The 64,900-nt window shown below is 39.5% G+C and overlaps 2 protein-coding genes, 1 long non-coding RNA gene and 8 other non-coding genes across 11 annotated transcripts in view; 2 read left to right on the forward strand and 9 right to left on the reverse strand.

Moving 5' to 3' along the window:
• The window catches only part of LOC137190771 (uncharacterized), a 14,064-nt gene extending 13,585 nt beyond the window's left edge, over nucleotides 1-479 (reverse strand). The window contains exon 1 of the long non-coding RNA XR_010930283.1: nucleotides 358-479. This is a non-coding gene — a long non-coding RNA (uncharacterized lncRNA). The remainder of the gene's footprint in view (nucleotides 1-357) is intronic.
• tmem116 (transmembrane protein 116) overlaps nucleotides 1-10,938 on the forward strand; it is a 17,522-nt gene extending 6,584 nt beyond the window's left edge. The window contains exons 5-11 of the mRNA XM_067600382.1: nucleotides 6,305-6,409; nucleotides 7,572-7,621; nucleotides 7,790-7,873; nucleotides 7,985-8,120; nucleotides 8,821-8,965; nucleotides 9,065-9,144; nucleotides 9,908-10,938. Of these exons, the coding sequence (XP_067456483.1) occupies nucleotides 6,305-6,409; nucleotides 7,572-7,621; nucleotides 7,790-7,873; nucleotides 7,985-8,120; nucleotides 8,821-8,965; nucleotides 9,065-9,144; nucleotides 9,908-10,078 (771 nt within the window). The 3' untranslated portion in view covers nucleotides 10,079-10,938. The remainder of the gene's footprint in view (nucleotides 1-6,304; nucleotides 6,410-7,571; nucleotides 7,622-7,789; nucleotides 7,874-7,984; nucleotides 8,121-8,820; nucleotides 8,966-9,064; nucleotides 9,145-9,907) is intronic.
• trnae-uuc (transfer RNA glutamic acid (anticodon UUC)) lies at nucleotides 1,191-1,262 on the reverse strand. Its single transcript has one exon. It is a non-coding gene; the product is annotated as a tRNA-Glu (tRNA).
• On the reverse strand, nucleotides 1,574-1,645 carry trnae-uuc (transfer RNA glutamic acid (anticodon UUC)). Its single transcript has one exon. It is a non-coding gene; the product is annotated as a tRNA-Glu (tRNA).
• trnae-uuc (transfer RNA glutamic acid (anticodon UUC)) lies at nucleotides 1,752-1,823 on the forward strand. The gene has a single exon. It is a non-coding gene; the product is annotated as a tRNA-Glu (tRNA).
• Nucleotides 2,160-2,231, reverse strand: trnae-uuc (transfer RNA glutamic acid (anticodon UUC)). Its single transcript has one exon. It is a non-coding gene; the product is annotated as a tRNA-Glu (tRNA).
• On the reverse strand, nucleotides 2,651-2,722 carry trnae-uuc (transfer RNA glutamic acid (anticodon UUC)). The gene has a single exon. It is a non-coding gene; the product is annotated as a tRNA-Glu (tRNA).
• Nucleotides 3,259-3,330, reverse strand: trnae-uuc (transfer RNA glutamic acid (anticodon UUC)). The gene has a single exon. It is a non-coding gene; the product is annotated as a tRNA-Glu (tRNA).
• On the reverse strand, nucleotides 3,505-3,576 carry trnae-uuc (transfer RNA glutamic acid (anticodon UUC)). The gene has a single exon. It is a non-coding gene; the product is annotated as a tRNA-Glu (tRNA).
• trnae-uuc (transfer RNA glutamic acid (anticodon UUC)) lies at nucleotides 4,441-4,512 on the reverse strand. Its single transcript has one exon. It is a non-coding gene; the product is annotated as a tRNA-Glu (tRNA).
• A 19,788-nt stretch (nucleotides 10,939-30,726) lies between the features above and the next one.
• Nucleotides 30,727-49,713, reverse strand: LOC137190769 (gamma-aminobutyric acid type B receptor subunit 2-like). The gene is made up of 19 exons (XM_067600389.1): nucleotides 49,171-49,713; nucleotides 48,580-48,717; nucleotides 47,720-47,890; nucleotides 47,417-47,518; nucleotides 47,121-47,186; nucleotides 46,512-46,700; nucleotides 42,900-43,142; nucleotides 42,461-42,521; nucleotides 42,197-42,277; nucleotides 41,953-42,103; nucleotides 41,704-41,836; nucleotides 40,596-40,694; nucleotides 39,823-39,948; nucleotides 39,426-39,536; nucleotides 38,390-38,617; nucleotides 38,145-38,255; nucleotides 35,133-35,223; nucleotides 34,739-34,838; nucleotides 30,727-31,164 (listed from the first exon to the last, which is right to left on the reverse strand). The coding sequence occupies exons 1-19, from the start codon at nucleotides 49,519-49,521 to the stop codon at nucleotides 30,984-30,986; spliced, it is 2,733 nt and encodes a 910-aa protein (XP_067456490.1). The 5' UTR covers nucleotides 49,522-49,713; the 3' UTR covers nucleotides 30,727-30,983.
• Between the last annotated feature and the right edge of the window lie 15,187 nt (nucleotides 49,714-64,900).

Here is a 64,900-nt window from a genome sequence, read left to right on the forward strand (position 1 = left end):
TTTGGATATATTGTTTTGGATATATTGTGGAATTTCCTGCTTCTCAAAACAAACCTTAAAATAGACATAATAAGGAACCTTGACATTAATCTCACCTTGACCGTGAGAGAGCGTCCATGGCTGGAAAATCTCAACTTCCTCCTTAAAAGATCAACTGAACTAGAAAACTTCAGTGGGTTTTTACTAGAAAACACATAACCTCCATTTCACATGTTTATCAGGGGAAACCTACTTCCACAAGACACATCACATGTCTGAAGAACCGTGTTGCTTCTGCACATTATCAAACATAAACTCAGTAAATTAATGCTCATTTCACTTAGTTTTGTACTCTGAAAAAACATTGGATTTACTTACATTTAAGCTTTTTAGAGGCTGGAAACGATCCAGAAGTAAATCTCAGGGGAGTGTTGGAGGCAGGTGCAGCTGATGATCATCAAAATTTAGATTTGCTCCCTCCTACCAGCTCAGGGATTGGAGGATGGACGTGTCAAACCTGTATCTCCTACAAACTGTTTGTAGTGATTTTCTTCCTGCTGGAAAACCAAAGAAACTGCAGCATTAAATCTTTTCTTACTTTTTGTACTTCACGATGAAGTCAGTTTGTTGTAGTCTTAAAACTTCTTAAACTTAAACAATCTGAGGACAACAAAGAGTAAATAAGGAAGTTGAGAGTGTTTTAGGTGGATTCCCATAGCAAGAGTTGAACCCAGGCCGCCTGTGTGAAAACTAGGAATCCTGACCACTAGACCATATGGGACCTAGTTTCACATCCTCAGAGCAGTTTTATTGGTTTATTAATAGTTATTTTACTATACCAAACTGTTGTGCCTCCAATTTCATTATTTTCTGGCAAATATGAACAATGTTCTGTTCAGTGTAAATGTCCCATGTGGTCTAGCAGTCAGGATTCCTTGTTTTCACCCAGGCAGTCTGGGTTCAACACCCTGTATGGGAATGTCAACGGTACATGCACACGTTTATTTTCTGTGAGTTAATTATGACTTGACTAAAGTATATGTTCAATGACTGAATACGTAAGAATCTTTATGTAATTTCATGCTGTGTCCCAATACTGTCTCATAAAGCCTGTGAACAACCTGCTACCTGTGCTAACTTCATTTTTACTGACTTTAACACAATTTACAACTGATATTCTGCTATAGCGTAAATATTTACAAGAGCAGCAGTTCCCATACCGGGAGTTGAACCCGGGCCGCCTGGGTGAAAACCAGGAATCCTTACCGCTAGACCATATGGGACACAAAATGTTCCGGCTTAATGTTAAAATATCTGTTGGTCATAACATTTCTTTAATTAATTTAAGCGTCACCATTCCCATAAAAACACACATTAGATAAGTGAAAATAGCTCTTGACAGTAGAATGTTGTGGAAATTCATGTACTGACTTTATACTTGTTGAGAGAATTTGGGGTTTTTCTGTTCACTTCAACAAAGACAGTTTTCTTATAGTAGCTTCTAGTGGACATGAGAGGAACTGCAATTTAACACAGCAGTGAGTTTGCAGCTTAATTACAAATAAACACTGACAGAGATGTAGGTGAACATATCTTCCCATACCGGGAGTTGAACCCGGGCCGCCTGGGTGAAAACCAGGAATCCTGACCGCTAGACCATATGGGACCTGGTTCCAGATTCTCAGAGGAGATTTGATGGGTTGCAAAGGACTCTGCTATTTTGGGATGATGACTTCATGATCTTCTGGCAGCCATATTGAACTGTCGTGGTGTCCCATATGGTCTAGCGGTCAGGATTCCTGGTTTTCACCCAGGCGGCCCGGGTTCAACTCCCGGTATGGGAACATCTACAAGCATGTATTTATTTCCTATGAATTCATTATGACCTAGAATCATTTAAGTAGCTCTTGAGTGTTTAAATACATAAGAACATGTAGTCTTGAGAACAGTGTATTCATGTAGTCTCATAAATCCTCTAAAGATCCTGCTACCTCAGCTTACTACGTTTTTACTGCTGAAGTCCTGCTCTACTGTAAGATATTACAGTAGACTGGTTGTTTCCAAACTTGGAGGTGAAGCATCTTGTCCCACTGTTTAACACACTTCAGTGCTAATTCAAGCTGTTAGCTTTTCTTGTGCTGAATTTTAGGGACACAGATAGAGGGTAAATATATGATTTGTTCCCATACCGGGAGTTGAACCCGGGCCGCCTGGGTGAAAACCAGGAATCCTGACCGCTAGACCATATGGGACCTGGTTTCACATGCTGAGAGCAGTATTTTTGTGTTCTAGTAACTTGTTAGGTCTGTTATCCCAGGATAAGCATTATCATGAGGTCACACCTACAGTGAGGACAGTGGACATGTCTGCGAGGAGATTATTAAATCACAGTCACAAGATAACAACATCATATCCTGAGATAACTGCCCTCACAAGTTATTAGCAACCCAAGTAAGCTGCTCTCAGCATCTGAAAACAGGTTCCATATGGTCTAGCAGTGAACTGAGGAGCCCTAACAGCAAATACCCTTCTACCCTGTTTCAAGCCTCGCTCTGGTAACTGAGAGCAACAGCTGGTCTGCAGAACTAAGAGAATGAACAGGGCTGTAAGGGATGAGAAGTTTAGTGCTTAATTTTAATTAAACACAGAAGAAGATGCAGGTGAATACATGTTCCCATACCAGGAGTTGAACCCGGGCCACCTGGGTGAAAACCAGGAATCCTGACCGCTAGACCATATGGGACCTGGCTTCAGGTTCTCAAAGCAACCTTGCTGGGTTGCAAAGGACTCTGCTATTTTGGGATGATGACTTCATAATCTTCTGGCAGCCATCTCAAACTGTTGTTGTGTCCCATATGGTCTAGGATTCTAGGTCAGGATTCCTCTTTTCACCCAGGTGGCCTGGGTTCAACTCCCGTTATGGGAACATCTACAAGCATGTATTTATTTCCTATGAATTCATTATGACCTAGAATCATTTAAGTTGGTATTGAGTGGTTAAATAAATAAGATCATGTTGTCTTGGGAAGAGTGTATTGATCTAGTCTCATGCTGAGTCCTAATACTCTCTCATAAATCCTCTAAAGTTCCTGCTGCCTCAGCTAACTTTGCTTTTACTACTGAAGTCCTGCTCTACTGTAAGTAATTACATTAGACTGGTTGTTTCCAAACTGGAAGCTGAAGCATCTAGTCCCACTGTTTAACACCCTTCAGCACTAAACTCAAGCTTTTCTTGTGCTGAATTTTATGTGTACAGATAGAGGGTACATACATGATCTGTTCCCATACCGGGAGTCGAACCCGGGCCACCTGGGTGAAAACCAGGTATCCTGACCACTAGACCATATGGGACCTGGTTTCAGACACTGAGAGCAGTTTTCTTGGTTTATTAATATTTATGATAATAATATCTTGGAGGTGAAGCATCTTGTTCCACTGTTTAACACACTTCAGTGCTAATTCAAGCTGTTAGCTTTTCTTGTGCTGAATTTTAGGGACACAGATAAAGGGTAAATATATGATTTGTTCCCATACCGGGAGTTGAACCCGGGCCGCCTGGGTGAAAACCAGGAATCCTGACCGCTAGACCATATGGGACCTGGTTTCACATGCTGAGAGCAGTATTCTTGTGTTCTAGTAACTTGTTAGGTCTGTTATCCCAGGATAAGCATTATCATGAGGTCACACCTACAGTGAGGACAGTGGACATGTCTGCGAGGAGATTATTAAATCACAGTCACAAGATAACAACATCATATCCTGAGATAACTGCCCTCACAAGTTATTAGCAACCCAAGAAAGCTGCTCTCAGCATCTGAAACCAGGTTCCATGTGGTCTAGCAGTCAGTATTCCTAGTTTTCACCCAGGTGGACCAGGTTCATCTCCTGGTATGGGAACATCAGCTGTACTTCTATGGTCTTTAACCTCAGATAAAGAACAGCTAACAGCTAAAACTTAGTGTGTTGAAGTGCAGTTTGACTAGATGCTTCAACACCCAGCATATGAACATGTAGTTTTGTAATTAATATATAATTTAGATGGAAATTTTTGTGTTGAAATGAAACAAGACACAAGCGAACAAACATTCCCATACCAAGAGTTGAGCCCAGGCCACCTGGGTGAAAACCAGGAATCCTGACTGCTAGACCATATGGGACACAATATGTTCAGGCTTTATGTTAAAATATCTATTGGTCATAACATCCCTTTAATTAATTTAAATGTCGACATTTCCATAAAAACACACGTTAGAAAACTGAAAATACCTCTTGACAGCTGAACGTTGCAGAAATCAATGTACTGACTTTATACTTGTAGAGATAATTTGGGGTTTTCCTGTTCACTAGACAATTTTCCCAGTGCAGCATATAGTGGACATGAGAGGAACTGCAATTTAACACAGCAGTGAGTTAGCAGATTAATTTCAAATAAACACTGAAGGAGATGCAGGTGAATACATGTTCCCATACCGGGAGTTGAACCCGGGCCGCCTGGGTGAAAACCAGGAATCCTGACCGCTAGACCATATGGGACCTAGTTTCAAGCCCTGAGAGCAGCTTTCTTGGGTTTCTACTCGCCCTTTGTGAGGTCAGTTATCTCAGGATATGATGTTTTTATCTTGTGACTGTGATTTAATGATCTTCTGGCAGCTATGACCACCATCCTTACTGTAGTTGTGATCATCATAATGGTTTATCAACAAACCTAACAAGTTACTACAACCTAGAATGCTGCTCTCAATGTCGGAAACCAAGTCCCATATGGTCTAGTGGTCAGGATACCTGGTTTTCACCCAGGTGGCCTGGGTTCAATCAGTTAAATGTGACATTATATCAGGCTCATTGGAAGTCTTGGTACAGAGTTGGATCACTCTTCATATCTGTCAACAGAGGATTGCCACAGATGGATGTGTGGACATTGACAGCCTGTTCTATGTCTCTGAAATCCTGCTTTAGTGTTAATAATTATACGTTTTGTTCCTTATGGTCCCATATCGGGATTTATACTGCATTCACATGCTCCTCCAATGGTCCCATTTCCCGAGTTGGGTCATTGTTCTTCTGACTTCATTGTGTTCATGAGCTTTTAAGTCTTGTTGCTGCACCAGTTCATTCCCTAAAACCACTAAAATATTGCTTTACCTGACTCGTTATCAGGGTTTATGCTAATAAATAACTTTTCTAACTAATCTAGGTTACTCTACATCAACAGCAACTAATGGTTACAACCTAATACCATCTTACAAATTGCATGCGAGCAAAACATTGATATGCAGTACGTGAATTAGTAAAAATGCCATCAACCAAACATTTACTTTCGTCCACCATATTTTTGCATTTATGACGACCACTTTCGGTCGTGCATCAAAATTTTCACCAACTTTCCAAGTTGTTGTTCCAACATGAGGGGGTTTTCAAGAGAATTTTCCCAGTTGGGAACTCCTTTTTCTGATTGTTCCAACACCACATGAATGCCATACGTTTTTAAGATTACATTTTTACTTTTTGAAATAAAACATGAGTTGTCCTCTTTGTAGATCATACTCAGAACCTCAGTGGATGTGTTCTTTATTGCTCAAGAAGTCAAGTTTAACTTTAGGTAGAAAACAAGTGTAATAACTTGCAAAGAAGTGCTTTGGAGCTCTGAAGAAGACATACTGCCACCAAAATGTCAGATCATTAAATAGTCTACAGTAAGGCAGGAAAGTTTGAGTGTTGTGTTGTCTTGGTACACCGGAGTTTGTTCTTATCCTGAACTTGTAGGTTTTTTCCAGTTTTTAAGTATTAAAGCAATTTCAGCTTCATTATCCTTCTAAAATATGACATGGTTGGCTACAGCATGAAGTGTTTCACAAAATAGTACAGAAGATTTGTTTGTTTATTTTTGCCCACGATAATCTCAAGTGTTGAAGTCATTATACTTATTTTTGCCCAAAATATGAGCTGTATTTAATCAATTAAACACTCAAAAACACCAGAATGGTCCTTTAAAAGTCATCAGAAGATGATTCTACAGTAAACAGATCCACTAATTAAAGTGACCCCGACTGTCTGGTGTCCAGAACCAATCTGAACTGGGTCAGTCCAGGATGAAATAGAGCAGCAGAACCAGGACAAACTTCAGACTGGATGTTAAGAGGGACAGAAAAACAATCCTGACCTACATTTATTGTTCAGAAGCACCGACCTCCGGGTCAGCTGATGGTTCTCTCCTTTTGTTTCTTCTCATAAAGTGCAAACGTGACACGAGAGTTCCCATTTAGGAAATAAGTGCAGTGAAAGTGATCGATGTTCACAAACCTGCTGTCTGATTTTGTTGTTTCAGGTTCTGTACATGACCTCCTTCTTCTACACACTCAACTACGTGTGGAACCTCTACACAGGAATCAGGGAGAAGTTCTACAGCTGCATGGATGGATATCCTGTACAGGTACAAACTAACATGCATCCATTCTTAGTTTACTTTAAATACTTTAAATACAACCACACACATACAAAGAACAAACCACACAAAATCAGACATAAAACCCACACATTTACAGTGGTGGAAAGTAGCTAAATACATTTACTCATGTAATGTATTTAAGTACAGTTTTAGGTACTTGTACTTTACTTGAGTATTTCCATGTGATGCTACTTTACACTTACACTCCACCACATTTCAGAGGGAAATATTGCACTTTCTACTCCACTACATTTATTTGACAGCTTTAGTTACTTTTCAGATGAAGTTTTGACACAATGGATAATATAACAAGCTTTTAAAATACAACACATTGTTAAAGATGAAACCAGTGGTTTCTAACCTTTTTGGCTTTTGACATCTTACAAAAAGCAGTGTGTAGTCGGGGTCACATTTCACATGTCTATGAGTTGTTAACAGCTCCACCAAATAGTGATTTTTCCCTCTAAACTTCTCATATGCTTTCATTTCAATAAATGTTCAAATGATCCAATATTTCAGCAAAAATTTAAAGATTAGAGAAAAAGTCCAAAAACTGAAAACAGATTTGTGTATCAGAACTTTGTTTTTCTTACTTGTAATGGAGTATTTTTACATTGCTGTATTGGTACTTTTACTGCAGTAAAAGATCTGAGTATTTCTTTTACTGCAGCACATTTAAGCCAAAAAGGAAATTTTATTTCCTCATTGTCATATACAAAATTATAACATTATGTGGAATATAAAGACTATTTACTTTTAACAAAAACACATTTCTTACCAGTTCTTAGCTACAGTGAACTTTCCCAAAGCTTAAGATAATTTCAAGCATCGTTATTTGTATTTGTTATATACACTGTCAAAGAAAAGTAGTGTTTTAGAGACACTCTAAATGTATTAATATTTATAATAAGATTAATATAAAAACATCACTCAGTACAACCAAGAAAATGTTTTTCTGGAAGCTCAGGTTGATTTTGAACACATTATTTGAAGGAGGTTTATGTTTGCAAATATACAAAGAAAGAATTGAATTGAATTTAGAGTCTGTGTCCATCCACCAGTTACCAAACTGATTCCTTAGAAAACTTTATTGATTGGTTCCTTTTGTTCATGTCTGAATATTTTTCCTGTCTGTTTTCCTCCCCAGTTTTCCAACAGAGTGAGCACCGCCGGCAAAATCACTGCGCTGCTTTCAGGGTGCGTATCAACGTGTTTAGTAACTCTGAAGGAAGCAGTGTGAATTTTATTTTCCTGTTTAAAAATAGAAAAACAAATTTAATCCTCTTCTGTACCAGAGTTCAGTCTGAAAAACATTTAAACATTTTGAGGAGGAATAGTGATTAAATGTCCTCTGTGTGTTTGCAGTGTGTTTCCTGTCCTGCTGATGACACCAGTGTTTATACAAGGAAACATCAGCCAATGCCAAACCAACTTCAGTCAGCCCTACAGGTGAGTCTCTGCAGGCTCCAACAGCAAAATGAAGGCAAAAATGTTTAAAAATGACTTTAAACAATACTTGATCATTTTTGTTTTGTCCCTCATCGTGCACCGTACCATCAGGTGTCTGCTGATGCACACCGGAGCGCTGTACCTGACCTCAGAGCACCAGCAGCCAATCAGAGCCTGCAGCCTGCTGCACACCTACTGCATCTCCATCTTCCTCACCACCTTCTCCCTCACACTCATCGGCATCATGGTGAGTTTATAAAAGTTTTACACATTAGTGTCAAATTCTTTTTGCTGTTTGTGTTTGTTCTGTCTTATTAGCTTGTCAGTTATCTGTAAAGACGTTGAAGTGTGGAATGAAAGGTGCTTTACAGATTAATTTGAGCATGACACAAGTATCACAAGCAAAAATGTGCAGTTTCCTGTGAGTTATCACACTAGACCACGTCTTTACATGCCGAGTCAGTCTGAGTTTACATGTTCATCGGAGATCAAACATGTCTCCTGTGATTTATGAGGAGAGCAGTGTGACAAGACTTCCTGTAACGCTTCTTCAAATAATAATATAATAATTATTAGATCAATCAGATTTTGATTAGAGTGTTCTATGACCTTTATTTATTTTTATTTAATCAGTTATTCTATTGTATTGCTGTTTTAAAATGTTTTACTCCTTATCTCCTTTATTTCTTATTGTTTGAGTTTTTCAGTCTTTGTATCAGATTTTAACTTCCTTCCTCTCCTGACCGAACATTTACATAATTAAGTTTTGTTATAAAAAATATTTTTTTGACTGTCCAAACAAAAAAAAACAGTTTGGCGTGTAAAAACGACAACTCTCTTATTTTTGCTTTTTTATTTATGGAGTTTGGTGCTACAAACCAAACAGTGATCAGTGACTTCACTCGCAGCTTAATTTCTAAATAAATAAATCTCCTCTCCTGCACCAGGTGCTCATGGGAAAAGCCCGTCGTATCTACCGGCGTGTTGTGACATCAAATGGTTACCTAGGCAACCAGCAGCGGGCCTCTTTCCGTGTGTTTGACCGGCGGATGCTCCTGTACCCGATGATTTTCGTCCTCTGCTGGGGTCCAGGTTTGTCCTCTTGTTTACAGATCACTATGGTTACTGGACAGCAGAGACAGGAGTTATGTCAGTTTCTTAAATGTGAATCTGTGTCTGTTGTCTCCTCAGCGGTTGGTCTGGCGTTCATGCGGTTGGTGAAGCCCTCCGCAGCTCAGGGCGAGGCCGGGGTCGTCCTCTACATATCACAGGTCAGCGTGCGGCAGGACTGAGGAAGTGTCTGAATTTCAAAGCCTTTCGTTGTTTATCACAGTCAGTAAAACTGTGATAACTCGTCCTGTGGTCTGAACAAATCTATAAAATTTCAGTTTTGTGCCATTAACTAAACTTGGCACCAAAGCTGCACACAGTGAATAAACACAAACAAGTTACAAGTATGAATTTTGGTCCCTAAAAGCATCACACTGAAGTTTCACATATATGCAGCTTTTAGAGGCCAAATATCCTACTTTGAGTGCTGAGTTCTTCTGAGTGAATCTGATGGGTCACAAGATGATTATCAAGTTTAAAAAGAAGAAAGGAAGAAAAAGTACTTCAGCTACACAAACTGCTATTATTTTTCAGATATTTTTTTTTACCCCTATTATCTATTAAAATGATCAAACTGAGAAGCAGCAGCACTCTTTGATTGAACTGCTCACATCTCAGAGACATATTTGACTTATGATGAGAGGTCACAAGGTCACAAGACAAAAAAGTTTGGTAACAACATGCAGAACCAGTGGTGGAAAGTAATATAAAATTCATACAAGTGCTGTACTTAAGTTTTACTTGTAATGGAGTATTTTTGTATTGCTGTATTGGTACTTTTACTTACTAAAGAAAACAAATAAAGGATGTGAATACTTCTTCCACCACCGTGCTGCACAGCTGAAACAATCCTTTAAAATGTGCTGAAATGTGTTGCTGCTTTATTATTTCCTGTCTCAGCTGTGACGTGTTTTCTGCCCTCAGGCTTTCACCTCGGCCTCTCAGGGTTTCCTCAACTGTCTGGTTTACGGATGGACGTGTGGACTTCTCCGCAGAGCCGGCAGGACGGTTTTATCTCGAGACGTGGACACTCAGACACCTCTGCTGCGATCACAGAAGAAGAGAAGCTACCAGACTCTGTGCACCACCAGCTGAAGGAGAGAAGACAAACTGAAAGGGAGCAGGTGTTTTCTCTTATCTGAAGCAAAGACACAAAAACACTGAGAGGGAAAACACCGCGGCTGTTTCACTCTAGAGGACGAAGACTTCCACCCCTGATCCTGAACCACTGAGGCGAGAAAAAGGGAAGAAGAAGAAGGAGGGGGAGTTTACGCCAAGAGGAAGAGCGATAAAGAAAACAGGATTTGAAAGAGACGTGGCTTCAGTCACTCTGAACTGACGAACTTCACAGGTGGTTCTGTTTCTGGTAAGAGGTTGCCAGTGACTCAGCAGCCACACATTTCTCCGTTTTCTATTTCTCTGTTGACGTGACTTTTCTTGGTCTTGACAAGCTGCAACATTTATTGACTGACTCACTGTATTCTATACTGTACATTTACTGCCAGACTGACAACTTACTGTTAACCTTTTCCTCTGCTGCGCTTGCATTCACCGTCACTTTTCTGCCACTCGCCACGTTTTACGCACTGCCATATTCCTTAAAAGGAGCTACGCTACCAAGAGTTTCATAGGCAACAACACGGAGGTTGACTCACAATTTGGAACAGCACTGCTCAGAGGCTCTGAGATGCTATTGATTTCTGAATGAATGGATATTTGGCATTATTTTTGGCATTAAAAAATATTTTTTTAGCCTGGCAGGAGTTGTTGTTGGCCTGGCCTGTACTATTCTTGGGGAACCATTGGACTGAGTCTCAGCATGATGGACGATGACCTTTTACAGTGTGTGTGTGTATATAGGGATGTGCACAGAGCCCAATATTTGTATTTGTATTTGTTTTTTTATTTGTATTTGTTGAGGCAGAGAAATTATTTGTATTTGTATACAAATAAACGTGGAAATAGGATTAAAAATCTTGTTTTTGTTTTCATTACACCTTTACATTTAGGATATTAAAGTGTTGGTGCTAAAGTGCTTCTTGGTAAGAAATGTGTTTTTGTTCTAAATACATCTGTCTTTATAGTCCACATAATGTTATTATTTTATATATGATAATAAGGATGTAGAATTTCCTTTTTTTGTTTTCTGGTTTTGGTTTAAATGTGCAGTGATGAAAGAAGTATTCAGATCTTTTACTTAAGTAAAAGTACTAATACAACAATGTAAAAATACTCCATTACAAGTAAAAGTCCTGCCATGAAAAATCCTACTACAGTAAAAGTACATAAGTATTATGAGCTTGATGTAGTTAAAGCACTGCAGTAAAAGTAGTGCTTTGATCCCTCTGACTGATATATTATTAGGGACCGAGCCCAAAAGACAGAGGACGACTGTAAAACAGTGTGTTTGTTTGTTTGTTTGTTTGTTTCTTTCTTTCTTTCTTTCTTTCTTTCTTTCTTTTGTTATTAGGGCCTGAGCACTGATTGGAAGGAACCAATCAATAAATCCACCTGTATTTCGTGTGTTTATTTCTTTAATATTGTGGGACATCAGACCTAAATTTGACCTGATAAACATGCTCAAAAACACACCGACTTTGGCACGCACATCAGGTCTGGTGAAAAATTTGATAAAATGTAAAAATTAACCCCCAGTGCTAAAATGTGCTCTCTAGCGCCACCTATTTAACTAAAATGGCCGCCACGGCCCGTAGGAATGTCGTAGAGAGAAAAACTCAATTATTTGTCTCATCAAAACCTACAAATCATACGCTGACACCCCTGACCTAAATCCAAAAAGAAGTCCGCAATTAGCCTTTCAAAATAAGACTTTGCCTCAATTTTGGCCTCCAAACAAACGCTATCTCCTTCGAGGGTGTTAATGGCATCGACTTCAAACTTTGATACATGACTTATGACACTGTGCTGAAAAAAAGTTGTTAAAAACTTTGTAATAACTTGAACGGTTTGGATTTTATGAGCCCCGAAATTTGCAGTGCTACAGTACCCTTACAATGTAAAGCTATGGGGAGCTATGACCTTTGTGTCAAACAGAGGTTTCTGATGTCTAAACTATAAGTCTGACCACTTTCAAAACTGTATCAATTGATTTGCAACAAAATTTCCTACAAAAAATATTATTTTTAATGTAAGATTTGGCCAAAGTCATGGGATTTATGAGGAGATTTCAGACAAAGAGTACTTTAACATTCTCCTCTCCAACTGACAGGAGAATGTGGAGGCTGGTCCAAAGAGGCAGAGGAGGTTGATCCTCTATTTTTTGGGAGGCAAGAGGGAGATCAAAATATAAAAAAGAATATTTGGTTGAAATTAACCAAATCTCAGTATTATTTACAACATATTTTTTCTCTCTTCTTTGGAAGAGACACGTAAAATGATGCTCCAAGGGAGGATGGCCTCCCTAACCAATCAACAACCAGAATGCAATATTGACATCGTGTTGGTCCAATGATAGTTTCCAGAATTCATCTTCAATTCTCTCCACTGTAAGGCAGAGTAGCAGCAGTAGATAGCTCCCTCCGTTAGCCAACGCAGCTGGCTGTTGTAGAATTTATCTCCTTAACAAGACTGCAGCAGATATATATATATATACATCTAAGCCTCATTTCTGCACCAACAGAGAACGATCAGAAACTTGCATCAGGTGTTTACATGTCCAACACATAACCAAGATACTTTATAGAAGCTGATCTTTAAAAAAGAAATTATAAAATGTAACCATTCCTACAACAGAACAAGGCATTGTAAGTTTGAGGTGGAGCACAAATGATAATACATCACAGGAGAGGCTCCAGATTCCCATTAAATGTGAGGCAACAGGTAATTGTGTCATTACTCTCATCACATCTTGACTGCTGTTCCATAGTTTGGTCGAATGCATCCAACACTCAGATTAAAGTCTCTCTCCACTTGGATGTTGTGCAGAGTTTGTTTTCACATTTTCTCTGTGCTCACCTTAAATTTCAGTTTAACACCTGGATGTACCTGCAGGATCTATGACATCACAACTAGTTTGGAGCCAATCGTGGTTCAGTATGCAACTTAAACAAGTGTGATGTGGAAACTTGAAGCCTCCAGTGCACAAACACTGAGGAGACATCTGGTCTCCAGCAGGAAAACTTTAGAAATCAACAATATTTACAGATTCAGAGATTCTAGAGTTTTCAACAAGGATTTTAAGGATTTTAATGAGATAATTGGACTTTTTTGTGGAAAAAACTAATTAGACACAAATTATTATTCCAAGCAGAGTATTTTTTTCACAAATCTTACAAAATGTCTGGAGACAGTTGGTGCTGTTCTTATAGAACATGTTATAAATTACAAATAGACTTCATCACATTAAGCTTGTGCACTATTTCAGTATGTCTGGGCAGGACATGTTTTGCACATTTGCTGTGGTATATGTGCAATTTTGCTAATAAAGAAATAAGATTAATGACATTCAACATTTTCTTGATAGACATTTCAAAAACAAAGCAAAGCACCAAATAAAATAGATTCAATTTTAAATTTGAATTTTGTGTCTAATATTCTCTATAAAAAATTATTACCGTCACACCAAAAAGTTTGACTAAAGGTTCAGTCCAAAAAAAGAGGAGTTATTGTATCATCTGTGTGGTGACAGGAGGAACAAAGAGGGTCAATATTTAACTTATATTTTACAATCGCTGATATAACATGATGACATCTGTCGCACCTTATTTGAAACAAAAACAAATCTTTTTCCAGCCTCTACCTAATATACAAATTATTCCAAACAACACAGAAGCAGGTTTACTCTGAATTATTTCTAGTATACATTTATATTAGTTTTAAACTCAAAAGAAGATGTGAATTCCATCAGTATAACTCTGGTGGAGTAGCTAGATGGTGGCACATGTAAACTGTGTTTTACAATCCTCGTCCGCTCTGACCCCACAGTTTCTGCGTTGCTGCTGACCGACCGTGCAGAAACTCAGTGAGGCGTCACAGTGTTTCATTCACAAAGACCTGACGCAGGAGCCTGACCTCACTCATTATGGGATGTGGTCTTCAGAGGGCGGACACCACCACCACCACCTCCCCACCACATCCTCCTCCTCATCACGTCTCTGCTGTGGGCGTTTCGCCAGAATCAGAACAATGAATTTCCTCTTCAATCAGACCTCAACTGCTCTGTAAAACTGACGTTCATAATGTTGCTGCAGGAAGTGTCACTGGAAATAAATGTGTAATGACATGCCCACTTTTGTATATATTGTGTTTGCAGAATACAGGAAACCTTAATGAAAAAGTATACTAATTATCTGTACTTACATTTTTGAAATGAAAAAAATCCAAAAAGCAAGTACAAGAGATTAGTATCAGATATAAATATACCGAGGAAGGTAAAAAAAAAAATGCAGTGACATTAACAGAACGGTAGCAGGTGTATTGAAAATATTGATGAATGACATATGTAATGTTTGACTTTCTTATTGTATTTTCATGGTACATTTACTTATCTTTTTGCCTCCTCTGGTTGAATGTGAGGCTGTTTTATTGTTTTATTTATTGCTGTGAAATATTAATTTATTATTTAATTTTATTTTCATCTGTCGTGTATTTTTCAGAGATGGTAGATATTATTCAGCAGAATATATTTCACATCATAAGGATGTGAGCCTGTATTTGAGCTACATGCTAACATGCTCACAATGATAATGTTAGCATGTTGATGTTTAGCAGGAATAATGTTTAACATGTAGTGTTTGAGGAAAAGTTAGGAGATCAAAGTTACTGTAATTCATCCTCTGAATTGAATTTCACAGCCATCCATCCAATAATTGTTGAGATATTTAAATAAAGAAGAAAAAAAATTAACCTCATGGTGGCGCTACAGGAAAAGTCAGAGTATCACCAGAATCAGCAGGATTCATCCTCTGAGGAACATGAATGTTTGTACAAAATTTCACATCAACCCATCAAGCAGATGTTGAGATATTTCAGTCAAAGTGGTGAAGCGACCGACTGACCAACATCACCATACATAGAGCCGTGCTACTAGCATGACTAAAGATGAATATCCAGCATTAATATACTGCAGCAACTTCCAGAACATTAAACAGATTGAAATGTGACAGATAAAGTACCTCATATAATTCAGATTAAAAAAACAACTGTTGCAGGTTGTACTAAGGTAGAAGTAGGAAAAGTAAATCATAAAAGTGTAATTACAGTTTGTGTCTGTGGTTCTGACTTCAGGATTCAGTTACAGCAGCTGTTCATAAGTCCAAACTTCACCTGGTTATAAAGTCAGTGTTACTAAGGAACGAAAAGATTAGTTTTTACTAAATATTTACAGCTACTAACTGCAGGTGGAACTGTTGCTAAGCTGTAAACGGCATGAATACCAAATCTAAAACACATCTCCAGGTCTGCAGATAGAAAGTGTTCACTAGATTTCTTAAGTTTTAATGGTGCAACCTAATTTTGTAAATCACCATTAATATATATAATACATAATTTAAGAAAGATTTTACACACAAACTGAATGACAGTCCTGCTGGGTTTAAAGGTTTAGTTTAAAATGATGCACAAGACATCCACAATCTTTATGTACAAGTGTATCCTTTAGTTTGAATATTTACTCTGTAAACTTCAAGGAGAAGCTGGAATAACATGATACAGATGTTATACAGGCCTCTAATACACGAGAGAAGGAAGAGTGAAAAAGGTTTAACACTCATTATTAAATATATTTGATCCTTTGTGGATATGTACGAAGAAAACTCTGAATTCCTGTAATTAAATTAACAACAGTTTAATTGACTTTTCGCAGCCTCTGACAGCTAAACCAGTCAGTAAAGATCAGGATTCACATCACGTGGAGAAACACTGAGTTCTGCTCACATACAGTGAACTCGTGTGAATTGCGTAATCTTTGCATTGAAACATGGCAGCGCGGTGACATAATCTCTGGCAGCGTGTCATCACAACTGATTACACACCTTCAACTGGCCGTCTGTTCTTGTGCACAAACATTCCTGATGGGAGGTGAATGCAGATTAACGCCACAACAGAAAAAAGGGTGAAAAGCCGACAAGAACGAACAGAAGAAATGAGAGCAAAGAAGGAGAAAGTGGAGTTAATGATCTCTGGCAGGTTACTGGGCGAACATCCTGCAAATACTGTCAGTTAGAAACACAGATGAGACAGAAAATATGTTAATAATGGTCATAAATGATCAGATGTAGATCATGAGGAGAGGTTTGTCTGATGCTTAATATTAGAAAAGGATCAATTTTAAAAAGCTCCCCTCAAGACGTGTTTAAAGACACAGAAATAATTTGCCAATACAAATAATAGTTTGTGCCCAACATGTTTTTTTCCAACAAAAACTGATTACCTGGAACAACACAGTTCCAGGTTTTGATTGTGTTTTGGGACTGAACCTTTAGTCAAACTTTTTGGTGCTTTAAATAGAAAATGAGACACTCAACTTGAATTTAACATTGAATTTTCCGTCAAGAAAATGTATGTCATTAATCTTATTTCATTAATAACATAATTGCACCTACATTCCAACAAATTTGCAAAACATGTCCTACATAAAAACCTACCTGGACACACTAAGATACTGTGCACAAATCCTTATTTAATGAGTTATATTTGTAATTTGTAATATGTGTCCTATAAGAACAACAAACTACATAATACGCAACAGACATGTTGTAAAATATGTGAAAAAAATACTCTGCTTGGAATAATAATTAGTGTCTGATATGGTTTTTCCACAAGTAAGTCAAATTATCTCATTAAAATCCTTAAAATTATTGTCTCCTATAAATTACATTAATATACTATTAAAATGCAACAGTAAATATGACTTGAAGTTGAATATGAATGTTGCCTGAATCACATTTTCTCTCAACATAATGAAAAAATGTTAATTAATATATCTGGTGAGTCAGAAAAATGTTGATAGTGAAGGTCTGTGTTAGAGTTAATATTTCTGTTGATGTATGTTGAAGGTAGCAGCAGCCGCTGGTGGTCTTACAAGTAGCTACCTCACCTGAAGGGCCTTAAAGAAACTCTCTAACTGAGGGAACAAACAAGAAGAAACACACCTTTTTAAGAAGTGGAGTACTTTAAATGTTTACACAACTTTACATTGAGACAGCTGATGCCTTTTGTGCGTTTGATTTGATTGTAAGACTTCCTGAAAGACTTGAAATCTTCCTCCTGTTTAAACACCAAGAATCAGTAAAATAATTGCACAATTGTAAATGTATACAGTAAATAATCCTCCTCATGTGTTTCTTTGACTCTAGAGTCCTCTGGTGGAATAAAACCAACATGACGCTCTGTGAGGTTTCAGCTTTTATTCAGCAGAGAGGAAACCAGCTGTAACTTCAGGAAACAGCGTTGATGTTTATTGAAGCAACATGAAGCCTGAAACTATGTGACAGTTGAACAGAAGATTGTAGGTTTCTCCTCCAGTCTTCACAAAGTCAGAAACCTTCTTTCACCCATTAAAATCTCTGGCTATAATCTTCTGCAGAGAGGAAACACAAAGAGAGGAGGATTAAAAACACATCAAGTCTGTGCTTTAGTCTATACAGGTGACTGTATATAGAACTTTGTGTGGTCAAACATTTTGTTTTTAATCCACCGTCTCTACCTGTGTATCCCATCCACAGACAAACAAATATAAGTGTTTCCTGCTAAGGGCAAGAATACAGTGAGGAGAGGAGATGGCACGTAGAGGAGAAAATGTAAGTTTGAAGATGCACCATTATCTTTTAAGTCAACTGTTAAGGAACATTTGGATTGAGCGTTGACTTAATAGCGAAGGAACAAAGGTCCTCAATAAAAAAGAGACCATCTGTAAGCATTGCTTGACATGTCTTTATGTTTAACATTTGTTAATTTCATATACACAATAAATGGTAATGTTTTTCTTCCAAACAAAAACAAAAACCAAAACCATGACCCAAAAACCACAATACAAACCGAACTGTGGGCTTGTTGAACTGTTGCGCCGCAAATTACCAACAAACAGCAGCAGAGCTGAAGATGACAGTGAGGAAGAACATGATCTGCGTGATCTTGACGCAGAGAGTTTAGACTCTCACTGAACTTTACAACTAAACACCTGTAACTTAGCAGCACTTCAGTGGGTTTACAACTGATGCTAATATAGAAAGTCATGTCCAGAGTAGTAGGACCCTGCTTCTTTGGTTCTCTGGTTCTCTGGTTCTTCTGTGTCTGTGTGACCAGTAGAAGCGTTTTCCTTGTGGCAAAATAAAATCACAGTGTTCACTGAAAACAACAATAATCACAGTAATGATGGGGATGAAAAAAGGTTGGAATGTTTTATTGTGGTAAAAAAGGTATACCTCCACATCTTTATGCAGTAATAGAGATTATCAAACAAAAAGAATAAATCTGCACAGATTTGATTATCAATCACTTTCTGATCATCTTCATTGATCTGCACGTGTCAGTGTGGAACAAACTTTTCGTGATTATCTGATTTCTCTTGATGTGCCTCATCTACCAACAGCAGAATGGCAATTTAGTTTCTATTTCACACAATTTCCTGTTATTTCATCCACACTGATATATTTATACATAATCAATATATTAAATTTCACATGTTCATTTAAGAATATACAGTATGGCAAATGAGAGGTCAATCCTTATCTGCGATTGGCTGTACCTTTACACTTGGCTGTAAGTAGGAGAAAGTCACTTGTTAAATGTGTCTTTTTGATCACACTCAGTTGGTCCTTAGAGTTTGAGAAATTCGATAAATATCAGGAGGATTTTCCCTTTAAATACAGTAATTTGTTTTCTTCATGTCTGTATCGGAGTCCGGAGCCCTCCAGTGGAATGAAAAGTACGACACCATGTGAGGTTTCACCTTTATTGTCCAGTTCATTGGAGAAGAAACTAACTGTAACTTCAACCTTTCAGAAAACAAAAAGTTTATGTTTACTGATCAATCATTTGACAACATCCCAGTTATCCCAGAAGATGTCGTAGCCAGAGTCGCCGGCGCTCACAAAGTCTGCAACAGTCTTTGTACCCTCAAATTCTCTGGTACTGATGGACTGCAGAGAGAAAACACAAAGAGTGGCGGAAGATTAAAACAAACACCTCCAGTCTAAATCCAAAATTAATGATTTTTTATCCTGCAAAATAAGCATTGGGGTACTTTACTTGAGTATTTCCATTGTATGTTAGTTAATACTTCCTCTCTGTTACATTTCAGAGGGAAATATTGTACTTTCTTGTGGTTTTACAGGGATTTTACGAGTTTACCTGCCAGGCTGAACTCATGTGTCGAGCATCAGTCACAACTGTCCGAGAGTCTTTCCCAACTCTACCTCCTTTATGGATGAGCCACAGAGAACCATCTTCCAGTGTCACTCTGGGAAACAAAAAACAGTTTGAAGATGTTTAAAGGTGTTTTGTTTTAATTACACATTAGTCCAATTAGGATTAATAATGGTATAATTGCTATAAATGTTTGGTGGGCTGCCAAAATGTTCCAGGTGAAACTTGCAGACTAGAATTAATATTATTATTTCGAAAGTAATTGTTTGGGTCACAGAGCATATTCTTCACGCATATTTTGCATGCACCAAACTGTGATGTCTGTACCGTGAAGGACAAATACACGCACTGTTACACCACCAGTTTATTACTGGAGAAATGAATTTGACTGAGTGCATTACAAGGAAGGTGTAATGTTCTGTGGCGTCTGCTGGGAGCAACCCCGTGACAAGTGACGTTAGCTAGTTAGCATTAACAGCTGTGTAATTCACAGGGACTGTCCACTGATCCGACGGCCCATTATTCCAAAACCTCAATAGTTTGAAAAATGTCCCACTGGACCAAAAGCCCATAATCCATAGTCCGAATATACACGCTGGAGTTGGAGTTCAGTGACTACTGTCCTTACTGCTTTCCAGGCTCTATTAACATATAGTGTATGACTTTGTATGACCCCTAAAGAAAAATGTTTCATTTCAACTGATATTTAACTTTAACAGCTCTTCTGCTCTACAGCAATATGTGTAATGCTACTGTTTGACATTCATCGTCAGAATATCCACGCAATTTTTATAACGTGATTTTATTAAATCAGAGTTCTGCTTTGTCAAACATGACACTGAATTTATCAGAAGAACTGAAAGAATTGTGAAAAGTCTGTTTGATAAATTCATTTACAATTTAGATGACTGGCGATGAGGCAGGAACACAAACATGCCAGTTTTTACTCTGTAGTTTGGCCTACAGTCACATGCTTACTAACAACTGATTGAAAAAATATTTTGATTATTTTTGTGGTTTTAAAATGTTTTGTTAAATAACTTAAAGTAAACATCCTGCATTGAATCGATGTGTAACAGTAAACATTTTTATTGGTTAAATGTAGTAATATATCATCAGATAAAGTCTTCAGCTGTTTCCTGCTGTCGGAGGAAAACCGCCATTAACATATTTTTCAATTTAACAGAGCCGAGATTACTGGTAAACATCTGCTCCTTCTAAAAGATCATTTGACAAACATTTAACATAATTCAGTATTAACTTAAGCTCCATGTAAAGTGAATAAATGTGATGATGATTGCTTGTCTGCCTTAACAAGACAGTTTACACATTTTAATAACTGCTGATTTATTAGCAACATTTTATTAGTTTGCACATTGATGTAGGCTTATCTGAACATTCACTGGTATCGCTCTGCACAGCCTCTATTGTTATATACAATCTGAATGAATATGAAAATGATTCTTGAGGTGAAAGTTAAATATATCCACTTTGTTATTTTTACCTGGACAAGTGACTTTTGTGCCTGGACATGTTAAAGGTAAATTTGCTCATCCAAAGGCCAAGTGCCTCAAAAAGTTAAGTAGACTGACCGGACTCCAGAGTAGCTGATTGGTCCCGAACTTCCCTTCGCCGGCCTCTCCATCTTCTCAGCATGGTACACTGGAGAGTTATAGAGTCTCGTCAGGTCTGACCCAGACAGGTCATAGTTGTAGGTGCGGCGGCCTCCTCCTGCCAAAGGAGCAGCTCAGTCAGATTCACTTAAACTGTGTTTTTCTACAAACAGAAACATCACAGAGAGGATCCAACAGCAACACAATAGTTTACAGCCCCCCTTTCCAGAATGACTCACCACCAGATGAAGACTCTGCAGTAACAGTCAGCAGAGTCACAGCCAGCATGTAGAGGAACATATGGAAGGAAAACATGATGGATTATAATCTGGTTTGGTTCAAAATAAGCCTTCAGTCACAGCTCAGCGAGACATTTAGGTGATATTTTATAGAGTCCTGACACTCCTCCCTGTTTGGAGGGTTATCATTTGTCTGTCCTATTTAATGTGTGTTTGTCACCTGGCAGGCTGCATCTGTTATTTACACACCACTGACTGTAAACACACCAGATTTCTTCACGTCAGCGCTGATAACGGGACATTTTGGGGAGAATCAATTCCACAAAGTTTAAAAAAAAAAAAAGTATCAGAGCAGGTAGGAAAAACATGCAGATCTAAAATTTCTACACAAAAGTTGGGTTTAAAGGACTTCTTTACGTTCTTGTGGTGTTTTCCTACATTTCCCAGAATGCATTTTCACAACTCTTTCAGAAGGGTTATTAAGTTGTTCTGTCGGCCAATCAGAGTTGTGTTGAGCTGCAGTTCCTCACATGTCCACTAGATGCTGCTGTAGTAAAACAGATTATTGAAGTGAATAGGAAAACCCCCAATTTCTCCCCACAAAGTCAAGTTTTTATACATGTCCCAACTTTTGAAATAAGTGCTTTTCTGTTTTGTTTTACTGAATTATAGTCTGACTTGGCCAGGTAAAACCGTTTTTAGTTACTTGTGCTATTGTTATGCTACATTTAGTATGTCTCAGATGAACATTTCAGTGATTTTAACACAATAGTAAACACACTTCACAAGAAGACGCATTTGTTGTCTCCAAAATTAATTCACTTCAGTGGAATGGCAGCGATCAGTGGATTTACTCCTGGGGGCAAAGTGAATCCATGCAAATTGTTTATGTAGTGCCGAGCCCCGAAAGTCCTGAAAGTTTTTTTTTTTAATCTTGTGTGCACAAGATAATTTCTGCGAACAAGATGGATCTGATATCTTGTGCAAAATTAAAAAAAAAAAACATTATCTTTATCCTCCTTTATCCTCTGTGGTGTCAAGTTCAATTCTGGTGAACTTGTGAATTTGTGCCGTTGGCCAAACAGTGCTAACCCTTGAATGAATGGAGAACCAGAGTTTTCTTTTACTTAAAGCAGCTATTATCAATATTTTCATCACTCCACAGTCCGATCTGTCAGTGTGTAATATGTTGGTCGTGGCTCATAGTGATGAACCTACAGAGAATTATCAGAGACTCTGCAGCTCCTCTCGGCTTTATGGAGCTTTATAGTGAGTTTCAGCTCATTGTTTATCTGTCCGGCTGCAACTTTACTGTTTTGGTTCACTCTCAGCGCTCTCATAGCGTTGTTTTCAGAGAAAAAGCTGTAAAAAGCCACTGTACACTACCTGCTCAGCTCCAAATGGCAAACAGACACAGTTAGCTGTAGACTAGCTGGTGAACATAGTGGAGCATTTAGCGGCTAAAGAGCCAGATATTTCCCTCAGGAGTTGGTAGAGAGCAAAAACAGAGCCAAAAGAGAGTAAATATTGGACTTACATTCACCAGGTGTACAGAAACACGACTCCAAATGAATGATAATGTTGCTCTGTAACTGCTGGATGTGGAAATAAGCAACTGTTTGCTAACAAGTTCAACATGTCAACTTAAAAGCTGATGATATGTTGTTTACTACATGTTTCTGATGAAAACTATTGAACAAAACATCAGTTATTGAAGGTTTAAATGAGCCCTCTGTTAATTTTTGCATCCAGCGTTTCTCACCTAAACTCATTGTGTCAATCCTTGAGGTCTTAACAAACACATTTTATGCATTTCCTTAAAAAATGAAATATTTTTAAAGCAGATTTTTTAATATTTCAAATTCTGCATTGTTTACATCCATGTTTACTAGCTTGCATTCTGCTTCTTCCTTGCTTTTGCTGATATTGCTGCATGTCTTTTTGCATTACATTGCATTGCATTGCAGTAGATCAGTGGAATAACGTGAAATGCTCAGCAAGTGTGTTCAATGTCACCTGCTGTGTACATGTGGATTCTTGTGCAGGTAAGAGATATAAACAAAACGAGGACCAACTCAAACATTGCTCCATAACTAACAGATAACTAGTTGGCAAACTAGTTGCTTTGAGAGTATTGTGACTGACTAGCATTAGCATGTTCAGTTCTACAGTACATCATAAAACGAAAATGTAAATCTTGTGTTTTCTTCATTTGCACAACATGGCAGCAACTGAAGAGCTTTATTCTATGTTAACCTCTGTTTGACCAGTTTACAGTTTAAACTGCAGCCTGAAGCAGGCAAATTTGATCTGGTCAAAGCTCATGTTTGGCTGGATTAGGTAATTCCTGAAATTCCCCACGTTGCCACAATTTGGATATTAGAGGGGGGACACCGCCACCACTGCCTCCCCCCTGATCCTCCTCCTCATCATGTCTCTGCTGTGGGCGTTTCGCCAGAATCTGCAAACAATGAATTTCCTCTTCAATCAGACCTGAAGTTCATCATGTTGCTGCAGGAAGTGTCACTGGAGATGAATCCGAATGAAATATCGGTTAAATGAAATGCCAAATTTGTTATATATTGTGTCTGCAGAATACAGAAAACCTTAATAAAAAAATATACTAATTATCTGTACTTACATTTTTGAAATGAAAAAAATTCAAAAAGCAAGTACAAGAGATTAGTATCAGATATAAATATACTGTGGCATTAACAGAATGGTAGCAGGTGTATTAAAAATATTGATGAACGACATATGTAATGTTTGACTTTCTTATTGTATTTTCATGGTACATTTATTTATCTTTTTGCCTCCTCTGGTTGAATGTGAGGCTGTTTTATTGTCTTTATTTATTGCTGTGAAATATTAATCTAACATTAGTATGAAAAATAAAAGAATGAAAGTATTATGGACATTAATTTTATTTGCATTTAAATTTGTTAAAAATTCTTTCAAGAAAATGTTTGGCATTAATCTTATTTGATTAATAGCATAATTGGACCCACGCTCCAGCAAATTTGCAAAACATGTCCTATTTAAAAACCTACCTGGACACACTAAGATAGTGTGAACAAATCCTTATTCAATAAATGACATTTGTAATTTGTAATATGTGTCCTATAAGAACAACAAACAGCATAATGAGCAGCTTTGTTCTGAACTATCACCTGACATATTGTAAGATATGTGAAAAAAATACTCTGCTTGGAATAATAATTTGTGTCTAATGATTTTTCCTCAAAAAAGTCAAATTATCTCATTAAAGTCCTTAAAATTATTGTCTCCTATAAATTACATTAACAATTTATTAAACTGCAACAGTAAATATGACTTGAAGGAAACTTAATGTTGCCGTAATCACATTTTCTCAACATAATGAGAAAATATTAATTAACATATCTGGCAAGACAGAAAAATGTTGATGTATGTCGAAGGTAGCAACAGTCCCCGGTGGCCTTACAGGTAGCTACCTCACCTGAAGGGTCTTAAAGAAACTCTCCAACTGAAGGGACAAGAGGAAGTAGCGGAGGACTTTAAAATGTTTACACTACTTTCGATTTAGATAGTCGATGTCACTGGGTGAGTTTGATTTTATTGTAAGACTTCCTGAAAGACTTGAAGCCTTCCTCCTGTCCAAACACAAAGAATCAGTAAAATAATTGCACAATTGTAAATAAATACAGTAAATAATCCTCCTCATGTGTGTTTCTTTGACTCTGAAGCCCTCTGGTGGAATAAAGCCCACACAACAGTCTGTAAGGTTTCAGCTTTTATTCAGCAGAGAGGAAACCAGCTGTAACTTCAGGAAACAGAGGCGTTTATGTCTACTGAAGCATCATGTAGGCTGAAGCTACATGACAGTTGAACAGAAGATTGTAGGTTTCTCCTCCAGTCCTCACAAAGTCAGAAACCGTCTTGCTCCCGTAAAAATTTTTGCCTACGTACTTCTGCAGAGAGGAAACAAAGAGAGGGGCATTAAAAACACAGTCTGTGACTGTATAGGGAATTTTGTTTTCAATCCATTTTCTCTACATGTGTATCCCATCCAAGGACAAACACATATAAACTGCTTCCTACTGGATTTTTCACAACTGACAAAATATTTTTTCTTTGTTGAAAATACATTATCTTGGGCTATGGGAAATCAACGGACAGTTAACGGACAATCTGAAACATTTCTGTAACACTTTGAAATCAACACAAGTCTGAACTGAATGCTGTCAGATAAACATATAGACCACAACATGTTTCATTATGACTGTTACTTTAAAAATGACTAAAATTATCATTTGTTCATCAAAATAGTTGCTGGTTAATTTTCTGTTGATTGACTAATTGTTGTAGCCAATTGTTGAGTAATTGAATTCCAAGCCTTTTTGTAAATTTATTGCCAAAAGTTTTAAAATATATGTCGCAGAATTACTGATTTGATTCTGTTCTACAAGAGAAACATGATAAACCTTTTGGCATTTTTGGCTCCACCTACACAATATTTCCTGATTGTGTTTCCTGATTGGATGTTTTAGCCTGCTATAATTTTTTTATATTTTATCTTCTATTTTGATATCATGCAAATAAATAAAACAAATAAACAAACACACTTTCTTATGACCATTTGTTAGAAGTGTTTGACTTGAAAACACTTAAAGGAGGGTTCAGTGTGTATTAAAAAATCCCCTTCAAAGGTGCTTTCAACGTAAGTGATGGAGGCCAAAATCCACAGTGTGTCCACACAGGCTTCAGCAGTCTGAGTTAGTCATATCAAGTGGATATCTGACACATTTACAGTCTTTTTAGCATCAAATTCCCTCTTTGTGTTTCCTCGGACAGTGTTTCCCTGTTGAGCTGCAGGTGGAAGTATAGTAACAAAAAGAGGGACTTTGGCACTAAAAAGACTGTAACGTTGAAAGATATCTACTTGAATTGATTCATTTGGAAGCTGAAGCTTCATATAAGCTTCAGATAAACTTTTAAATACATTTTTGCACAGAGGGAGGACTGTGGATTTTGTCCCCCATCACTTACATTGTAAGGTCATTATGAAGGGATCTTCTAATGGTCAGTATGAACAGGAGGAATGATTAAAGAAAGAAAAACATGTTTCACTGTTCATTTGGGCTCCTGACTGTTGTTTTAAGACAGAAAATGTGAACATGTCCTTCAAACTGTCTGATTTCTGGCTCTTACCCTCCACTTTGAGCTCATGTGTCGAGTGTCGGTCACCACTGTCTGAGAGGTGACGCCGAAATCTCTTCCTTTGTGGATGAGCCACTGACTTCCGTCAGCCAGCGTCACTCTGGGAAAAAACAGCAAGTGTTTTATTCTAATTTCTATATCAGTTGGTTGTCAGACTCATAATGTTCATGACACATTAGTTAAGTGTGTTTGCGTGGACTGACCGGACTCCAGAGTGGCCTAGTGCTCTCAAAAATGGGTTTTCGGATTGCAGTGGACGTATCATCAACTCAGCCTCAAAAACTGGAGAGCTCAAGAGTCTCCTCAGCTCCGACCCTGAGAGTGGGATGCCTGTCAGAGGAGCAGATCAGTCACATGACTCTAAACTGTCCCTTTTACAAATGAGAGTGTAGCAGCACTGTAGCCATTATAAACCATACTTTTCAAAAATAAAACTATCTAAAAAGAGCCTAAATGTTTTACCCCTGCTGAAGGACTGCAGCAGCAGAGTCAAACCAGTGCAGGCTGCGTTTGTTATTTCCGCTGACTGTAAACACACTAGATTTCATCACATCGGCGGTGGTGATAGTGGGACATTTGGGGGAGAAATCAAAGAACAAAATGTGTCCCAATAAGGTGGATTTTAAATATGTGTATCAGAGCAGGCAGCAAAAACTCTTTATTTCTAGAGAAAAGTTCAACTTCCCACCATTGCCAGATGTACAATAATTATCATATTTATATGATAAATTTTGCCCTCTGTACAATGTACAATCAATAATGTCAAATTATCATACATTATGGTCCCATAATATATAATTTGATAATTTTGTGACACTTTGTATTAGTAGTTGCAATCAATCCATGCTATTACATTTTAATTCATTTCCCAACATGATCATATAACGATCATATAATACATATGCTAATCACTAATGCTAATCACTAGCACAAAATGCTAATGCTTCCAGCACATACACATATCCCGCCCCACATGTACATTCAAATTCATGGTTTACTAGTGCAGTGCCCCTTCAAAATGTGCCTGTGTGGAACAGTCCGACTGTTGGGCCTCGGGTAGCGCTGCTTGCAGCTTTCTTGAGTACTGCTCATCCAACAACTTCACACTCGACGCTGCGCTTCCTTTGGTCCTCAGCAATACACCCGCCAAGAGTGAAGTCAATTGGATGAACGGTTGTTAAGAAAATTGAAGGACAGACATACATACAGACAGACAAAATAGATAGAGGCTCCTTCCATTTTAGTTATATTAGATTAAATGTGACCCCAAACCAAAGCCCACTTCCCTGACGTGCCATATGGTTTGTTACACAGAACCATCTGAGAAGTCGTCCTCAGAAATTGTTTGGAAAGGGTAGGCACTTTAAAAAAATACTTGGCAGGTGATAGGATGAACCATCTGTCTATCATCGTCTATCACTTCTCGCTGTTGTCACACCTAAACCATGCTCGTAGCTGCCAGTAGTTCCAGGACACCAGTACTCCAAACCACTGGTGGTTAAAACAGGTGACATACTGGAGTAATCCTAACCCGAAGAAGCTGGTTGTTTAACAATGAAGACAACAACTCCCATGATCACTTGCTACTTCGCACCATCATCACACTCTTTTGTCTTTTGTTATTGTTTTGATTGAGCGACACGTTGCGGCCGAAATTACATATTGTGCGTTTAAACTGTGTTTTCTACAAACAGAAACATCACAGAAAGGAGCAGCACAGTAGTTTACAGCCCCCCTTTCCAGAATGACTCACCATCAGATGAAGACTCTGCAGTTACAGTCAGCAGAGTCACAGCCAGCATGGAGAGGAACATATGGAAGGAAAACATGATGGATTATAATCTGGTTTGGTTCAGAAGAAGCCTTCAGTCACAGCTCAGTGAGACATTTAAGTGACATTTTATAGAGTCCTGACACTCCTCCAGTTTGGACGGTTATCATTTGTCTGTCCTAGTTAATGTATAAACACAGCCAGCATGGAGAGGAACATATGGAAGGAAAACATGATGAAAACATGACGTGTAAACACGTTAACTGGGTCAGTTTACACACCACTGACTGTAAACACACCAGATTTCTTCAAGTCAGCGCTGATAACAGGACATTTTGGGGAGAATCAATTCAATGAAGAAAACTTTCTTCAATTAAGTTTAATGTTTAAACAAAAGTATCAGAGCAGGTAAGAAAAACATGCAGATCTAAAATTTATACCTACAAGGTGGGTTTCTTCTTTTTCTAGACACACTCAGTGACGGAGTTCTGTTCTGAGTAGGTTAGAAGTTTTATAGTGTGGCTTTATGGTTTCTTTCAGATGAAGATAGTTGTAGCTCTTGTTTAAAAAGCTCTCTTTTGGTTATATTTGGTTATTGATTTGAACAGACTCACGGGCTCTTTTCCTTTGTGATTTCCTTGTGAATAAATAACTTTACCAACTAAATCTGGTTTTATGTTGCTTCATTAACGAGCTGGGTCGTAACACTTACTTTCACACTTGGCTGTAAGAGTAAATCACTTGATAAACATTCTTATAACTTTGATGAATTCCTGAAATTCTGAATTCCTGTAACTCAGTGTTTCTCCACGTGATGTGAATCCTGATCTGTACTGACTGGTTTAACTGTCAGAGGCTGTGAAAAGTCAATTAAACTGTTTTTATTTAATTACAGGAATTCATTTCCCAACATGATCATATAACGATCATATAATACATATGCTAATCACTAATGCTAATCACTAGCACAAAATGCTAATGCTTCCAGCACATACACATATTCCGGCCCCACATGTAAAGGACTTCTTTGACTTTATGTGATGTTTTCCTACATTTCCCAGAATGCATATTCACATTTTTTTCAGAAGGGTAATGAAGTTGTTCTATAGGCCAATCAGAAGTGTGTTGAGCTGCAGCTCCTCTAATGTCCACTAGATGCTGCTGTAATAAAACTCTGACTGTGTTGAAGTGAATAGGAAAACCCCAATTTCTCCCCACAAAGTCTCAACTTTTGACACAAGTTTTTTTTGTTTGTTCTGTTTTGTTTTACTGAATAACAGTAAAACCATTTTAGTTACTTGTGCTGTTGTTATGCTACATTTAGTATGTCTCAATATTTTAGTGGTTTTAATGCAACAGTAAACACACTTCACAAGAAGACGCATTTGTTTTCTCCAGCAAATTAATTCATTTCAGTGGAATCAGTGGATTTACTCCTGGGGGCAAAGCAAAAATCCACGCAAATTGTTTGTGTAGTACAGAGCCTCAAAAGTCCAGAAAGATTTTTTTCCTTTTAAAAAAAATCTTGTGCACACAAGATAACTTCCGTGAACAAGATGGATCTGATATCTTGTGCAAGATAAAAAAATATACACTATTTTTTGTGGCTCCGTGTTATCAAGTTCAACTTTGGTGAACATGTGAATTTGTGCTGTTGGCCAAACAGTGCTGACCTTTGAGCAAATGGAGAACCAGAATTTTCTTTTACTTAAAGCAGCTATCATCAATATTTTTGTAACTCCACAGTCTGATCTATCAGTGTGTAATATGTTGTTTGTGGCTTGTAGTGATGAACCTACAGAGAATTATCAGCGACTCTGCAGCTCTTCTCAACTTCACAGAGCTTTATATTGTGTTGCAGCTCATTGTTTATCTGTCCGGCTGCAACTTTACTGTTTTAGCTCACTCTCAGTGCTCTTACAGTGTCATTTTGGGCTGCAGCAGGCAGCTGTTTTCAGAGAAAAAGCTGTAAAAAGACACTGTACACAATCTGCTCAGCACCAAACAGCAAACAGACACAGTTAGCGGTAGACTAGCTGGTGAACATAGTGGAGCATTTAGCAGCTAAAGAGCCAGATATTTCCCTCAGGAGTTGGTAGAGATCAAAAACAGAGCCAAAAGAGAGTGAATATTAGACTTACATTCACCAGGTGGACACAAACATGACTCTTGAGTGTCTTCAGAGCTAGATAATTAGTGAGCAAACTAGTTGCTTTGAGAGCATTGTGAGTGACTAGCATTAGCCTGTTCAGTTCTACAGTAAAATATTAAAACAAAAATGTAAATCCTGTGTTTTCTTCATTTGCACAATATGGCAGCAACTGAGGAGCTTTATTCTATGCTAACCTCTAACTTGGAAAAGGTGAAACTTGTTGCAGTCAGTGTCTTTCTCTGTTTGACCCCCTTACAGTTTAAACTGCAGCCTGAAGCAGGTGTATTTGATCTGGTCAAAGGTCATGTTTGGCTGGATTAGGTAATTCCTGGAATTCCCCACATTGCAAAATTTGGATATTCCATTCAGGGGTTTACCCTAGTTCATCTTCTGGGGATTTTCTGTTCAAAGGATTAAACAGAAATCATTTTGAGGATATTCAGTTGATTTAAAAACATTTTAATAGCAAAAAAGTCTTCTTCCATATTTTCAATTCTTATTTTTCACATGAATCAAGTTAACAATTGGTAACAGACAGTGTTAGATTAAAATCACAAAGAGTCAACATCTTAATGGCAGTTTGGTGGGAAAGTTTACTACTGTATATGGTCCAACATTTATTTCCATATTTAATAATATATATTAAAATACATTCAAGGCCAACATCCTCTGTTTCAGAACAGGTGATCTCAGATGAAGGTCAAAGCTGTGGCTCCAGGTGTGTGTTGTCAGGTTTACAGGAAGTTGTCATCAGTGCGTCGTGGTGAACGAAGGCCTCTCTACTGCTGAACAGACTGGAGCTGCTGGCGCTGATGCCGCCGATGGCAGGCAGGTAGGAGTGATGGAGGATCGGCAGCTGTACGGACAGACGGCGTCGCACACTGAGAGAGATCACAGGAAAGAAATGTGACCCAAAAAATAACAATTCATTCATTTAGTCAACCTTTATTTTTACAGGATGGTCCAATGAGAGCAGAATCGCTCTCTTAGGATAGGTAATACAATGCTGACGTGCCAATATGTAGCTGAAGCGGGTTTTGGTCGCTGTCACTGACCCTGAAGATGGCTTCAGCAATCAGACATAACTCCATATTGTCGGTATCTTCAAAGTTACAGTCTGTTAAATATAAAATCCCCTCTTTTTGTTTTCCTCGTTTAGAGAAGTCTGTTTTTTCTAATCCTCTGTCCAGATTTTAAACTACTTGTAAAATTTTGACTTATTGTAAGTGAAAGATAAAAGTAAAAATCCTTTCCATTTCAGAGATTTAAAGATTTCACATGTATAAAATGAGCTTCTAAAAAAATTATAATCATTTATGTTTCTTGCAGATGTGATTGGCTGTTCCTTCATGTGATCAAACATGTGATCACCTGTCTCGTGTATGTGTGTAGCCTTTTATTTAGTGTTTTTGTGCCTGTCAGGCAGCTTGTATGGTCCCAAAGTTCGGCTGCTTCTCCCACTTCCTGGTTTCTTCGGCGATCCTGATTGGTGCAGCACTCAGTCCAGCACTCTAATCCTGACAGTTCAACTGGGGAATTGAACCTACCTATAAATATTTGGCCAGTTTGTCAGTCGAGACAGCTATGATGTGATGTGAGCAACTCGCCGCTGTGTCTCTCGAACTGCTTTTACTCAAAAGTGTTGACTCTGTTTAGGCTTGATTTCAATGTTAATTGAGGCGCTAGTTAATTATGTGGGGACCTTGACAGGACCTTGACAGGTAAAGGTTTATCTTATTACTGATAACTCACACTTAGCTTCTTCTTTGTCTAGACACACTCGGTGCAGGAGTTCTGTTCTGTGGAGGCTAGAAGTTTGATAGTGAGGCTTTATATTTGTTTTGTTTTCTTTTAGATGAAGATAGTTGTAGCTTTTGTTTAAAAAGCTCTCTTTTTGTTATATTTGTTTATTGATTTGAACAGAACTCACAGGCCCTTTTCCTTTGTAATTTCCTTGTTAAGAAATAACTTTACTAACTAAATCTGGTTTTATGTTGCTTCATTAACGAGCTGGGTCGTAACACTTACTTTCACACTTGGCTGTAAGAGTAAATCACTTGATAAACATTCTTATAACTTTGATGAATTCCTGAAATTCTGAATTCCTGTAACTCAGTGTTTCTCCACGTGATGTGAATCCTGATCTGTACTGACTGGTTTAACTGTCAGAGGCTGTGAAAAGTCAATTAAACTGTTTTTATTTAATTACAGGAATTCATTTCCCAACATGATCATATAACGATCATATAATACATATGCTAATCACTAATGCTAATCACTAGCACAAAATGCTAATGCTTCCAGCACATACACATATTCCGGCCCCACATGTAAAGGACTTCTTTGACTTTATGTGATGTTTTCCTACATTTCCCAGAATGCATATTCACATTTTTTTCAGAAGGGTAATGAAGTTGTTCTATAGGCCAATCAGAAGTGTGTTGAGCTGCAGCTCCTCTAATGTCCACTAGATGCTGCTGTAATAAAACTCTGACTGTGTTGAAGTGAATAGGAAAACCCCAATTTCTCCCCACAAAGTCTCAACTTTTGACACAAGTTTTTTTTGTTTGTTCTGTTTTGTTTTACTGAATAACAGTAAAACCATTTTAGTTACTTGTGCTGTTGTTATGCTACATTTAGTATGTCTCAATATTTTAGTGGTTTTAATGCAACAGTAAACACACTTCACAAGAAGACGCATTTGTTTTCTCCAGCAAATTAATTCATTTCAGTGGAATCAGTGGATTTACTCCTGGGGGCAAAGCAAAAATCCACGCAAATTGTTTGTGTAGTACAGAGCCTCAAAAGTCCAGAAAGATTTTTTTCCTTTTAAAAAAAATCTTGTGCACACAAGATAACTTCCGTGAACAAGATGGATCTGATATCTTGTGCAAGATAAAAAAATATACACTATTTTTTGTGGCTCCGTGTTATCAAGTTCAACTTTGGTGAACATGTGAATTTGTGCTGTTGGCCAAACAGTGCTGACCTTTGAGCAAATGGAGAACCAGAATTTTCTTTTACTTAAAGCAGCTATCATCAATATTTTTGTAACTCCACAGTCTGATCTATCAGTGTGTAATATGTTGTTTGTGGCTTGTAGTGATGAACCTACAGAGAATTATCAGCGACTCTGCAGCTCTTCTCAACTTCACAGAGCTTTATATTGTGTTGCAGCTCATTGTTTATCTGTCCGGCTGCAACTTTACTGTTTTAGCTCACTCTCAGTGCTCTTACAGTGTCATTTTGGGCTGCAGCAGGCAGCTGTTTTCAGAGAAAAAGCTGTAAAAAGACACTGTACACAATCTGCTCAGCACCAAACAGCAAACAGACACAGTTAGCGGTAGACTAGCTGGTGAACATAGTGGAGCATTTAGCAGCTAAAGAGCCAGATATTTCCCTTAGGAGTTGGTAGAGATCAAAAACAGAGCCAAAAGAGAGTGAATATTAGACTTACATTCACCAGGTGGACACAAACATGACTCCAAATCAATAATAATGTTGCTCCGTAACTGCTGGATGTGGAAATAAGCAACTGTTTGCTAACAAGTTCAACATATCAACTTAAAAGCTGATGATGTGTCAGTGTTGAGTTCACTACTGGTGAACAAAACATCAGTTGTTTACATCAAGCATTTCTTACCGAAACTCATTGTGCCCATCCTTGAGGTCTAACAAGCATTTAATGCATTTCCTTAAAAAATGAAAGATTTTTAAAACAGATTTTTTGAATATTTCAAATATTTCAAAATTGTTTATGTTTACTGGCTTGCATTCTGCTTCTTCCTTTCTTTTTTTGATGCATTGCTGCATGTCTTTTTGCATTACTGTCACCAGTAGATCAGTGGAATAATGTGAAATGCTCAACAAGTGTGTTCAGTGTTGCCTGCTTGTGTGTGCATGTAGATTCTTGTGCAGGTAAGAGATATAAACAAAACGGGGATTAACTCAAACATTGCTCCATAGTGCTATTAGTAGTCAAAATGCCACATGGTGCCTTTAACCTCTGTCCTTTAACCTCTTTAACCTCTGGGAATGGTTTATTAACAGTTATAAGACAGTAACTGATGGAACAAATGAGTGTCTTCAGAGCTAGATAATTAGTGAGCAAACTAGTTGCTTTGAGAGCATTGTGAGTGACTAGCATTAGCCTGTTCAGTTCTACAGTAAAATATTAAAACAAAAATGTAAATCCTGTGTTTTCTTCATTTGCACAATATGGCAGCAACTGAGGAGCTTTATTCTATGCTAACCTCTAACTTGGAAAAGGTGAAACTTGTTGCAGTCAGTGTCTTTCTCTGTTTGACCCCCTTACAGTTTAAACTGCAGCCTGAAGCAGGTGTATTTGATCTGGTCAAAGCTCATGTTTGGCTGGATTAGGTAATTAGCTGACAGTAACCCGGTTACTTAAGTGCTTGTGAATGTCCAGAATGTGTTTGTTTGTTTTGGACTCACTGTTCTGGAGAGTTGACATCGTCTGGACTTGAAGGTTTTCTCTCTGAGTTTTCATCCTCAGCAAACACCTGAGCTGCATGAGTCACAGATCTGACCTCACCTGCAGGGACAAAAATACAGATATAAAAGGGAAAGTTTGATTAATATGATATAGTTTCATGGCCCCATTGCAGAGGAACACTGAAGAACTGTCTGTGATGTAAGTAATAATGTGTAAGTCTAGTTAGCTTGATGTGCTGTAGATCCATTCAGTAACATTCTTGATAAAACTGCACAGACTGATGAAGTCGATTTGTTTACAGATCAAAGACAGTGACAGTAAATTTACTCTTCAACACTCTGAGCTTGATCAGTTTAAACCACAGTGTCGCTGTATGATTTCATGTTTTGTTACCGTTGTTTTTCTCTCTTGTTGTGTGATGAAGCATCTCAGACTCTGAAGTCTCAGAAAGTTGCATGGTGATGGTTTCTATTTCTACATCAAGCTGCAAAAAACACAATAAACATTATAGTATAGTACAATATTATTTCTGATTATTTAAAAAAAATGGTTATTATGTTCATTTGTACAGGCAATAAAACATATATGTTTCAGTTGCATAATCCATGTGAAGTGAATAAGTAAGAAGAACACGCATAAATATTTAAAGTGTAACGGGTATAGAATGGACCCAATTGCAGCACAAATGACACCAGTATATATTTTACAGTCTTTATTCCACACAATGTCAAGACAATAGTAGCACGGTCAGAGAAACACAGTTCTGATGAGTATGGCTCCACCGGGAATCGAACCCCGATCTTCCACTCCCAAGGGAGACAAACCACAGCACTGGCAACAGTCCAACAGTTCTAAGGCAGGCTAGATCGGTGACGAACAGGGAAAGACGCAACACTGCACAAGAACAGTCTCTAGTCCAGAGCTCCGGGGCAAGCAGCAGTGTGCGGGGGGGGGGGTTATCACTGCTGGAAGGCAGTAGGCAGGGTGTCGTGGACTGGGCTGCTACAGCAGCAGGTAAACAGGCAGCAGAGCAGATGTAACCAGAGAAGACGGCAGAGCAGGAATCAGAGCGTCTCTCAACCACAAGCAGACAAAGACCAGGGAACAGGCAGGCAGAACTGTTTGGCGGGCAGGAGCTGGGACCAGGCTGTCCCTAAGCCACTGCTCTCACCCTCTCCTCGATGTCCCAGGTCACCACAGCGACAAGACAGGACCCAGGGAGGATGGGTTCTGGCCTCTTTCCAGATTCCTCCGCTCTCTGGAATTGCCGGGACAGGGCGTCGGGCTTGGCATTACGAGACCAAGGGTGGTAGGAGAGGGTAAAGTTGAACTGGGCAAAGAACAGTCACCAACGGGCTTGGCGGGATTCAGTCTTTTAGCAGATCGGATGTACTCCAAGTTCTTGTGGTCAGTCCAGACAAGAAAAGGCTCTTTGGTACCCTCCAACCAATGACACCACTCTTCAAGAGCCATCTTCACCGCCAGCAGCTCCCTGTTGCCAATATCATAATTCCTCTTGGCAAGCGACAAACGCCAAGAGAAGAAGGCACATGGGTGGAGCTTCTGGTTAGTGGCAATGCAATGGGACAGGACAGCCCCTACCCACCTACCATAGTGCAACTATGTACCCCAGGAAGGACACTGAGGAGGCATGGAACTCACACTTCTCAGCTTTGACAAACAGGGAGTTCTCAAGGAGGCACTGGAGGACAGCTTGGACATGGTGAATGTGTTCCTCTCTGGACTGGGAGAAGATGAGAATGTCCTCCAGGTAGACAAAGATAAACTGGTTGAGCATGTCTCGAAGAACGTCGTTTACCAGGACCTGGAAGACGGCAGGGGCGTTGGTGAGGCCGAATGGCACTCGTAGTGCCCTGTTGGAGTGTTGAAGGCCGTCTTCCACTCGTCTCCCTCTCTGATGCGGACAACGTGGCGGTAGGCGTTGCGCAGGTTGAGCTTGGTGAAAATGGGGCCCCCTGGAGCAGCTCAAAGGCAGAGAAGATGAGTGGCAGCGAGAACCTGTTCTTGATAGTAATGTCATTTAGCCCTCCGTAGTCGATGCAGGGTCTCAGGGTCTTGTACTTCTTCTCCACAAAGAAAAAACCCGCCCCAGCAGGAGAGGAAGAAGGATGGATGAGACCCGCAGCCAGAGAGTCATTGATATAAGTCTCTTTGGCCTTTCTCTCAGGCTCAGACAGGGAGTACAGGCACCCCTTGGGGGGTGAAGTCCCAGGCAAGAAGTCAATAGCGCAGTCGTAGGGGCGGTGCAGAGGCAGAGATCTGGCTTTGGCTTTACTGAAGACCAGGCAGAAGTCATGGTACTCCAGCAGCACCTTGGAGAGATCAGGCGAGGAGCTGAGGCTGGCACCTAAGATGACAGGAGGGGCGCCACTCCCGAATGGCCCCTGTGACCCAGTCGATGTGAGGGTTGTGAAGACGGAGCCAAGGATACCCCAGGATGAGAGGCAGATGGAGTGAGCTCAGGATGTGAAACTGGATTGTTTTCGTGGTGGTTGCCAGAGAGCAGCAGATGGACAGGGGAGGTTTGGTGTGTGACGTTGCCCAAGATGTGTCCATCTAGGGCTCTAGCGGGAACTGGTTGTGGCAAGGGAACCCGCCCGAGCCCCCAGAGTCAATGAAGGTTGCCATGGTGTGGGGACCGTCCGGAAGGAGGAGCCGGGCCTGGAGCAGATATCTTTGGGGACGGGGAGATGCTAAGGAAGTTGGGCTCACCAGGATCTCCCCCATTACTGATGAGCCCTGGCTTTTGCTGGACATCTTGAGATGAAGTGTCCTGCTGCTCCATAGTAAAGGCAGAGGTTGGCCTTACGGCGATGCTCCTTCTCCTCTGGGGTGAGGGAGGTGCGTCCCAGCTGCATAGGCTCAGGATCCCCTGTCTGCAGAACTGAAGAGGAGGCACAGTTGGCTGCAACAGCACCCCCATGGGAGCGGGACGGCAGAAGGCGATGGGCTCCCCCATTACAGAAGAGTTCAAAGTACAAACCAACACACAGATTCACATTTTGCCAAATGGGATGAATGCGGAGAAAGTCAAATCCAGGCAACATGAGTGCAACACAGAAAACCGAAGAGAACAAAAGCACAAAGAGTCTAAAAACAACAGACAAAGTCCAGGCAGGATGTGACACACTGCTACATGTTAGCTGACTGTGTGGGGCAAAAAAAGTTTTGGAAATGCAGGGATGAGTGTTACATACAAATTCACAGTATTACAATACTGTAAATAAACAGTAATTTTACTGGTTTCCAGCAAGTTGCTTTATTTCTAAAAACTGAAAATTTCCAGATAAAAGCTCTCAGGTTTTTATGCCCCTTCATCCTTGGTTGTTGGGAAACAGGAAACCTGTCTTAATGAAATGAAACTTGTTATTTCTGTTTCCTCACCTGTGTAGTTCGACTCTTCAGCTGCTGGTTTAACCTCCTCAGCTGCTCTTCAGCTCCTTCCTCTGCAGCTTCACTCTGCAGCTCGCTGCTGTTCGACCACAAGTATAAAAACTACAAACAAATTAAAAACAGGTGATATGTCAGGAAGAATTCTCGATGATAACTGAGCAAGTAACTGAGTAAGAAGAATATTCAAACTAAACAAACAAAATTAAAACAAAGAAATCAGAGAGCGTCACACTGACCTTCGTTCCAAACAGCAGGCTCAGGATGAAGATGTTACAGCCGAGGATGAGTGCACTGCTCAGACAGAACTGAACAGGAGGATTGTGGGACGTCAGCAGTGATCCTGAGACTCCCAACACACTGAACACCGTCAGAGCAAACATACTCAGCGTCAAGTGTTTACTGTGAACTGCAGGATGATCAACCTGCACAGTCCTGATGCTCCAAGCCAGGAAACATCCGAGACCCTGAAGAACAAACAGCAACATTCAGTTGGTTGCAATCTGTTCCCTCACTGCCAGGTGCCACTAAATCTTACACACTGGTCCTTTAATTACATTTAAATTATTTGTTTTCATGATTGTGCCTCCCAGTTTTGCATTAATTCAATCTTGTTAGTTATATGTCTACTATATATAGCTGGAGTCCTTATTTCCATACAGCAGATCAAATCTCTGCATAAAGTGATAACATGTTGTTCTATCAAAGGTCACACTGAGCCTGATCGCATCCTGCTACACAACACACGAGGCACAGACTCTGAACAACAACCCATATTAGCTTCCTGCTAAAGTCTTCTTCTTATCTTACTTACAAACATGAACACACGTCTTGTCCTGCAGCTTGTTCAACGAGCCACCAACAAACATCCACCGGGGAAAAGTGTACTGCTAACACCAGTTAGCAGCTAGATTGCTAATGAGCTGTAAACATATATTGTATAAACAGGTATATATTACAACCTCTTGACTTTATACTAGATTGTATATTGTAAATAACTTCAGTACAAAGTCAAGAGTTTGTGCCATGTAGCTCAACAAATAAGTGAAGCTGTAAACACAACTTTCCGCACATGCTCAGTAGCGCCTGCATTACACAGAACTACTCTCCTGAAAACATGAGGCTGTAATTAGTCTTTGGAGCCGTTTCTAAACACACACAATGCTTGTTAGTAGATCAGTTCATTGTTGGTTTGGAAACAAACAGGAGATTTTTTGACAAGAAGAAAAATATAAAAAAATTGTCAGGCTTATGCTTTACTGTGTCAGTACTGACCAGCAGGGGTCCTTTGTATCCATAGACAGCAGTGAGCCACAGCTCCATGTTGATGCTGCTGCAGTGTTCAGAGTACGGCTGGATGATCACGTCTTGATCAGCAGGGTCACTCTGAAAAACACAACAAAGTGTTGGAGTGTATTCATAAAACAAGATCATGTAAAACAACAGCACCAAATAAAATAACTGCTCAAAAACAACAATAACACAGTTCAGTGTTTAATTACTGGAACCAAATGAACACCAGTCTCATGTTGATATTGTTATTGTTCCACATTTCCCATCAGCCCCATCAGTGATCCCTTTCTCTCCCTACAGAGGATGAACATGTTAGAGGTGATTTATGGGTGATTTATTTGATTTACGGATGACTTGAGATCATGCTGGTCATTGTTACCTCTAATCTGTGCTGCATCACCACCCGTCTGAGGGGATCCAGGATTTGCCAGGAGGTTAAAACAAACACATCCAGCAGGAACATCCACAGCAGCACACGGCCTGCTGGCTGCAGGCTGCTCTGCTGCTGGAAACACAGATATACACACAAACAACCTTTTACTTAACAGCACGAAATTCTCTTGGAAAACTGAAACAAACAGTTTTAAAACACCTGTGATCAGGCAGAAATCTCACCTCTGTGGCTTATTGTTCACACAAATGTTAACTTTGATAAAGTGCAGTTGCTTCCTCGAGCTTTCAAAGCAACTTGAGACTTTATTCTGGAAATATTCCAACTTTTAAAATTATGACTCTATTCTTAAAAATTATGACTTTTCTAGAAATATTACTGCTTTTTTCTAAAAAAAAATTACAACTTATTGTAGAAAAATCCCAATGTTTTTTCTCAAAAATGTTGACTTTATTCTCACATAAGTGCGGCAGTTTTTTCTGCAAATATTACAACTTTTTTTCTTGAAAAATTATGACTTTATTCTTGAATTATTAAATTTTTTCTGGTAAAATTACAACTTTTTTCTCAAATAATTACAAATAATTATGACTTTTTTTGCAATATTAAATATCATATATAAAGACAGGTGACAAATGAAAGGAAAGACCAACATAAAATGTGTTATATTTTATATTATATATTCAGTTTTTTTCTAACAATGGCCCTAATACGTCACCATAAAGTCTAAACCTAAATGTATCTTGGTAGTTGAGAGTCACCCTCTGGTTGATGCTGCAGAGTGAATAAACCCTCCATGTCTTGATGAACAGCACAGAGAAGCCCACAGTGTGTCCCACTGACAGAATCCACAGACGAACCTGCACGAGAACAAATCTGATATGACTAAATATGTCAGAAAGGGGATTTTACTCCAGAATGTAGACAATATAATTCTTCAGTGTGACCTCTCTACAATTATTTAAGAATAAAGGCCATGCATCAGGTGCTCTCCCCATTTACAAAACCATGTTGTTTTAGTCATTTCAGATGTCTAGATGGACATAATAGAGATATAAGTTACACAACAAAGCAAGAAATACTTTGCAGAGGATAAAAACAGGAGCCATGGCAGCTACATAGCAGTGACGCTTTAGTTATAGTATTGTAGAATTGGTCAAATATATGCCAAATGCAGACATAAGGTGGTCACAAGCTGCACACAACACATTTCTGCTTCCGTCATTGTTACTGTTATTTTTGTACACATGCCGCTCACATTTCAGTTAAACCTGTCAACCTGATCTATTTTGACTTTTCTCTCAAAAATTATGACATTATTCTTGAAATATTCTCACTTTTTTTCATGAAATTCTGACTTTATTTTAGGAAAAAGACTTTTTTCCCTCAAAATATGACAACTTCTTTTCTCAAAAAGTTACAACTTATTGTCGAAAAATCCCAATGTTTTTTCTCAAAAATGTCGACTTTATTCTAACATATGTGCAGCAGTTTAGGACTGTGTTCACACTGGAGCCGTATATGTGTCACTTACCAACATGACTGTGAACCATCAGCACAAAAACATCAGAACTGACTACAAATTGTAATTAAGCATTAAAGCCCGTAATATGAACGTAGTCTAAGGCTCACAGAGGGGCCTGACTGACAAGTCTTAACTCAGTCACAGTGGATCCTATTTGCTCATTGTTTCCAGCTTATATTTAAATATTCGGACCCAAACATCTGGTAAAACTGGAGCCAGACCATCTATATGGATGTTTTTGATATGAATACTGTGGATCAGACAGTCATTCTGCAGTGAAATGAAGTGTTGTCTTGTCATGATTTTTCTTCAACAACAAACCAAATGCAGCCGGTTGAACTCACAGAGCAGAGGAGCTCAAGCGTCCTGTCAGACAGCAAGGCTTCATCCAGACCGGAGATCAGGACGGAGGCAGACGAGAGCAGGACGCCCAGCAGCAGTAGCTCATCCTGGGATCCACCGCTCGCTCTCAGCAGCCTGGAGGAACCAGAGGACAGAAACAACAATACAGTGACTTTATAATACTTATACTTTATATATCTATGTGCTGTACATGCTGTTATTACTGAGGTTTAAGTTTATAGAGGTTGTACCAGTGTTTGCGGTTGATGATGATGAAGCACAGGATGGTCAGAGTGATGATGATGGTTACCGTGGCGACTGATGACACGATACTGTACAGAAGGAGGCTGACAAGACGCTGCTGCAGACGCACCTCAGTTTGGTCTTTAGCTGGTCCTGAACCTGCAGGATCAAACACTCATTAAAGCGATCAATACGACTGATCAGTGTTCAATGCTTTCAGTTCTGGTGTCAAGTGTGAGTTTAGTTTCTGACCTTTAAATTTCAGCAGGTGGTTCATGAGTCTGAGCTGCTGGGTGTTGGTACTGAACTCTCCCACCAACACACCACTGCTGCCTGAGGACACACACACACACACACACACACACAAACACACACACACACACACACACACACACACACACTTGTTGCTGGTGTAAAGTTTATGTTTGTATGTCATATAAAAAAGTGTGTGTGTGTGTGTGTGTGTGTGTGTGTGTGTGTGTGTGTGTGTGTCTTTGTGAAACAGGTGTAAAGCACCTTGAAACTGGATCAGCTCGATCAACGTCATTCTTTCTCCATTTCGAAAGAAAACTGGACCCTGAAAAAATACAAAACACTTTAGAAATTAATATAAACAACATGTACAGTATATTACATCTATAAATATATTTAAAAACCATATATAAACATCAATATACTGTGGGATCACATCTTACTCATTATTAAGCACCGAGTGAGTGTTTATGTGTAACTCTACTAACAATGCAGTATCTGTTTAAGTAACAGTTCTGCAGAGCCAGTATCAGTACCAGTAGAAGTACTGCTGTAATATGAATTTCCCCTCTGATCAGTTCTTAAAGTCTTGTATCATTTTGTGTGTATTCCAGGTGTGTGTGTTTCAGGTGTGTGTTTCAGGTGTGTGTGTTCCAGGTGTGTATGTTCAAGGTGTTTGTTTCAGGTGAGTGAATCTGCTCACCGTCACTCCTTCAAACTGCGTCTGCTTCACGACCTCCAGCAGCATCTTCTGAAATTCCTCCTCGCTCACGGTGACATTTCTCTTGATGCTGTACTTCTCTCGGTGTTTCACCGCCTCCATCACCTGGCTGAGAGCTTTGGCAGCAACCCAAACGGCATCGTAGGCAAAGGCGTGGAGGGGGCTGACCTTCGACCTCTCCTGGATCAGCTCTCTGAGGTACGCATCCTGGTAGTTTTGTGGAGTCTGCAGACACACAGCAGGACCAGAGTCAAGATCACACTACTTGTCTATATATAAAACAATAAAAATCTTAATAAAACTAGGCCTTTTCAGATGTGTGTCGGTGTTGTCCAGGCCAAAAACGTTCACTTGCATGGGACAAATAAGTTGTTAGTGGAATAGAATACCAGCCACCATCTTCTACCCCAGATTAAAGAGATTGTACATATATCATATGGTCCTGATGGCGGCACTAGAGGAACGGTAAAATAATCATTAAAATCTAAAGGGTTTTGGAGGTGATCAGGATCCTGCTCTTCAAATGTGTCTTAAACGATTTGTCTGGCAATTTTCTGTATTTTTCTTCTTGTCAACAAATCTCATGTTTGGATCCAAACCAACAATGAACTGATCTGCTAACAAGTATTGTGTGTGTATCAAAGCCTGATATATCTTATTCCTCCGCTGTTGTCCAGAACCTAGTAAAAACACATCAATGAGCCACACCGCTGCACTGGGTGACATGTTCCTTCATCATGAAGAGTTTGGTCACGTTAGTTTGTTTAGAAATGGCTCCAAAGAGTAAACATAGTAATAAGCCAATAACCTGCCAAACTCTTGATTTTGTACTACATTATAAATTTCTCCAAAGACTTAAGTACAAAGTGAAGAGGTTGTGATAACTGATAAAATATTCAATATTTTATTGCCATATCAACATGATTGATTGGAATTGTCTTAGTGAGAAGTATAAAACAGAGAGGTAATGTCCAACCCATAAAATAATCATAAAAGTATAAAACAAATGAGTGAAATAAAATCCACAAACATATAAGAACACTGTAGATAAAACACCTGTAGGGAAAATAGCAACAACATCAAAAGACTGACTAGATAAAGTGCTTCAAATGCATTAAAAACACTATTTAAACCTGCCGAGTGGCCTGCAGTGCTGTTTGGAGTGTTGAGCAGGCGGACAGCTTCAGGATGTTTGCTATTCTGGAACCTGGATGTTCTGGTCTGAATGCTTCTTAGTCTTTTGTGAGAAGGAAGGAAATTAAAAAGGTTGTTAGCTGAGTGAGAAGGGTTCTTTAGAACTTTAAGGCCCGTCTTTTGTAATCTAGCGTTACAGCTTTCCGCGAGGGGTGGGAGATCACATCCAGTAATTCATCCAGTACGCACCACAGTTATTATGTAGGTAAGGATGATCTCCACTGCCGCTCTATAAAACTGCACCATACTATCCCTGGATATACCACATTTGCTCAGTTGTCTTTGTTGGGACTACATGTGGACCACAGTTTACCACATGTTTCAAGACTCCAAGAAACCTGAGCCCTGGGGGTTCGCAACCAAAGTGTGAAGCTCCACCCATGGATCCAGGTTATCAAAACTAGAGATTACCCTTTTATCTTTTCTCCACGAGCTGCAGCAGGAGCAGCTTCTTGCTCTCTTTCTCCTTCAGCTGCAGGAGCAGCTGCTTGGTCTTTCGCACCTCCAGCAGCTGCTGGAGCAGCTCTCTGCTCTCTTGTGTGGCCTGCTCACAGCAGACACACACAGTCTTCTTTACGGCAGAAGACGCGAGAGCCTGCCTAAGACTCAGAAACTAAGTTTCCTTGTGCCAGCAGCTAACACACAAGTCTGCTGCACAGTTTAACAAGTACAGGAGCCACGAAATGGAGTTAGCTTGCCGCTAACTCTACACAAAGGAGTGACCTGGGCCCTCTGCACGACTGGAGTGCTGTCTCCCCAGCAACGCCTGCATCTTTCAGCTTCAGAGCCAAAGCCTTCTCAGCCTGACTCACCCACGGATTCACCGGCTACAAAGCAGAACACCACAAAGCATCTCTTCCTTCATGGACTGGTAACAACTGGGCATAGCCTAGCAACACAGTGAAGCATAGTACGGCTAAGCAAGAATGTTTAACTCAAACAATGTACTGTACGTATATTGATTTGGTTAAGGTTATACATTGAACTGTTGTTGAGATGTCCTTGTTGCTTATAGTCAGGTTACTGCATAGCCACACCGCTAGGTTAATATTAGCATGCTTAACACATGTTACATCCAGTAACTAGGCCTTGCATGCAACTAACCTCATTTTAACCTGGCACCTTTAGTATACACCAATTGGCCTTGAATAGAGAACCACACAGTTAAGAGGTTAAAACCTAGTTTGGCAAACTTTGGTTCAGGCAGCACATGTGGTTCAAGCCACCACATGGTCTGGCCTTTTATCCCTGTAGTTCCCTTTATCAGCCAAATTGTCTGCATGCCATGTGCTCAGTCACCAGGTGACTGCAGCCATCTTGCTATTGTCTTGCCTACACACACACACACACACACACACACACACACACACACACACACACACACAGACACACTCACACTTGTATATAGGTACACTTAGCTAGATTAGTATTGTGTGTTGCTTTTACCCTTTTGTTAAATAAATGCTTTTGGATATACCTGTTGTCTGTTTTAATGTTGCACAAGAATGAGTTTTGCCAACCCCTGCTCTGTAAAGAACAAATCCTTCAACCATAACTAATTACTGATATGGTGATTTTGTTTATAGTTGTTAAATTAATTATTAATCAAAGTCCCAAATTCATAGATTAGTACACTTTGAGACTGAATTGGCTATCTTTACCTGAGTCCAGGGTGGTGCCCTGTTATTATTAATTCTGATGAATAATTTTATTGATTTTAATAATTAACAATTATATTTGATAATCATTAATTATTGCTGATAGCCAAACTTGTAGCCATGGCCCAACATCTTAAACACACAAGTGCTTTCTTGAGAATAGTTCTAGTGTTGTCTCCCCATTTCAAGGTGGAGATCGTTACTCCACCAGGAATTTGTAGCTGTCCTCTTGTTGAATTTCATGGTTGTTAATGATCAAGAGCAGGTGGTCCCCACAGCCCCTGCCAAAGTCCACTATTAATTCATTGGTTTTCAAGTTGTTTGCATTACATCAGTCCACCAGGGATAAAACGTCACTCCGGTAAGCTGTTTCATTGTTGTTAGAGATCAAATCCACGGCTGTACTGTAAATGGATGCATGAAGAATCCGCACATGCTCAGTGGCAACTACTTTCTAAACAAGCCATCTTCATGATGAAGGAACACCGAGTGCAGCGGTGTGGCTCACTGATGTGTTTTTAATAGTTTACAGAAGTCTATGACACAGAGGAACAAGATATATCAGGCTTTGGATACTTGTTAGTAGTCATGGCTCTGTTGGTGTTTTAACAGTCAGAATCTTTTAGTTGAGTTGAGATCTTTAGTTTTGTGAATTGTAATATGTGTCCTTTGAACATGTTTTTGTGTTGATGAAACCTGGCTGATTTTGGTGAAAGTTTAAACTGCGACATGAGTTTCTGACCCGTCCGGAGACTCCCGCTGCGTTTGTGCTGCTGAGCTGTCGGATCTGCAGCCTGATGGATCCGTCTGCAGCCGTCAGGAGATTGTTGGCAGTGCAGCCAGAAAACTGCCAGCCCAACCTCCATCCAGCTGTTCCTCCTCCAGTGACGATCCACTGGTACCGAGCTCCAAACAGGTTCAGTCTGTAGGCCTGAACACCACACAGAGAAAACACATCAAGACTGCTGCACTGCTGATAATCATCATCTACTGCTTTACCACATAAAAAGTCAATGTTAAAAATGAAATATACTTAAAATGATTAATCAATTATCAAAATAATTGGTGATTAATTTAATAGTTGGCAACTAATCAAATCTAATCATATACTTTTTACATTTCAGTTTGTGTTCAGAATAAACAAACAAGATATCGCATGTTAATCATGAGCTTTAGAGGAGCTGGTAGGTGTATTTCCAGGCTAGCTGTTTCCACCTGCTTCCAGTCTAAGCTAACCACATCCTGACTCCTGCTCTATACATGTGTATTTCCCAAAATGTTGAGCTAACCTTAAATATTTTGCATTGCAACCATGTTTACTGCTGAAAATAACATCATGACGTTAACTTACACAGCAGAAAACCTCAGAAGCAGAATCATCCTCAAACTGTCCGATGATAATCCGAACGTCACGTTCCTGCAAAATAAAAAGCATCAGTGGAAATAATCTCATGCATGTTAAAGTTTAAAATATCAACTTTGACAACTCTGCACTCTTTGATGCAGTTTGATCAAAGTGGTCAAATGTATGTGGACACGTAGAGTTTACACTCAGTTATCTTTGTGTTGTAAGTTAAGTTTGTTTGCCACCACAGTGTTTATGTAGATCTACTGTTCTACTGTATTCTACTGCTGGTCCTTCAGTACCTTCAGCTTCTTCAGGCTGCTGCAGGCATCGTCATAGAAACTCACTGTGGAAACAACCTGAACGTCGGCCTTCAGCAGCTGTCTGATCAGATCCTTCTTCATCTGCAGAAACAAATATCATCACATGTGATTATGCCACACACAGAAAATAGCAACTGATTGCTTCAAGTCAGCAGTGGAAATAAATCAGTTGAAACAAACTCAGTGGAAACAAAAAATCAGTCAGTAGTGGGAATAAAACTGTAGAGGAAGGTAATTATATAGACCATCATCATTAATATCCATATAATGTGTCAGCGTTACCTCTGAGTGTCTGGGTCCTTCCTGTGTGACGATGCTGACTCTGGTCCACTTGTAGCGCTGCAGCAGCTTCACGGTGACCTGGTTCAGAGCTCGGTCTGACGGCACAGTGCTGAACAGGTTCCCATACCACTTCCTGTTGGACAGGCTGGGGGGCGTGGCTGCGAAGGATACCTGGAACATCAGAGAACATCAAGGGACATCAGCTAATAATACAAGAAGAGAGCAGTTACAGCTGACCTGAAAACTGCTTTGATTTACAGACTGTAATAGAAATGAATATTGAACATATACAGTATATATATCCTACATTTATGTACACTATAATCTATCTGCTTCCTCCTCCTCTGAACATTTTTTGGGTAAAAATGAAAATTTAATCTGTATCTTCAGATGGAAGCATAACAAAAATAAAGAGATTGATAGAAAATACTTTGAGCTCTGTGCTTTACTGTCTTATCTGTGATTGTTGTTCTATTCAAGAATCATTGAGGAGAACTATAAAAAATACAGATTAAATGTTTTTCTTTTTTATTATACGAAAAACATGTAGAGGAGATGGAAGTTTCTGTCCTGAATACTATCTGCAGGTATTCCTTAGCTACAACCTCCATCAACGAGATAGGGCAGCCTGAGTGTAACCTGAGAGGCTACATACAGGCCAAACCCAGGGCTAAAAAAGGTTCCGAAATCCTCCCTGCTGCTGCTCATTAGGTTTAATTGACTCAGATGAGCATATCAACATTTTATATTTATGAAAAACCTTACTACAAAATAAAACATGAGATGAAAGAAAGGCGAGAAAAACAATTTCTGAAGGATAATATGATGATGACATTATCTGAATAATAACAGATGCGTACCTGCACCAGGTTGAGAGCTGGCAGAGAGCGAGCGATGAGCATCGTCACAGAAGGACACACCCCTCCAAACACCAGCAGGTACTTTGGCCCCGCCCACATGGCGTCAAACAGAGCTTTGAGTCCCGAAGACGCTTCACACTGTGAATCATAGGAATAAAACATGAAATAAAATAAATGAAATACACTGTTTCACAGGTGTGGTGACAACAGGCCTGTATTTTTCCAATATCTTTTTTTACTTCTATTAATTCATGAGAAGAAGAAGAAGAAGAAGAAGAAGAAGAAGAAGAAGAAGAAGAAGAAGAAGAAGAAGATGAAAATAAGAAATTTTTTTTTTGATGAAACTGTTTCTTTTAGGACTGTATCGAACAGCAAATGTAATTTTTTCCATTAGTAAGTGAGGACCAATAGAATTAGAGCAACTTATATAAATGCAAATTTGGCACAAATGAAATTAAATAGATGAAAATGTTTCCTCTGTGTTGCCAGACTACAGATGTGCTGGTAGATTTGCTTTCTGCTGATAGATGACTGATAGACTGATAAAAATAACAAAAATTTTGATGTAAACTATAAAAATGAAAAGTTGACCTGTGAGTCGAGCAGCTGCAGCTGGATCTCATAGTTTCCCAGCGGCGGCGGTTGTTTCTTCAGGTCCTGCAGAGCCAGTCTGACAGCAGGGGCCACACCGGCGGTCAGGCCCCCCCCCCCTTCAGAGCTGACGGGCATCATCCACAGCACAGGCAGAGGGTGCCGGACCTGAGCCAGTACTGGCCCAACCAGCAGCCCCCAGACCAGCAGCAGCATGAACACGTCCATTCTCTGCCTCCACATTTTTCCTCTCTGCCTGCTGCTCTCTGACCCTCCTGCAGGGAAACTAATCCTCTTGTGCTGTAAGCAGCTGAGAGTCTGAGGAGGCCGGGCAGCTAAAAGGATCAACATCAACACAATATGTCACCAGGATCCTCAACACAGACTGTTCCTACACTCTGTAAACTCACATAGGAGCTGATTTCAACAGCATAATGACACCTTTCCTTCCTCAAGTTAACAGTGCACTGCTGTAGCTGAGACTGTGATCTGTGTTTGGCTGTCTGCAGCTCACTGAAGTGAACTCACAATAATTCAACAGTAAAACAAGAATAATGGAAATGTTTGAACTGAGAACAGGAGGTGAAGATGACAAACTGGCAAAAGATGAAAATGAGCAAGAATTCAACAATTAACCAGACATTTATTTTATTTTTTATTCCTTTTTTCTTCTTTCTATTATTAATTACATGTTACAAATATGCTATATTTTTGATGATTAGTTATCACTATTGCACATTAAACACTTGAAACATGATTAAATTGGGGCCATGAACCCAGTATGAACATTGTCAATAAACTCAAATAATGTCTTGATAAAGTATTTTTAAAAAGAATTGAACAGCAGCCTCATGAAGCTTTAATGTTGATGTTCATAATGTTAGTTTATGAACCTGGACAGTGTTTCCCTGTTTAGCTGTGGTGGAAGTATAGTAACAAAAAGAGGGACTTTGGCACTAAGAAGATATCTACTTGATATGATTCATTTGGACGCTGAAGCTTCATATTAGCTTCAGATAAACTTTTAAATACATTTTTGCACAGAAGGAGGACTGTGGATTTTGTCCCCCATCACTTCCATTGTAAGTGCATTATGAAGGGATCTTCTAATGGTCAGTATGAACAGGAGGAATGATTACAGCAAGAAAAACAGGTTCAATGTTCATCTGGGCTCCTGACTCTTGGTTTAAGACTGATTTGAGAACTGTGAACATGTCATTTAAGTTCATGCAACAGCTTATGTACAGTCACACGTGTTAAATGTCCAAAAACATGGTACTATGATGTGGAGAAATCTGCAGACATGTTCTGATCAAACCATTTTTTTACTGTGTATATCATGTTTAATGGGTTTAATGAGTTTAATGTGTACATGAGATAGCAGGTAGTAATGTGTTGTTACTCTATAATTGATCGGGCTTTATGTGACTTAAAATAAATTTTCATTCAGCGCCTCCTGTGGACTTGTGAGTATGTTGAGTTTTCACAAGAAAACTGGATTTAATTCAGTGGAGTCAAAACTAAGATACTTTGCAGACTTAAGTGGTCTGATGGAACTTGGAACATGGTAAACAGCCACTAATCCACACTGGTCTCTGGTATTATTTATTACATTTTGACCAGATGCTAGATAAAAAGTCAGAGATATGTTGAGATATTTCATTAAAGAACTAAAAAGTTGACCTCATGGTGGCGCTAGAGGAAAAGTCAGAGGATCAGGTCAGTAGGATTCATCCTCTGAGGAACATGAATGTCTGAAAATAAAATCTGTGACAATCCATGAAATAGTTGTTGAGATATTTTGAGATATTGACACACAGATCTGCAGCAGCACTACAGGACCAGCCAGACCTGACTGGACCAAACCATTACAGAAGTGCGGGGGCCAAAAAGTTTCTGTGTGCATGTGCGTGTGCGTGGGTGTTTTGTGGACACAGACGCACTCCACATGTGCGCACTAATGAACATGGTTGCAGCTTGATAACTTTCCAGAGTTGTGAATATTACCGCTGTGCAGTGTTTTTCTGATCAGCCTTTAAATGCAATAATCTGTGACGCCAGTGGTTTAAGATCATGTCACATCAAAGTTCCTTTTAGATCTAAAGATTATGAGTTCAGACCCTGCTTTGGGCAGAACTCAGTAGAGTTGAAGGTAGAAAAATGCAGATCTACACAGCTGTTGTCAATCTGCTGATTAAGACTGCAAAACAAAGTCCTTATGATAAAACCTCTCTCTTTCTCTGTTTTAAACTGTTAGTCACCTTGAACCTTCAGGTTTCATTTACAATTCAAAATTACCTTGATTTCAGAAACACACACACACAAAAAAAACAATACATACAAAAACATCAGATATTGGCGTGCACACATAACAGTCAAGAAAACTTTGTCTTAAAATTACAACCTATATATGTCATACAATTGAAAGTCTAAGGTAAAAAATCTGACCAAGCAAGCTATGTGATAGATTAGCTCAGTGCATAGCATGCCTGTCTTACAAACATGAGGATATAGGTTCAGTTCTACTCCTTGCTGATTTTAATCTTGGTAGATATTTCAGTAGTGTTCAGCTTCCAGTAATGCAATCAAAATCAGTTCTCAGCAATCACACGCAACTACAGAAATTGCATTTTCTAGTTATTTATTTATTATTTCGCCAGTTTTTGTAATTTAACTAGTCCTACACGATTTGTCGTATCAACTTCGTTTCAATGTCAAATTGTATATACCCATAAGGAGATGTGTTTTATAACTTTCTCATCTCTAACGTATTCCAATGATTTTATATAATTTTTTAAAGACTTAAAATGTATAATGGAAAGTCAATGGAAGCCATGTTTGAAAGCTCATATCTCAAAAACTAAAAGTGCTAAAGTGTTCTAACTTGATTGACAGGTGACCCATGTGGAACTGCTTCACATATTCTAAAATGCGACCTATAGCATCACAATGTGGTCATTTATTGAATGTTTTACATTTTGGCTTATAACACGTGAACCGTGAGGCCTATCCAAACAATTTTTGCACAGTGTATTCCTTGGATGGTACCAAGTAGACTGATATAAGTCACGCCCATTTGCACCTAGAAAATGTTTACGCCATTTTGAATTTTTTCATAAATGCATTTTTTGCTTCTTTTGACACATTTTTCATCCAATCTTCACCAAACTCAGTACATACCATATTTAGATGACCGTGAATACAGCTTATATGTTAATTTTTTGGTATCTCTTACCATTTGTCTGTAATTGGTTGCCAAACTTTTGAAAGAATGGTCAGATGCACTTAACGAGCCATAACTCTTCAATGCTAATTTGGATTGACACCAACTTTGGGAATCTTGTACATACCACGACAGTGCACTAGTGTGTGATATTTCTACAGTTCTGTTGTCTTTAATGAAATGGGACTTGGTACACAAGTTCTCCATGTCAATGTGCACCACAAATTGAAACATGGCACCAATAGTCCCACCTTGTGGCCACAATCAAAACACCACCATACTGCTTATTAAGTTCCATATCTCATAAATATTCCATGGTAACAAATTCAGCAAAACTGTACAGGTGGGGATGCTGAACAAGTCTGTTGTCTTTGATACAATTTCACTCGTAGGTGGTGCTACAAAATTTTAAATAATTGCTGTTGGAACAGAAATTTGCAGCGACAGTAGCAATAAAAGCAGTGGCTGCAGATGGCAGTAGCAGTGGCTGCATCTGGCGTCTGGTAACCAAATTCAGCACAGTTGTATAGATGGCAATGCTGAACAAATCGGTGGTATTTGATACAATTTCACATGGAAATGGCGCTAAAAATGTATTTTTCTGTTTTTTGACATCTATCTACTGACTTACTGTATGTCCTTCCCTTTAATGTAAAAACGTACATCTCCATAGAGTATTTTTATATTTTTAACATTTTTCCATGATTTATTATACTTTTTTAAAGTATTAAAAATTATAATGGAAAGTCTATGGGATGAATGTTTTGAAGTTGATATCTCAAACTATCAGTGTTAAAATATTCACCATTCATGGATAGGTGTCCCATGTGATAATGCTTAACATATTAAAACATGGTACCAGTAGCACCACCATATGGTCAGTTATTATGTGTTTTACATTTTGACTAATAATCAAGAACTGTGGGGCCTATTGAAGAGGAAATACAAATTTGGGTAGAGACTTGATAATCAAGTGACATCTGGGAACAACCCCTTGATCAACAAGATACCAACTGTGTGTCTTTCCTGCCTTTTGAGCCCTGCTGATTCAACCTTTTTGATCCTGTCTGAATGCAGTACCCACGTCCTGTTGCTGCCCTTGATTTCATCTGTCCCTTCCTTTCCCCCCACCTCCACCCCCTTACTAAGTTGACCCCTGATCTTGTCTGTGTCACACTGTAAAGTCTGAATCCAAATGCCCTCCCTTCCTACCTTTTGTTTACTATTTGTTGATCACTGCCTTGATCTTACTGTATAAAGTGTTTCCATTTCTTCTGCTCTGGGTCAGTCTACTGTCTCAGACCCGCTCTGTGTCAGTAAGCTCACCGTATTATGGAATGCTAATAAAATCACCACCACCACAGCACACTTTGAACAAGGACTTGAGTGATTTTCTTCAACACTATCAAAATAGTGTTTACACAGTGTGTTCCTTGTATGAAGTCGATTCTACTGATACAGGTCATACCCATTGGGAAAAATTCTCTGCAATTTTGGGTTTTTTAGTTAACACATTTTTTGCTGCTTTTGACACATACTTTGATCTTCACCAAAGTTGGTACATACCATATTTAGATGAACTCGAACAACACTTATGAGTTTGTTTTTGGGTGTCACTTACCATTTATTTGTAGTTGGTTACCAAATTTTTGAAGGTGTGGCCTGATGTATTTAATGGGCAATAACTCTTCAATGCTAATTTGGATTGCAACCAACTTTGGGAATTTTGTACTTAGTCACATTGCACAAGTGTGTAACATTTCATCCAATTCTACCCACAGTGGGTGATAAGTAACATCATCACATTATATTTCTGCAATTTTGTTGTCTTTAATAAAATGAAACTTCGTACACAAGTTCTCATTGCAATCATGGCACTAATAGCGTTATCTTGTTGTCATTGGCAAAACACCACCATACTACTTATTAACTGCCATATCTCTTGCAATATAATATATTGCATTATATAATAATGCAATATTCCATGGTAACCCAATTCAGCAAAGTTTTATAGATAGGTTGATTTCATTAGTGATATTTATTTGTAATAGGCTAATACCCCCATTAGATCATGGCTTTAAGTTACAGTACGCCAAAATAGAGCTAGTAAAGCCAAAGCTCAGGGTATTGTCTTCATTATTAACACATAACTAAAATGTTAGACTGCCTTCTATACCAGAGGGTTCAGATTACTTCAAGGCAAAGTAGAAAAATGTGAGAAAACATTCACATACCTATTGGCTGAAAGCATATTCTAATTATTATTTTAAAATGTGTTCTCTCCTCCAAGTTAATTAGTTCAGTTGCATTTGGCAAATTAAGTAACTGATCTCTCTTTAGAGCGGCAGTCATTTTGTGCATGAGTCAAATGTCTTCTGTAATGGTATTGTTTGTTGAATCTGTCCATTTAAAAAAAAAAAAAAAAAAACTGTCAATGGAGCAGAGTGTCAGCATGAAGATGTAAAGGGCTGCCACCATATAACCTTTCCAGTTGCTGTGGAACTGCAGCTTCCAATTATCTGGTCAGTGTTTGGTGTGAGGGCAGCGTCACAACAGTGACATTGAGGATGAGAGACCTTAAAAAGAGTAAAAAGAATAACAGAACTTTCTTTTCTGACATTCCAGTAGTTCTTCATGCAACGAACATGCACAAACAGTAATATCAACAGTGTTTTTCTTAATTGATTGGTAAAAGAGGGATATTTTCTACAAACATAACAAAATGTCACAAAGGTCATAAAAATGTTACCTGTAGGACTTCAGGGAGGAGCTTGTTGCAACACAGATGAGTCACTCTCTCTAAAAGTGATGGATGAATGTACAGATGTTAATGTGGAGGTAGGAGGACTTAGCCGGTCCTAACAAGAGAAAATAGGAGGTTGGTATGATAAACTGATAACTATGAAACAGAGCATGTCTAAAACTTACATAATACACAATAATCAAATACCTTGAACAGTGCTTCAGGGCAGAAAAACATTTTCTGTCTATCGCTATTTTGCATCAGTTTTTGGAAAGCTGCATGATGTTCAGCTTATTTTCAGTACAAACCTCAGGTTTTCCACTGTGAAGTGAAGGAATCACAAGGGAGGGTGGCCTGAAGGAAGAAGTTAATGTAAATGACAATGTTATAGTAATATCCCATGAAAGTCAGAAGCAACAATAGTGTCAACAAAACATTATAAATCTAATAATAATTTTTAAATCAAAAAACACTACCTTATGCTGTGTTGTGAAGCAACCTTGGCACTGGCAGAAGGAATACATGTGTACATGTAGTCCAGCAGTGATGGGTCTGCTGTTGAATGACAATTAATCATGGTGTTTTTGCAGCACTGGTCTATAGCAGCATGATGTTAGAGAGAAGGTGCAGAAAAGGTTGGTAGGTGTTATCTTATCCTCCACATTGAAGAGTGAGTGGGACTGGCAGGAAGTGTCTGCGTGGTCCAGCAGTGATGTGTCCACTTTATAGTTAAGATGGTGCAGCGTCTGACCAGTGGCAACATGATGATTGGTTCTTGAGCTGATCCTCACAGTGCAGGGGGAGGTGGCACATTACAACTGTCATATCAAGTTTTGAGGGGTTCCTCTGATCCACCCTCCCTCTCTCACAGCCTCAGAGACACTGAGGCAGCCTGTCAAGGTGCTGAACCAAGCTTCACATAGGATACCCCTGCTCTGCGATATACTCTTTTTGATTTCATCACTGCACATTTAAATAATTCTGTGTTTTAAATCAAACTGTTGTAGTAGTCCGTTATGAATGTGATGAAAGCAGGGATCAAAATTTCAGTGGCAGAGAAGGAGAGTGATGGGTGGAGACAGTTATGGTTTTTAGGTGGAAAAAGGCAATTTTGTTCATTTGTTTGACGCGGTGGTCAAAGGAGACATTGACTCCAAGGTTGCAGATGTGTGGGGAGGGAGACAGAGTGGAGTTATTGATGGTGAGGCAGAAGTTGTGAGTGGTTTTGGTGAGGGATTTGGGACAGATAATGATCATGTCTGATTTATCACAGTTTAGTTTGGCAGAGTTGGCTTGCATCCATGATTTAATTTCAGTGAGGCAGTTGATCAGATTGGAGTGAGTTGCAGTGGTGATGGATTTAGTGGAGATGTAGAGCTGGACATCATCAGCATAGCAGTGGAAGTGGAGACCATGAAATGTATGATGTTACCAAGTGGGAACAAGTAGAAGATGAAGAGGAGACCAAGAACCGATCTCTGGGGGACACCGTGGACAGAGCAAGAACCTAACTCTAGGGGACGCTTTGGGACAGAGCAAGAACCAAACTCTCGGGGAAGCTTTGGGACAGAGAAAGAACCGAACTCTGGGGGACACCTTGGGACAGAGCAAGAACCAAACTCTTGGTGACGCTTTGGAACAGATGAGCTGTGGAGAAGGGGCAGTTGTTGATGGTAATGAACTGTTGTCTGTCTGTGAGATATGACCTTAGCCAGGGCCTTAGAGCAGTATTGGTGATGTTGATCAAGGATCCAAGGTGGGAGAGAAGAATGTTGTGGTTGATGACGTCAAAAGTTGCAGTGACACTGAGGAGGATGAGATTGCTGAGGTGACCAGAGTCTGAGTCTACTGAAGAGGAGGTCATTGGTGACTTTGAGGGAGGCTGCTTCAGTGCTGTGCTGTTGAGATGAAACTGGATTGAAATGCTTTGAGCAGGTCACTGGAGATGAGATGGGCTTTATGAACTGTTGGAGGACATGACACAGTATACAGGACTGTGGTAACTGTAATAGGTTTTCATGACACCAGAATGGAGACAATGCTGTGGTTGAGAGATGAGGTCCAGCAGTGTGTTCTTCTCTGTGGTTTCAGCAGTGATGAGTTGAACATATCCCCTAGACTGAAACAGCTCAAGTATTGGCTTCCTTGCATTGGATAAGAGATTCTTGTTGAAATCGCCACAGACAATGATGGGGTGACAATCCATGATCTCCAATGACTCCAAAAGGCTGTCCACATTTGACAGGAATGATGTCAAGCTCTAGTCTGGAGGTCTGTACACAGCTGCAATCATTGCAGTTATTGGGGCTTCAACCTTTAAAGCCAAAAACTCAAGGTCAGTTACATTGTGTATGTACTGTTTTTCACACACTTGAAAGTGGTTTTTCACATAAACAGCAACTCCAACGCCACCGCTGTTGGCCATTTATGGAAAATTTGTGTAGGACAAGTGTCTGTTGCGTTTGAACATATTGTAGCCCTCTAAATGGAGACAGTCTGCAACAAAGGAGCCTTGTAGGCGAGTGTCTGTGAGACACAAGACATCTGCAAGACACAGCTCATGATGGCTTTTGATGTCATTCACATGAGATGGTAATCCTTCCATGTTATGGTGAACAATGATCAGAGTGTCATTTCTGCTCAATGTTTGTTTGATATGAAGAAGAGGCATGATGTTGTCCAAGTTGACTTCTCTCATGGTCTTTAAGGCTGCAGTGATTTCAGGGTTGGCATATATTTTACTCTCATCCATGTCCAGTAGGTGTAATCCACTGAGAGAGGTCACTCTACTTACAGCTACATAAGCCATACCAGTTTCAAAAATTTGCTTCAGTGACAACACAGCTGATGTTGTTGTCATACCTTAAACCTTATGAATTGTACATGCAAAGGCCAGCTTAATGGGGAACTGTCTGCATACCACTCCTTTCTGTTTCAGATTCTCCTCTGCTCTCTCTTTGTACACAAGATTGTCAGGTGGCCCTGGCACTCTGTTACTGCAATTCCCTCCAGCTGTTTCATCATCCATCTTGAGCCCAAGCATAGTGACATGTACAGATCCATGTTGTTCAGAGGTTATTAACCTAATTAGAATAGCAAACGAACCATTCACTAATCCTTGAGAAACATCTATGTTTCTGGTGAGCATAACACGAGCACCTTCAGCAACTTGTAGTGTATCCGGTAACTCATTTGTGCCTCCTTTAAATGGTTGTGCTTGTCGTGACATTTTGCCATTTCGTGGGTCCTTTCTGTAGTCATCAGCATCAATTTTAGTGATGTGAGAGTGAAGTTCAGTTAATGTTTCTGAGGCAGCTACTTGTTTATTGGTTGCAAAAATGTGCAGGATATCAGTTGGACAAAGTGCTGGTTCAGTGACAGCTTGTGACAGCAAAGCTCTGTCTGCTTCAGACAACTTATCTGATTTTTCTTTCATAGAGATCTGGTTCAACATCTCTGCAAGGGGAACATCATCCTTCTGACGCATAATCTCAGTCAGAGTGATCATCTGAAAGTGTTCCTGCCACAAGTCAATCTCTGATGGATAGTGCACACAGAGAGGTTTAGCCTGTCGCACTGGTGGCAACTGATAAAAGTCTCCAACAGCTATTACTGACATTCCTCCAAAGGGTCTCTGACTACCTTTGATATGTTTGAGTCTCACATCATTCTGATGGCATTATCATCTGTTGGTATGAATACGACACTATGTGAACATTTTTTCATGTTTATCCCACATGCACGAGTCACACATTCCTGAGCGCTGACCTCTCTCTTTTTTGAGTATGCCTGCATGATTTCCCTCATTTCATCACAGTCATTGACACTGTCCATGTTGGAGTTCTGAATGACTGTTTTGAGGTACTCAAAAAGGCCCGCCACCTTCTTTGTTATATAACTTGTGAGGTAAACGATTGCTCCGTATGCGTTCAGTATATAACTTACATCAAGATTACCATTCCAGGCTTTAAGCAGATGGGGATTATATCCACTTACCCAGCAGTCCTTTGGATCACGCTTCAGTATCACTGCATCGCATTTGTTCATCATGCTCAAGCATCACTCATACTCTTCAGATGTTAAATTACATCGAGTCAGGAGCTGCTGCAAACTTAGGAAGGCAGAAAAAGGTTCATTCAACAACTGGTTAAGCTGTCTGAGCTTTCGCTTTGCATCTTCCACTTGTATTTGATCATCATCCTCATTGGGTCTCGTTATCATTGTCTCACTGCAGGGTGGTTTGAGAAAGCCAAATCTGCAACCAGAGCCAGGACTTTTGAAACATGTCCTCCAATGATTTTTGCTGTGCATTTGCACCTCTGTGACTTTCTTGTACAGGTCAGGTTGTGTGTGTGGGTCAGTGATGTATTTGCGTAGTTGTATTGTTATGCTGGAAGTAGCCAGTCTGATGGATCGTGCACACAGAGAGGTTTAGCCTGTCGCACTGGTGGCAACTGATAAAAGTCTCCAACAGCTATTACTGACATTCCTCCAAAGGGTCTCTGACTGCCTTTGATATGTTTGAGTCTCACATCAACATAGGCAAAAAGGAGTTTTGACACCACGGACACTTCATCAATGATAATGACCTCAGTATTGACAAGATCACATCTGACTTCATCCAATTTGTTGCCAAGTCCTTGAAATGGGAGTATAAGGCTTCTCCGTAGCTTGAGGAGAGAGTGCAGTGTTGTGCCTGAGATGTTAAAGGCTGCAGTTCCAGTGAAAGCAGTCAACAGGACAGTGGGTTTTGAAATGTCAGCATCCTATGAATGTTTGGGCAGTTTGCACAGTATCTTAGATGCCTTTGAGTAGATGCATTTGATAAGATGTGACTTCCCTGTTCCAGCACCACCGTTAATGTAAAAGAAAAACTGATCTGGATTTAGGCCACAGACTCGCTTTATGCACCAGTCTCGAACTGCATAGAATACACAGGCTTGCTTCTGGTTCATATTTTGAAACATTTGCCGTAACAGTGCAGGATCTATTGCAGGGACCTCTCTGATGGCTCTGGACTATGTAACAGCATTAACCTGAGGGCTGTAGTCTGGCACATTTTTCTTGTTCATTTACACAGTCTGGTTGTCTTACCTCAAGTTCTTCAATACACTCCAATCTCACTAGTCCAGATTCAGATGCAAGGTTAGACCATTCATCAATCACGCCTCTGTTCTGTTCATATTCTTCGACAGCATCCTCAATCTCCTTGCTGTTTTTCTCATATTTCTCCCTGTTTTGTTTGACAATGTGTTGGACAGCCACAGGATGGTTAGAACCTGGTAGTTGAACTGAGCCAGCATTGTAGAGGGACTGGTGTGTGGGAAAAGACTGTCTTTTCAGTTCCTGCTCTGATCGGTAAGGGAGGTCAAGTTTCAGCAATGTGCCATAGTATTGCTCTGGATACGTTTACTCTGAGGGTCGGTGAAATCTGATTATGGCAGGCTTATCAGTGCTTCTCCTTTGAACAAATCTCATGTGATTTAACAGTGATAAAAACATTTTTGCCCTTTTTCTGTTTACCATAGACAACCCTGCAAGTAGCTGCAAAATCAGCCAGGCACATGTCCTCAAACTCTGGTGTTTCAAGCCTGGATTTGTATTTGTCAGTGTAAGATGTCATCCACACATTTTCACTCTCTGGTGCAGTGTTTTCCAGGTATGAAAGAGGACGACTCATTCTGATGGCATTATCATCTGTTGGTATGAATACGACACTATGTGAACATTTTTTCATGTTTATCCCACATGCACGAGTCACACATTCCTGAGCGCTGACCTCTCTCTTTTTTGAGTATGCCTGCATGATTTCCCTCATTTCATCACAGTCATTGACACTGTCCATGTTGGAGTTCTGAATGACTGTTTTGAGGTACTCAAAAAGGCCCGCCTCCTTCTTTGTTATATAACTTGTGAGGTAAACGATTGCTCCGTATGCGTTCAGTATATAACTTACATCGAGATTACCATTCCAGGCTTCAAGCAGATGGGGATTATATCCACTTACCCAGCAGTCCTTTGGATCACGCTTCAGTATCACTGCATCGCATTTGTTCATCATGCTCAAGCATCACTCATACTCTTCAGATGTTAAATTACATCGAGTCAGGAGCTGCTGCAAACTTAGGAAGGCAGAAAAAGGTTCATTCAACAACTGGTTAAGCTGTCTGAGCTTTCGCTTTGCATCTTCCACTTGTATTTGATCATCATCCTCATTGGGTCTCGTTATCATTGTCTCACTGCAGGGTGGTTTGGGAAAGCCAAATCTGCAACCAGAGCCAGGACTTTTGAAACATGTCCTCCAATGATTTTTGCTGTGCATTTGCACCTCTGTGACTTTCTTGTACAGGTCAGGTTGTGTGTGTGGGTCAGTGATGTATTTGCGTAGTTGTATTGTTATGCTGGAAGTAGCCAAGGGTATTTCAGTCACAAACTGCAAAGAACAAGTAATTTGTGTCTCTTGCAAAGTGATCATCAATACTGAAAAGCCTTGTTTTGAAATAACCACTGGGTGTTACTTTAATGCATTCCTTTTCATCCAGTGTGTTTTCACCCGTTGGGAACTGAACAGGGAAAGCAATGGCCTCCAGTTTAGGTGTTCTGAAAAAGCTAACTAGACTGTTTCTTTCAGCAAGTGCAACACAGTAGATTCATTCACCAAAAGACAATATTTCCTCTGCAACATCAGGTGGCTGAAGGCATGACTCCAGAGCAAAACCACCATTAGGCATGTCACCTTCCTCATCAGCATCGTTTCTCTGCTCTTGTGGTTGGTCATTATGAGGTAGCATGTCAGTGTTTTGTTGTTCATTTTCAGGATAATTTTCTGTCTCATGAAGTGCAATACTTTCACATTGACAAATCACATTTGTCAATTTCCATCAAATCATCTTCATCATAATCATCATCCCCCATTTTAACATCATCATCATTCTCATCATCCTCATCAGGAAGTGTTGGGTCACATAACTCAGCCTCAGGGTTGATAGTTATGTCCTCATACTGTGGGTGGATTTGTTTCAGTTTATGTAGCGCCTGCATAAGTTTGGATCAGGTTACAGTCTGACACAGCTGATGTCCTTTGTAGCACAATCATCTCTTAAGATTTATTCTCATGACTTGAGACTCACTTCTCATTCAGGGGGAAAGTACTGACTGTTTCTTTTACCTCAGATGGGACACATACAACATTACCACATATTTCTCTCTGTTGGCCTTTGGGAAGAGGGGTGATCTTGGCAAATGGTGCGCATTTGGCTATGAGATGCCTCTCCAGTATGTTGAGATCACATAGTTTGGGTGGAATGTCAGCAAGCTACAAGTTGTTAGCTACAGCAAGGGTTGGCATGGCTCCGTTTTTAAGATGATTATGGCAGGTGTAACAGATCCACTCTCTTTTCTCTCATCAGGCACCTTACACTGTCATTTCTGCAGCCATCATCACAAGAATGAACATACTTTCCAGTCAGGCATGCTGCAACCACATCTGGATTTCTGACCTATTTTGACCCTATGCATGGTCGTACTTGATTGGGAAATGAGGCTTTGTGATAGACTGTGCACACATAAGTAGGACCATTCTTTATTTGTGACTTGAAAACTGATATTGCCTCAGTAATCAAAGTGTTATCAGTCTGACATGTTTGTCTAATCATCTGTCTGTATTTTCTTTTTATTCCTGTTGCACATCTCATGTTATGCATTATCCTGAATGCAAGGTTGTTTCTATACTTTTCCCACATTAAATGTTTCATGACTTGTTTTTGTCTGTACTTAAATGCAGTCTCTTTCCTGTAGCGAGAGGTAATGTACTGCTTCATGTACTGCTTCTGCTTGTCCTTGAATCTGCTGTCTTTTCTGTAGCGAGAGGTAATGTCCTGCTTCTGCTTGTCCTTGAATCCACTGTCTTTTCTGTAGCGAGAGGTAATGTGCTGCCTCATGTTTTGCTTCTGCTTGTCCTTGAATGCGCTGTCTTTTCTGTTGCGAGAGGCGATGTACTGCTTCTGCTTGTCCTTGAATCCGCTGTCTTTTCTGCAGTGAGAGGTAATGTACTGCGTCTCCTTGTCCTTAAATCCACTGTCTGTTTTGTAACGCATGTTGATGTATTGCTTCCTCCTTTGTCTGAATTCATCACTGTGTTTGTATTTTTTGTCTAACTTTTCATTTTTCCCAAGTTTGTGATCAGTAGTTTGAGCTTTTGCAGAAGCCACTAATCTCATTATTTTTGTCCTTCGATTTTTGCCATATTTTGACAATTTACATGAAATATCCTGTGAGATGTTGTCTGAGACATAACTGACAGAAGTATTTATCAATGGTTCTTGTTCTGTTTGGACATTGCTGAGCATGACTGGAATGTCTTGTTGTCTCATGGCTGTTGCAGAAATGGACATATTCTGTGGCATGTTATCAGAGAAATCAGCATCATCAGTGTTCATGTTTGGAGCAAGTGAGAGAGACTCATGGGCATCATCATGCACTGTGACAGGTGATACAGCAGCTGTGTGACGTGAATTCCTCAGAGAAATCAGCATCATCAGTGTTCATGTTTGGAGCAAGTGAGAGAGACTCATTGGCATCATCATGCACTGTGATGAGTGATACAGCAGCTGTGTGACATGTGAATTCCTCTGACACATAAGTGACATCAGTGTTTATCTTGGACACAGATGAATGAGACTTGTGAGCATCACCTTGCATTGTGGTAGTTGAAACAGTAGCAGCCTGAGTTGTACTGTCTGTGTCTGTGATTGCGTCATTCCAGCTGGTCATGGGCTGGTTGTGAAACTGCACAGGTGTTAGTTCATAGACACAGGAGGGTGGTGTGCTCAAAATTTCATGAATCTTTACAAGCCGGTCAATCATATCATCAAGATGTTTAAATGTGAGCATCACAGCAGTACCAACACTGTATAGGCCGATGTTTAGTGGCAAACCGTTAGCTCGTCTAGAATGTGGATCAAAGAACCCATATCTGCCTGATCGGTTTCTGAATACTGCAATACATAACGCACTCATCATTAGCAATGCAGAGTGGACATCTGACAACAAACACCTGAGTCCTGCCTTGAAGTCTGGGAGGTTTCTTGCAGATTCATCTTGAAGTTTTGCAAGTCTGCGGTACCTGGAATCTTGAAAGACCACTTTGTACACACATCTATGTGCAGGTGTTTTTCTTGGGAGCTCATCAATAGCCAGATGGATGCTCTCAGGGAACTTTTGTCTGGCATTCCTATAAATTATATCACCCTTATCCAAGACATAGTCATGGTCTGCACTAGTGACATTTTCATTCTCATGAAGGAAAGCAAGAAATGTGAGAGTTGCAGGTACACTGGTGATTTCTGGAATATCTGTATTTAGCAGAAGCCTGACTGCGAGTTGCAAGCACACGTGTTTCATCATGAGGATGTCTCTGCTCTACATTGTTAGCATGAGATGGTCCTGCTACACATGGTACATCACTGTGATCTCTCCTCTTAACAACATCTGCATAACACACCCCTGGCACATTAGGAACATTTCTTTCACATTTATGTTTGTCACTGTTAGTACCAGACATTGGTTGTGCACATTCCCTCTTCACCATATCAGCATAAGACACCAATAGCATCTCTACTGGAATGCTGTTCAGAACATGAAGATCATACCACTTCATGACTGCCATATCTCTTAAATGTAATATTCCATAGTAACAAATCCAGCTAAGTTGTACAAATGGAGATTCTGTCTCCATTTGTCTGTACCACTTGAGACAATTTCAC

This window comes from Thunnus thynnus, chromosome 10, assembly GCF_963924715.1.
Source record: "Thunnus thynnus chromosome 10, fThuThy2.1, whole genome shotgun sequence".
Classification (NCBI taxonomy): Eukaryota; Metazoa; Chordata; class Actinopteri; order Scombriformes; family Scombridae; genus Thunnus; species Thunnus thynnus.

What these genes read in the sequence shown, in the direction of transcription:
- LOC137190769 (XM_067600389.1), bottom strand. Translation starts at nt 49,521, where the DNA reads ATGTTGATCCTTTTAGCTGCCCGGCCTCCTCAGACTCTCAGCTGCTTA. An exon ending in GCAGCCTGAAGAAGCTGAAG is followed by an intron (nt 47,187 to 47,416) that starts GTACTGAAGGAC and finishes TTTATTTTGCAG; the next exon opens with GAACGTGACGTTCGGATTAT. An exon ending in TCTGCAGCATCAACCAGAGG is followed by an intron (nt 39,949 to 40,595) that starts GTGACTCTCAAC and finishes CTGTGTTTCCAG; the next exon opens with CAGCAGAGCAGCCTGCAGCC.